Here is a 72,089-nt window from a genome sequence, read left to right as displayed (position 1 = left end):
ATTTGTAACATAGTGAGACCCCGCCCATCTCAATTTTAAAAAAGGGAGAAAAGGGCCAGGTGCAGTGGCTCACGCCTGTAATCCCAGCACTTTGGGAGGCCAAGGCGGGTGGATCACCTGAGGTCAGGAGTTCGATACCAGCCTGACCAACATGGAGAAACCCCGTCTCTACTAAAAATATAAAATTAGCCAGGCATGGTGGCACATGCCTGTAATCCCAGCTACTCGGGAGGCTGAGGCAGGAGAATTGCTTAAACCTGGGAGGCGGAGGTTGCAGTGAGCAGAGATCATGCCATTGCACTCCGGCCTGGGCAACAAGAGTGAAACTCCGACTCAAAAAAAAAAAAAAATAAATAAATAAATAAAATAAAAATAAAAATAAAAAAATAAAAGCCCTAAGGAAAAACGAATACTACAAAAAAACTTTAAACAGCTCTCATTGCTGGTTTCAGTTGTGTGCTCTACACCTGAAGAAATGCCCAAGGAAAAAGATATGATTTTAAAACCAAATAAAGGTTTGTCTCCCTGAGGGGCCAATGGTTTCTGTATCAAAGGCAGAGAAGGCACTGGAATACTATAATCTGGAATAGAAGCTTTTTGGAAGATAATAACAAACACCTTGCAATAGTATTGAATTGCATGTTCCAAACGCAGTCATTCAAGTATCCTTTCACTGTACTTGCCTCAACATATTAATAGTTTTCTTTAAACTAATTTGTCTTTTACTTAGATACATATATTTTAAAAAGAGATCTTATATCATTCCCATGGGTAGAAAACCAGGAGTATTTGCCATAAACAGAAACTAACTTGAAAATTAGTGCCATGCAAACCAAACAATGTTGTTAACTTTTAGCTCCATCCTGGGGCTTGATAAAAGCTCTGAGCCTGGGCCTGTTCTCTGTTTAAACAAGAAAAATAGCAAGATAGGCAAGAATTAGAGAACTGTTAAAACTTTCAAGTGGAAACTCTTCTTGATTTAATTAGAAGGACTGAAAGATAATTTAAAAGAATACATTTCTTAGTATGTGATTCAGTATAATATAAAATCAACTCCTTGTACTATTTTGTGTACCATCATGGTATACAACCCAGACCGGGTTTCCATCTCAAGAAGCAAGAAAAAGAAATACAAATGAAACAAACCAAAAAACAAAAAGACTGGAAATAAAGAAAAAAGGAGAAATCAATGAAATAGAAATGGAGGTAGAAACAAAATATGAATAACACAAAAAATTGTTTTATTGGAAAGAGCAATAAAATTGATAAATTCTGACTATAAAATTAAGAAGGAAAAAAAATCACAAATTACCTATGTCAGGAACTTTAAAAGAAGTATAACTACAGATCCTAAATTTTAAAAACAAAATGCCAAAAAATTTTACAACATTGTTGAAATGAACAAATTCCTTGAGAAATGTAAATTATTTAAACTGACGCAAGAGGAAATAGGAAAAATAAGTAATCCTATATTGATTTTAAAAACCAAATCTGTAATTAAAAGCCTGCCCCACCCCAGAAAACAGAGCAAAACTGTACGTTCGGATGGCTTTGTTGATAAATTTTTCTGAATACTTAAGGGAAAATTAATATACTTTTCAAGAAGAATGAGGAAACAATTCCAAATTTGGGGGTTTTATGAGGCCAGCATAATTCTAATATCAAAAACTGCCAAGGACATTCTAAGAAAGGACTATTATAGGCCACTATGTTTTAAGAGCAAAGACATTACAATCCCAAACAAGATAACATTAATAAATTGAATCTATTGATAAAGAAACAAGATTATACATTGACCAAGTGAAGCTTTACGAAACTATAAAACTGATTATTATTCAATAATTGATCAAAGTAATTCACCAAATTAACAAAATAAAAGAGAAAAATCATAATATCACCTCAATATATGCAGAAAAAGCATTTGACAAAATTCAAGTTATGCATGATAAAATCTCTTAGTAAACTAGGATAAGATGGGAACTTCCTTAATCTGATCAAGAGTACCTATAAAATTCTTAAGGTTAACATTACATAAATGGTAAAATAGTGATCTCCTTACCCCCAAGGCCAGAAATAAGACAAGAATGCCCACTATCACCACTAGTATTAAGCATTATGTTGGAGGAAATAACCAGTTCATTAAGGCAAGAAAAAAATATATATAAAGGTTGGAAATGAAGAAGTGACACTGTTTTTAATCAGACAACATAGTGGAATATACATAGATTTATCCAGTAACCTTGCTAAATTGAATTAGATATTCAAGTGTTAAGATGTCAGTTCTTCCCAAATTGACCTACAGATTCAATGAAATTCCAATCAAATTCTAGTAGATTTTTTTGTGGAAATTCATAATATTTTCATGGAAATGCAAATGGCCTAGAATAATCAAGACAACCCTGAAGAAAAACACAAAGTTGAAGGATTTACACAACCAAATTTCAAGATTTGCTATAAAGCCACAGTGATTCATACAGTGTGGTACTGGCCTGAGGACAGGCAAATACATCAACAAAATAAACTAGAAAGCCTAGAAATATACCCACATACATACAGTTACTTGATATGCAATAACAACACAAAGGCAAAAGTAGAATCTTTTCAGTAATGGTTTTATAGCAATTGTATATCCATATGGAAAAAAGAACTTTGCCTTCTACATCAGACACAAATATTATTTTGAGATTGATAGTAAAAATTACATGTGAAGGATGAAAAAATAAAGCTTCTAGAAGAAACACAGAATAATATCTTCATGAACTTGGATTAAGCAGAGATTAAATAGGACACAAAAAGCACTAACTGTAAAACGTTAATTAATTGGACATCACTAAAATTAAGAACTTCTACTCATCAAAAGTCAGACACCATTAAAGGAGTGAAAATGCAAGCCATAGCCTGGGAGAAAATATTTGCAATGCATATATCCAACAGAAGACTTACATCCAGAATGTATAAAGAATTCCTATAAATCAATAAGAAAAAAGACACCTAAATAATAAATGAGCAAAGAAATTAGTTGGTGTGGTGGCACACAAGCACCTGTAGTTCTAGCTACTTGGGAGTCAGAGGAAGGAGGATCACTTGAGCCCAGGAGTTTTAGGCTGTAGTGAGCTATGACTGCTCTACTGCACTCCAGCCTGGGCAACAGAGTAAGATTCTGTCTCTAAAAATGAAGAAACAAGAAAAGTCAAAAGACATGAACAGACACATGGCAAAGGAGGATATTCAAATACCTAATTGTCTAATAAACATATGGAAAAGTACTCAGCATTATTACTCATAACGGAAATGGAAATTAAAACCACAATGAAATAACACTATATACTCATCAGAATGGCTAAATTTAAAGACCGATGATACGAATTATTGGTTAAGATGTCAAGAAACTGAAACTCTCATATTGATGGTGACAGTATAAATCCCTACAAGTCCTGGAAAGCTGTTTGGCATTATGTAGCAATGCTAAACACATAACTATCTTTTGACCCAGCAATCCCACTCTTAAGTGTATATCCAAGAGAAATGAAGCCTGTGTCTACTAGAAGACATGTACAAGAATGTTCATAGCAGCTTTTTTCATAATAACCAAAAATTGGGAACAATCCAAATGTCCACCAACAGAAGAATAGGTAAATAAACCCTAGCCTATTTATACAATGGAATACTACACAGTAATGAAAAATATACAGAATGACATAAGTGAATCTCACAAATATTAAGCTTAGCAAAAGAACCCAGACACAATAAAGTACATACTCCATGATGTCATTTATATGAAAGTCAAGAAGAGGAAAATGGTGTACTTCATTTCATAGCAATTAATCTCAAATGTACATAAAAGTTACATATATAGAGTACATAAAAATAAGACAATCTCTGTTCTTTTAGTAAATAGACATTATCAAAAGGATCAATTCCATTAACCCTTCTGAATGCCTGTCTTATAATCTAATGACTGTTTAGCTGGGAAGAATGGGTAGGAGGAGCATGACGTTCTTGGAAATTTATAAAAAGCAAAAAAAAAAGGCCGGGCGCGGTGGCTCACGCCTGTAATCCCAGCACTTTGGGAGGCCGAGGCGGGCGGATCACGAGGTCAGGAGATCGAGACCATCCTGGCTAACAAGGTGAAACCCCGTCTCTACTAAAAATACAAAAAATTAGCCGGGCGTGGTAGTGGGCGCCTGTAGTCCCAGCTACTCGGGAGGCTGAGGCAGGAGAATGGCGTGAACCCGGGAGGCGGAGCTTGCAGTGAGCCGAGATCGCGCCACTGCACTCCAGCCTGGGCGACAGAGCGAGACTCCGTCTCAAAAAAAAAAAAAAAAAAAAAAAAAAAAAAAAAACTCTCAGCAGTACATTTCATATCGGACCCCTGTTGTGAAATAATGTTTTAAGATAACCACTGGGTGCCCACCCTAGCCCAGGATTTTCCTGCGGCTCTTCCTCCCACTCCAGCTTGTGGGGAGTGCGGTGTACTTTGTCTCAGGGTAGGAACTACACAGCAGAGAGGGAGAGAAGCTTTTTTAGGTCTAAATGCCTAAGCCACAGCAGGGACCAGAAAGAGCACAGGACATAGGACAAAAGATTTCAAAGAACACATAATGGCTCAGAGCCAGTTTTACCCACCCTCCAAACTAGCTCTACATATTTCCTGGATTAATGGCAGAAGAGGACTGGAGGGAAGTATAAAAAGCTGGGCCCATGAAGAGGTCCCCTTATCATTCTCCCACCTCCCTCACTCTCCCCCTCTCACCCCTTCCCTGCCTTCCCTGGGGGTGGAAGGAGGAGTGACAGAATCCCAACTAGGTTTGAGGAATCCACGTGCACAGGGCATCTATTCTTGCTTTCCATGTAGAACCTGGGGGGTGGTAAGCCTCCCTGGTTGATCCTGCACTAGCAGGACACAGGGGTGACCAGTAAAGATGGTTCTATGGGGTGTCTCAGATGAGGGGCCTAAAGCAGCCTCGTAGAAGTCCCACATACTCACAAGCAGAGAGGGGAGATACATGGAAAAGTAGACCAAAAAGTAGGCTGAGAGAATAAAAAAGAGCCACACTTGGGGAGGCCCAGATGTCAGAAATGGGGATGGATAACAGCACACCTATGGACTGAAGAGGAGAGAAAATGCTGTGAATCTTAGCAGATGCCAGCCTCATAGATGATTACCAAGAGCCAGATGTCCTTTCCCAAAGCTGTGACATAAGCCTCCTGGAACTTAGCCACAAACTCAGGGAGAAAAGGGAACTCTGAATTGACTGAGATTAAGTTTTCTGCCACCAGGCAGGATGAAAGCTAAAATATGAATTCAGTTGTCAAAGAAAAACAAAGGAAAGTATTTCTTACACAACCGGGAATGTGTCCTGGGGTTTCTACACCTTATGCTTTTCTAGAGTGCAAGTGTTTGGGTTGTGAGTGCTCCAATCGTCTGCTCATCCTGCTCTCATAAGCAGCACAACAAGGCTATATGGAGACTCTGGATTTCCCTGTGCAAAATCCATTCTACTTCTAGCTATAAGGCAGTGTGAAGCAGCAGAAGAATGGGGGAGGTGGCCTCATTCACTTTTAGAATATGTGACAAAAAATTTATATACATATGCACATTCTCAGATTTCCTCTCCAAGCTCTTTCAAGTGGATTCTGTCTTTGCCCGTTCAACACTAATCATTTTAGAGCCCCACCATGAGAGAATTCGGCCTTTGCCAGAGAGGGTCTCCTGAGGTTTGTCTACAAAATAATTGAGAGGGCCAGGGAAAAGGTAGAATAAGATGAAGGAAGTATCATTATAGTCTTGGGGAAAGAGAGTTGGGGGTGGGGGGGTGGTTGCATGTATTCAAGGTGTGAATGAAATATCCAAACACTCTTGGCTGCAATTTCAATTCACAGTCAGAGTTCTTAATAGTAAGCAACAGCACACCATCCACTCTGGTGGATTTAAGCTGAACTGTGAAAAGGGTTTTGAGTAGCTCACAGAAATGGCAAGAAAGCAGAAGAACTGGGTTTGGAGCGATCTATGTCCAGAATGATCCTAAAACCTCACCCCAGGACTTCTCTGGGAAGGATTCTACCAGCACTGTTGCTTGGCCCACTGAGTCACAAGATTATCACAGGGCTCCTCTCAAGTCTACTTCTTTCCTTCACTAACTTTGGTTCCAAGTGTGGGGCAGGTGTGTCTGAGAGGCTAAGCCTAGGTCATTCACCTGAGATCTGGGAACACGTGTGATTGTTATTTTTCAGCTTCTGTGGTGGGTGGTGGTGTAAGATACAAAAGAAGGGAGAATGTCCCCAAACATCAGATGAGGTCATGGGCAAAAAAGCCAGAAAGATGGCTCTTGTCTATCACTGAGGTTAACTACCTTATAAATCTGTGGGCACTGGTTTGTTCTTTAGTATTTGTTTAATGCAGATTCCATGTTCCTTTCCCTGAGCTACTGAATCATAATCTATGAGAATGGGGTCCTGGAACTGGCATTTTAAAAACCAGCACTTCAAATGATTTTTATGTACCTCAAGCTTTTATATACACCCCCATCAGCCCGTGGGTATAGCTAACAATCACTCTAAAAATCACCATATGTTGAAAGCATTCACATCCTGGGAAATAAAGTATAACTCTCTATAGGCGGTTGTAGAGTCTATGGCTTTAGAGTGTAACAGGCATTGGGTTAGTTCCAATTTTACCCTGTATATAGTTCTGCAATTTTAGAAAAGTTGCTTTTTCTCTGATATGGCTTGAATGTATCTCCTAAAGTTCATGTGTTGGAAATTTAACCTCCAATGCAACAGTGTTGGGAAGTGGGACCTTTAAGAGGTGATTAGGTCATGAAGGCTCTATGCTCATGAATGGATTAATGTCGTTATCTAAGGAGTGGGTTTGTTAACATGAGAGTGAGTTTGTTATAAAAGTGAGTTCATTCTTGCTTTCTCTCTTTCTCTCTTGCCCTGTCTCACCCTCTTTCATTTTGCCATGGGATGATGCAGCAAGAAGGCCCTCACCAGATGCCAGTACCTTGATCTTGGACTTTTCAACTTCCAAAATTGTGAGAAATAAAGTTATTTCCTTTATAAATTACCCAGCCTGTGATATTCTACTACAGCAATACAAAACTGACTAAGACAATCTGAACCTTAGTTACATCACCTGTAAAATGAGATAACAATAATATAAACCTATATTAGTTAAGGTAGGATAGGCTATGCTGCTGAAACAAACAGCTTGAAGTCTTGATGGCTTAACATAGTGAAGGATTATCTCTTTTTAATAAATTTTTTTTAGAGTAGCTTTAGGTTCAAAGCAAAATTTAGTAGAAGGTACAGGTTTCCTAACAACTCCTGCCCTGAACATGCACAGCCTTCCCAATTATCAACATCTCACCAGAATCGTACCTTTGTTACAATTGGTAAACCTACATTAACACATCATTATCGCCCAGAGTCCATAGTTTACAATATAATTCATTTTTGCTGTAGTACATTCTATGTGTTTGGACAAATGTATAATGACATATACCCACCACTATAGTATCATACGGAGCAGTTTCACTGCCCTAAATATCCTCTGTGCTCCACATGTTTATCTCTCCCTCCTCCCTAACCACTAGCAACCACTGATCTTTTTACTGTCTCCATAGTTTTGCCTTTTCCAGAATGTCTTATAGCTGGAAATCTACAGTATATAGCCTTTTGGGATTGACTTTTTTTCACTTAATAATGTACATCTAAGTTTCCTTCATGTTTTTTCATGGCTCATATCCTTTTAGCACTGAATAATATTCCATAATTTGGATGTACCACAGTTTATGACAGTTTATCCTTTCACGTACTGAAGGACATCTTGGTTGCTTCCACGTTTTGGCAATTATGAATAAAGCTGCTGTAAATATCCATGTACAGGTTCTTGAGTGGATATAAATTTTCATTTCCTTTGGGTAGATACCAAGCAGCATGATTGCTGGATCATATGGTAAGAGTATGTTTAGTTTTGTAAGAAACTGCTAAACTGTCTTCTAATGTGGCTGTGCCATTTTGCATTCCCAGGAGCAATGAATGAGAGTTCCTGTGGCTCCACATCCTTGCCAGCATTTGGTGTTATCAATTGTCTGGACTTTGGCCATTCTAATAGGTGCATAGTTAGTGTTTACTTATTGTTTTAATTTGTATTTTTCTAATGATATATGATGTATATAGCATTTTGCCATATGCTTATTTGGCATCTGTATATCTTCTTTGGTGACATGTCTGTTAAGGTCTTTGACCCATTTTGTAATTGGGTTGTTTGAGTTCTTATGTTGAGTTTTAAGAGTTCTTTTATATTTTGGATGACAGTCTTTTATCTGTCTTTTGCAAGTATATTCTCCTAGTTTAAGGCTTATCTTCTCATTTTCTTGAATTGTCTTTCACAGAGCAGAAGTTTCAAATGTTAATAATGTCCAGCTTATCAAATTCTTTATTTCATGAATTTTGCCTTTGGTGTTGCAAAGTCATTACCATATCCAAATTCATCTAGATTTTCACCTACATTATCTTCTAGGAGTTTTTTATTTTTGCATTTTATATTTAGGTCTATAATCCATTTTCTGTTAATTTTTATAAGAGCATAAAGTCTTTGTCTAGATTTTTTGCATGTAGATGTCCAATTATTTCAACACCATTTGCTGAAAAGACTATCTTTTCTCCATTGTATTGCCTTTGCTCCTTTGTCAAAGATCAGTTGACTACATTTATGTGGGTCTATCTCTGAGTTCTCCATTTTGTTTCATTGATCTGTTTGTCTATTCTTTGCTAATACCACATTGTCTTGATCACTGTAGCTTTACAATAAGTATTAAAGACAGCATCATTTCTCTGATTGTTTTTTTCCTTCAATGTTGAATTGGCTATTTGGAATCTTTTGCTTCTTTATGTAAATTTTAGAATTAGTTTGTCAATATCCACAAAATAACTTGCTGGGATTTTTATTTCAATTGTGCTGAATCTATAGATCAAGTTGGAAAGAACTGACATCAACATTTTTACAATATTCAGTTTTCCTATCCATGAACATGAAATATTTCTACATTTACTTATTTCCCCCTTGATTTCTTTCATCAGAGCTTTGCAGTTTTTCTCATATAAGTTTTTCACATATTTTATTAGATTTATAACTAAGTATTTCATTTTGGGGGGTGCTAACATAAATGGTAGTATGTTTTAGCTTCAAATTCCACTTGTTCATTGTTAGTATATAGAAAAACTATTGACGTTTGTCTATTAACATTGTATTCAGCAAAACTGCTATACTCATTTTTTAGTTCCAGGAGACTTTTTTGTTGATCCTCTAAATTTTCTAGATAGCGAATTACATAATCTGTAAACAAAGACTGTTTTATTTCTTTCTTCCTAGTCTTCATACCTTTTATTTTCTTCTCTTATCTTATTGTATTAGCTAGGACTTCAAGTATAATGTTGAAAAGGAGAGGTAAAAGGGTATATTCTTACCTTGTTCCTGATCTTGGCAGGAATCTTTGTTTCCCAACATTAAATATGATGTTTACTGTGGGTTTTTGTAGATATTCTATATTAAGTTGAGGAAGTTCTCTTCTATTTCTAGATTACTGAGAGTTTTTATAAGTGAGTGCTGGATTTTGTCAAATGCTTTACCTGCATCAATTGGTATGCTTGTGTGATTTTTCTTCTTTAGTTGTTGATGTGGTAGATTACATTAATTGATTTTCAAATGTTGAACCAGGCTTGCACACTTGGAATAAATACTTCTTGGTTGTGGCGTATAATTCTTGTTATTGGATTCTATTTGCTAATATATTATTGAGGATTTTTGTATCTATGTTCATGAGAAATACTGTTCTGTAGTTTTGTTTTTCTGTAATGTCTTTGTCTGGTTTTGGTATTAGGATAATGCTGGCCTCATAGAATAAGGTGGGAAGTAGTCCCTCTGCTTCTATTTTCTGGAAAATATTGTAGAATTGGTATAATTTATTCCATAAATTTTTGGTAGAATTTACCAGTGAACCCATATGGACCTGTTTCTTTCTGTTTTGGAAGGTTAATAATAACAATAATAATTATCATTATTATTATTTGAGACAGAGTCTTTCTCTTTTGCTCAGGCTGGAGTACAGTGGTGCCATCTCGGCTCACTGCAACCTCTGCCTCCCGGGTTCAAGCGATTCTCATGCCTCAGCCTCCCAAGTAGCTGGAATTACAGGCATGTGCCACCACTCGCTGCTAATTTTTGTATTTTTAGAACAGACAGTGTTTCACCATGTTGCCCAGGTTGGTCTCCAACTCCTGGCCTCAGGTGATCTGCCTGCCTCGGCCTCCCAAAGTGCTGGTATCACAGGTGTGAGCCACTGCACCTGGCCTGGAAGGTTATTAATTATTGATTCAAATTTTAAATATATATGTATACATATATATAGACACACATATATTGTATATGTATGTATAGATACATGTATACATATAAACATCTATACACACACACACACACACACACATATATATATGTCTATTCAGATTGTCTGTTCCTTCTTGTGTGTGTATTTTGGCCACTTGAGTCTATCAATGAGTTGGTACATTTAATCTAGGTTATCAAATTTATAGGCATAGAGTTGTTCTCATAGTACTTCTTTATTGTCCTTTTAACGTCCATGGGAACTATAATAATATTCCCTCTTTCATTTTTTGTATTAGTAATTTGTATTATCTCTCTTTTTTTATTTGCTAATATGGCTAGAGACGTCTCAATTTTGTTCATCTTCTCAAAAAACAAGCTTTCAGTTTTGTTGATTTTCTCACTTGATTTCTTCTTTTCCATTTAATTGATTTCTGCTCTAATTTTTATTATTTCTTTTCTGCTTACTTTGGATTTCTATTGCTCTTCTTTTTCTAGTTCCCTAAAGTGGAAGTTTAGATTATTTATTTTAGTTCTTTCTTCTTTTCCAATATATGCCTTCAATGCTATAAATTTTCCTCTAAGCACTGATTTTGTTGCGTCCCACAAATCTTGATGAGTCGTGTTTTCATTTTCATTTACTTCAAAGTATTTTAAAATTTCTCTTGTGATTTCTTCCTTGACCCAGGTGTTATTTAGAAGTATGTTGTTTAATCTCTAAGTATTTCAGTATTTTCTAGCTATCTTTCTGTTATAGATTTCTAGTTTAATTCTATTGTGTTATGAGAAGACATTGTACAATTTATATTCTTTCATTTTTATTAAAGCATGTTTTATGCCCCAAAATGTGGTCTCTCTTAGAAAATATTCCATGTGAGCTTGAGAAGTTTGTGTACTGCGTTGTTGTTGGATGATGTAGTCTACAGAGGCCCTTATATCCATTTGATTGATACTGTTGTTGAGTTGGACTAGTCCTTGCTGATTTTCTGCCTGTTGGATCTGTCCATTTCCTTTACAGATTGTTCATTATTAGTGTATTGAAATGCAATTGAGTTTTGTTTGTTACTTTGCTGAACTCAGTTATTAGTTCTAACAGTGTTTTTAAGAAATCTTTAGGGCTTTCTACATATAAGATTATATCATCTGTGTCAGAGATAATTTTACTTCTTCCTTTCCAGTTTGGATGCCTTTTATTTTTTTTTTCTTGCCTAATTGCTCTTGCTGAATTTCCAGTATGCTGTTGAATAGAATGATAAAAGTGGGTATACTTCCCTTATTCCTGATCTTAGAGGAGAAGCTTTAAGTCTTTCATCATTGAGTATGATGTGCCTTGTGAATTTTTCACATATGACTTTCATATGTTGAGGTAATTTTTCCTCCTATTCCTACATTGTGGAATGTTTTTATCATGAAAGGGTGTTGAATTTTGTCAAGTGCTTTTTCTGCATCAATTGAAATGATCACGTGACCTTTTCTTCATTTTGTTAATGTGGTATACTACATTCTGCTGGAAGTCACATCAGCCAAGGGGGAAGGGACTCGCAACAATGCTTGGAAATGCAACAACAATGGCTTCTTCTTCATCTGCATCTCTGAGATCAGAAGGGTACCAATCCAGGATATTTGAGAACAGAATCCTTTTCACCCAACCTGGCTTCTGCAAGTTGTTTGCAGGCTGTTCCAGGAACATGTGCACAGCTACTTGTCCCAGAGCTGAGGGATGGGGGATGGGTAACTGCTACTGTGCTAACAGCAGAAATTGATTGAAATTAACCAGCATTTACCATCCAAGCCTTCCCCTGAAAATTTTAAGTCTTCAATAGACTCCTGAGTTCCAAAACCATTACATTAGCCAGATTCTGCTAGTGCCATTGGTGTTTAGGTGAGAAGACACATTCCTGGTGCTTTCTACAGTGCCATCCTGCCATAATCCTCCTGCACGGTTCTATTAGCTTTTTCTCACATATTTCAATTCCCTGTTGTTAGGCACATACTCACTGAGGATTGCCCTGTCTTGGAGACTCGACCCTTTTATCAGTACGTAATTCCTCTCTTTATCCCTGATAACTTTCCTTGATCTGTAGTCTATTCTGTCTGAAATTAATATATAGCTATTCTTGCTTTCTTTTAATTAATGTTAATATGTTATATCTTTCTTCAACTCTTTATTTTTTCTTAATTGTTCTAACAGCTTGTTCAAAATAATAACACAAACAATGTATTCATATATACTTGCTTATGTATAAGTGAAATGAACAACAACATGATAAAAGGAATGTAAGACAGGAATTACAAATATTTTGTTACTATAAGGTACTTGCACTACAGAAGTATAGTGTAATTTAAAAGTAGACTTGGATTTGTTATAAATGTCTACTGCAAACTCTAGGACAACCATAAATAAAAGTAAAAAAAAAGAACTACAAATGATATGCTGATAAAGGAGATAAAATGCTCATTAAAACCATAAAAGGCAGAAAAAGTGTGAAAGACAAAAATAAAAAGAAAAATCAAGGGCAACAAATAGAAAACATCACAAATATGTTAGATGTTGATGCAATTATACCAATAATGACTGTGAATATCAATCTTGTAAATGCACTGCCTTAGACAGTTTGGGGTGCTATAAAACATTCTTACGTGGGGTAGCTTACAAACAACAGAAATATATTTCTCACAGTTCAGGAGGCTGTAAGTCTGAGATGAGTGCCCGCATACTTGGGTCCAAGTGTGGGCCCCCTTCAAGGGTGCAGACTGCCAACTTTTTGTTGTATCCTCACATGACAGAAAGAGAGAGGGAGCACAAAGTGGGTGAAGATAGGTGGTTTTCCTGGGCAGCTCTCTGAACATTTGAGCTCCTTTAATTGGGCCACGAGTTGGAGTTATTTGCTTTCAGTGTGATGAAGAAGAGAAGGAGAGAGAGCAAAAAGCACTGTAGGCTATTGTAAGGCCAGGCTGGAAGGGGGTGCATAACTCATGTCTACATTTCATCTGTCGGAAGTCTTTTATATGACCAATCTGACTGCAAAGGAGTCTGGAAATGCCATGAAACACATGGATTTGGGAGAACACTGATGGTTTTTGCCACACCATCTCATAGGACTGGTGTGAGAACTAAATGAGCAACATGTATAAAGCACCCACAAATATTTTATTCTTTTATTTAGATTTTCTTGGTTTTTGTTTTTGTATTTTTTGTATGTTTTTAAGGGGGAGGATGCCAGATGACAGAGTATTTATGGTTTTATTTAACACAAATAAAATGTGTACATGAGCTGTCTATTAATTTTTCTTGCTGTGCAGCCTGGCATTGGGACTAGTGACTCTGCTGGGCTGTCGGGTTACTCTCTCCACAGTGGCTTTAACCGTTCTTGGAGAAGCATGTTGAGCAATCTCAGCACAGTAAGATTTGTTGCACATCAGCAGCACTTCCAGCTCTTTGACATCGTGGAACAGGAATTTTTGGAAGCCACTGGGGAGCATGTGTTTTGCTTCTTTTTGCTCCCACAACCAATGTTGGGGATCAAGGTCTCGCCTTTGATTTTTCTCCCCACCCTGTTGTCAATGCCTCTGGGTTGCTGCTATATGCGTACATCTAATTTTGATATGTCAGTCTGACTGGTGAAGGATAAACTTCTTGGTCCATCTTAGATGATCTTGGGCTTCACGAGGGGTCTAAGGGTAGCCATGGTGTCAAGAAGGAGATGGCTTTCCCTCTGTAGGCAACACGCAGGAAGAGAGGGGAAGATTTTTTTTTTTAACTTTTGATATAAAATTAATAGATCTTCACTATAGAAAAATTAAATAGTATACATAAGCAAAAGAATACAACAAAAGTCCCCAATAATCTCAACCTCTAAAGATAATAGCTATTAAAACATGAATCTTTTTTCTTTTAAAAAATAAGATTTTATTGTGCATACAGTATTAGAAGCTTTCTTTTTAAAATCATCATTTACTGTGGTATAATTCCTTTGTGTTATTATATTCTTTTATAGATCATCCTTTTCAATAACTGCGAAGTAGTGAGTCTTACAGATGTACTATAACAGTCAAACACTTTACCAAATGTTGGGCATCCTTACTATTTTAATTAACACTGTGATGAACATTTTGTGCTAAATCCTTGCACATCCTCAGCTCTTCCTTTATTAATGTGGGTTTTTTCCACTTCATTTAGCTCTCTGTGTTTGAGCTGGGCATACACAGCAGAGAATGACTGGCTGGTCATGCTGGTCACTTAATCAACCATGCAGAATGGAACTGGTGGAACAGGTTGGGTTTATTGCTGTAAAAACCAGCCAACCATAGCTTTGACTTTTAAAATTATTCCCATTCCCTAGAGATTATGCCCCAGCTCAAACCTTCTCTGGCATACATATTGCAAGAACTGCCTCATGCATTATCTCATATTCTTAAGAGAATACACTGTCATCTTTGCCTGAGTCAAGAGGAGGCCCTGGCAGCACGGGCTATGTTACTATTTATAAAGCATGTTTTATACATGCTAGAGGATGCCAAATGTATTAAGTCAATGAGAGTCATTTGCACAATGCATGTGGGATCAGGATATAAAATGATTTGAAGTCCTTTTTTGGTACAGAGAATATTTTAATGTTATATAAAATCTACAGATCAGCTTGCAAACAGAATTTTTTTAAAATCTGGCAAAACTGTTTTTATAAGGACCATTTCTGTTCTCTTAGAACTTTTTCTAATACTCACCTTTAACTAAATAGGGTTCAGACAGTGGTTAGTAAAACCCTTAAATGATTGTGCCACCAACCACTATTTTAAAAACACCTCAGCTCCTTGGTTACCTACATTGCCTACACAGGATGAAGTCCCAACCCTTTAGCACTTGCAGTTTCTGTATCCTTTCAAGTCTGGTCCCAAACCTCCCTTTGCAACTTTGTCTCTGCCTGTCAATCCTTTCTTAGTGATCCACTATGGATTATAACACTTTATATCATGATTGGTTTAAAATATATCTTTCCCTCTCTATAACATCTTTTTTTATTAACCATAATATCCTGTCCCTCTCCTCTGCCTACGTCTAAGAACCTAATACCTGAAATACAGTAGGTAATCAATACATGTTTGTTACTAATAATAGCTAAAAAGTTAAGAATGGCTAGCATTACTATGTTCTAAGACCTTTGCTTATGTTTTCTCATTTAATCATCACAACTTTGTGAGAGTGATACCATTATTATCCCCATTTTATAGACGAGGAAACTAAGGCACAGAGGTTAATCAACTTGGCCAAGATTCTAACAACAGATGACAGAACTGAGATTGAATCTAGGCAGTACTAAATCTCCAAAATCCTGGTTCTTAACCTACACTAAGTGAAATTCATTGCAAAATGAAAAGTATTCACCATGTCATTGGGACAGAGACCACATGTAGGGGAGCAGTATAGTTTTTTTGATAGATGCACAGCTCTGCAGATGGACTACTTTGGTTTAAATTTTGTTTTTAACATGAGCAGCTTTGTGAGTTCGGAAAATTTAAATTTTACTTAAATTTTCTCAGCCTTGTTTCCCCATTCATTAAGTGTGAAGAATAGCAGCCCCAATCTGATAAGATCATAGTGAACATTAAATAATACAATCTTTATGAAGCCTGCAGGATAATGCCTAGCATATCATAAGAGCTCAATCAATACTGTATACATGTAGATATTATTACCAGCTCAAAGACCTGGATTTATTGCTAATTGCTGTCTTGGAGTGAATATTCCAAATGCTTTGGCAAATAGGTCATTCGTTCCCCAGTCACCTGCTTCATGCGCAAATCTGTGCATATATGTACACTGGTCACACGCACAGGTGACATGAACATGGAATTACAAGACTCCTAATTCGACTAGATGGCCTTCCAAAGTGCATTCTGCACCAGTCATATTTGTTAGGGCTTTCCAGGGAATCAATAAACAGTGCTTCAGTGTCACAACACGACAGCACTTGGAGACCTTCTGGTTCCAACATTCCATGAATCAAAGATTAAGGCCTCTCCTAGCCCTTAGGCAGTCATGAGAATTTAGAAATAGAGAAAAGATTGGAGCTCCATCCAGAACCTGGAAAAACACCGTCCCTTCAACTGATCTACTATGACACCAGCACCCAGCATCCAGCCCACAAGCCTGGCTAAGCTTGACTTTCCGGAGACTAAACTCTCATTGCGTTCTTCTCCTATTAGGAGGGAGCCGGATGGGATTTGACCATGACCTCATATGTACTCTTGTTATATTTCTAGTGGGTCCAGGCAGCTGTGCCCTGAAAATACAGCTCTGACTAGAGGAAATACGATCTCTTTTCTTTCATCACCAAAGCTCCAAGCTAAAGCTAAAGGTAAACTAAACTTCTGAAAAGGAAAAGGAGAAATCATCCAGCCCAATTCAGAAGAATGCTGGGAGAGAGGAAAGGCAGAGTAAACAGTGTTTAAAGACGAAGCAGCAATAGACCATGGCAATGATCACAGTGGGTAAATGCAGAGCCTCCAGCCTGCACAGATGGGGAGCTCACCTCCTTCACCCCCAACTGCAGGCAGGACAATTGCTAAACAGCCTTAAATTCAGGCTGATATTAGTCAGGCTTTACTGATGAGAAAGGGCTTGGAGCACATCTTAAGCTGCCTGGGGTCGTGAGTCAGCTGTACTTTCAGAGGAAGTGGTCACTGGGAGGGGAAAATAGAATCATAGATGTTAGTGTTGGGAGGAATTTACTCAGTTCTGCCCCTCATTTTGCCTGGGGAGGAACCAAGGGTCAGAGTGAGTCCACTTGCCCAACGTCACAAAGTGAATTTGGGGCAGAGCGTGACTGTTCTGTCCCTTTCCTACTCTGTCCCTTTCCTCCTGACACTTTACTCCTCCTGCAGCTGGCTCACGTGCGGCCCTTCCATCCTACCCTCTAGTCAAGCCTCTAACATAACGCAGGCTGCATATTGGAGCTGTGCCACCCCAGTGTGCTGCACAGTGGAAAGGAGAATGCGTGACGGCATTACATAGGAAATGTCATGGCGTCTGTTTTTCCTCCCACTTGTGGAAATTAACTTCATTTTGGATCCCATATATGAGGTTAATTTTCCACCCAAAGGACAGACTACAAAGCTCCCAGATTAAAGAAAGAACTGAGAGCTACATCACTCAGGGAGCTTTTCCTAAGCAAGCAGAAGGAGGTGCCAAATATGTTTCCAAACACTGGACACAGTCATTCTTTTGCTACATGCGGCTAATGCTTATCAACATTTTCTTAGCAAGAAAAGAAAGAGAATCAATGTCAGAATGCTTCTAGTAACTTTTATCGAGTACTTATTGTTTGCCAGGTAGTTTTATTTCATCCTCAACAACACCATTTTTTTTTTTTTTGAGACAGAGTCTCGTTCTGTCGCCCAGGCTGGAGTGCAGTGGCACGATCTCAGCTCACTGCAAGCTCTGCCTCCCAGTTCAAGCCATTCTCTTGCTTCAGCCTCCCAAGTAGCTGGGACTACATGCACCCGCCACCACGCCCAGCTAATTTTTTGTATTTTTAGTAGAGACGGGGTTTCACCGTGCCATTTTTTTTAAAAAAAGGAAATAGAAGCACATAGAGGTTAAGTAACTTTCCTAAAGCCTTGCAATTAGTAGTCTGACTCCAGGACTTGATTCTTCATCATGCTTTCCACTCTCTTGTAAGACTGCATATAATTCTTGCTTTAAAGCATGGGTTTAGTCATTCTCTTCAAATTTCTATTCGCTTCATGAAGTCTTAAGTAAAGAACCCCTCTTGTTATTATTATTGATCAATATCTGAACCAAATCTAACAGCTGAGATGCTGGTGTTCTGTTGATTTGCAGTTCTCACAAAATGTTCCTTTAACAAGATTTCTTTCTGTTTAAATGTGCTACAGGCTATGTAACCAATGTTAAAATGTTGGTATATTTCCTTCCTGCCATTTTCCTTTTTTTTTTAACGTGATAAAAACCACAGCCACATTCAATTTCTTGACTGCTCATTTACCATTTTTTAATGAATAAATAAATAACATTTCATTGAGTAGCTCTTTCATTATAAGCTTATGATGATACATAAGTAGGGCACATAAAACCCTATGATGAGATGTTTGGGCTGTTTCAAAATTCCTTATGTCATCAACAATGGTAATACATTATTCTTTATTTACTAGATATATTTTATTCCAGGTTAACAGAGATTTTATTCTCTGAAGGAGGCTCAAAGCAGGGTTTGTGTGTTTATGAGTTCAGGTGGGAAGAGTTTAAGGAATGCATCTGGGTCATGAGCCAACCTAGAAGTCTCAGTAAGTTCAGTGAGCAACATGAAAGGCCTGCGTACGTCAGTAGCAGCAACAGAAGCAGTTGCCACACCAACCAAGAGAATATGTGCAAGAGATTTCAGAAAGCCAGAAACATCACTAGGTCTCAATGTCCCAAGTGAAGAGAAAACTCTCATATTACAGGAACACTGACTACCAATCCACACGGAAGCAGTTTTTCTGAAAGTGACATAACAATTGTGTTTTCCAGATTACTCAGGGCATTCTTAGCTCTTTGTGATCAATAAAATTGACAGCATGCATGCACATCCACACAATCCAGAAGTGATCGCTTTCTGCTCATTCATGTAACAGAGGTGGGAGACCTTGGGATGATGAGGCAGAAAGGCCCGAGTTAGGATCTCAGCTTTACCCCTTCCGGCAATATGACTGTTAGTTAACATGACTATTTCTCAGTTTTCTCACATGTAAAATGGGAATCCCATTTAAGAGAATGAGTAAATAAATGAATTTTAAAAAAATGAAAACAACAAAACATTACATAAATTTTAGCTCTTAGATATTGTTAGGGCATGTAGAAATGCTGACTATTTTATAATCCTTATCCATCTTGGAGGCTTAGGGTGGAAGTGGTTATATAAGTGTTTTATACTCATTTAATAGGGTAGTTTGAGATTTTTAAGTGGGAGATATTGATAAATGTTTTATTTCTCCTGCTGTAGGAGTCTCTTTTGAGACTCCTATCTCCCTGCCCCTGCCCCCCAAGACGGCCCCAGTGGTATTCAAAGTCTGAGCAGTGGTGTCTCCAGGGGCCTGAGCAGCTTTTCTATTGCTAGGCACCAGGAAGGCCCCCTGCCTTCCTATTGGGTGATATGGGAGCCCATTTTGCCCAATTACTTATCTACAGGGCCTCTGTAGACATTTGAGCTTGTGCTCTTCCATTCTGGGCAGTCACGACTGAAGTTTGACATTCTCATTTCATTGTTCATCCACACAGTAAATTCAGTTACCAAATTTTTTGGTTCCATTTTTTCAGTTGAGTGTCTCCTTTCTATTCTTACTGCTGCTGCTAAATTCTGTCCACATTACCTCTTGCTTTACCTGTTGCCATCACGGATTTGGCCTTCCTGCTTCAAGTTTTCCTTCTTTTAGTCCCTCCTACAGATCACTGAAAGATGGATTATATTCGTAAAATAATGTCACATTTTTGCCTCTAAACAATGTATTGTCTCCAAATTCCTAGATGAATTAAATACAAACTATTCCAACATGATAGCTAAGGCCCTTTATACAACGTCCATGTAGCAGAAACCAATAATTGGTTCTCTCCCCTCTCCTTAATAATAGATACGCTTTCCTTTGCTGAATGTTAGCCAGACACTTGGCTGCTCTGAACAAGGACCGCATTTCCCAGCCTCTGTTTTAGTTAGGTATAATCACGTGACTTAATTCTGCCAATGAGATGTGAGTAGAAGTGACATGTGCAACTTCTGGGAAGTGCCTTATGGAGAAGATTCCTGTCTTTTGCTCTCCCTTCTTCTTCCTGATGCCTGGAATGCAGAAGTGGTGGCTGCATGAGCCTTAGACTAGAAAGTGGAAGCCACATGCTGAGGATGACAGATCAACGGCATAGCAGAAGCCTATTCCCTGGCCCCGGGTGTCACTGAACCAAACTGGGGTCCACTTGCCTGGAACAGTAAGACCAAACATCCACAGTGAGGTTTGCAGCAAGAGAAAGGAGGGTTTTTATTTGCAGAGCATCAAGCAAGGAGAATCGGGCAGCTCATGAACCCAAATATACTTTAACTCTTGTGGTTAATAAATCTTCGCAATTCTGTTTTGCAAATGAGGAAACTAAAGCCCAGAATAAACAGTGTTATTTCAGGATATTGTGCCTCATTACTAGATATTATCTAAAGATTTTCATCATAACCAGTTTCCTGCATCCACGAGGGTCTTACTTCCCCTATAATCATTCAATATTTCTCAAAATATGGTCTGTAAAAGACTATAGACTTAAGATATGGATTCTGGGGCCCTATATTCTGTGTCTATGAATTAGAATCTCTGGGGATGGGGTTCTGAAATCTACATTACAAATAAGCTTCTCCAATGATTTTATACACACCGAAGTCTGAAAACCTCAACTATACCGTAATTAACAAACGTTAAGCCAGAAGACCTCAGCTCTTGGCTGGGCACCAGAAGCTCCCATGGAAGTTGAATTGCCCTATTATTGGGCCCCAAATTCTGAGGCAGCAGCTTTGGGGACTACTTCATTCCACTCTCAACTAGGACTCAATCATTCAGAGGTTTGAAATTATTGGAACTTTAGTGGACTACACATTTGGATGAAAAATTCATATTTTAAATGATCACCCAGGGCACTGAATAGTATGTTCCACCAGGCCATCCTGCTGTGGAAGAAAGAAAGTTGGAATACTACATTTAGGGAAGATTTTTCACAGGATTATGTTTATTTCCCAAAAAACTACCAGAAAAACCTGTTGATCAAGCAAAGCTAAGCTTTTTATCCTATTGCGGAAAGAGAAAACACCACCTTGACAAAGCCTTGGTTTTATCTCAAAAGGGGAAACTCAGGAGAGGATATTTATAGTATTTTAGTGCCTGGGATGGATGGCTTTTATGGCAAGCCTTGCAAGGCAGGAAACTAGGATTGGGCAGTTTATAACACAATATCTTTGGGTTGTTGGGCACAGTGAGGAGAGGGTATAGAAGTGAGTACTAATGAACAAGATGTTACTCTTGGTAAGTCAGCCATTTAATTGGTTCTCAGCCTCTGGGAACAAGAATTTCCTGGAGCAAGTAAGTAAGTTATTTGGTTTGGTCCCAGGATTGTTGAACACAGAAGAAAAGTATGTTTGTTTCCATTCTAATTAAAATAAAAAATATTTGTGGTGAAGCCTCAATTATCCCTAAAAGTCTATTTTCTGGAAGTTTACTTTCTGCAAGCACTATGGTAGAAATAACATTTGTATTTTATTTAACAGTTTACAGAAAGAAAACACACACTTCGTGTTTTTTGATACAACCTGTGAGGTAGTTAAGCCAGGTGATTTAAAATGCCCAGTTTACAGGTGAAGAAATTAAAACTCAGAGAAATTATGTAATTTGCCTGAAAAGTAAAGTGCTTTATATAGGAATTGTAACCTGGTATTCAGACTCCAATATTCATACCCTTAAACAGTACCACGAATAGGTTTGATTATGTCACAATGTCTTTAGTTGCTATTGTTGTTGGTTTTTTTTTTTTTTTAATGTTGCAGAATCTGGGGAGAGTTCTTTAAGTTTGATTAATGTAATTTGGTTATAGGAATGCCGAAAGGAATTCATTATAACTTGGCCACAACTACAAACTTCCAGAATCATGGACCCTACAGAAGAAACTATAACTGGCCAAGAGTAGAGCAATAATTAGCTAAGTATAAATCAACCAAGAAATAACAAATAAACGATGACTTCCTGAGTGCAAAAGGCACTGTGTAGCACTTTAGTCCTGGTTGCTGCTAGCTTGCTAATGCAGACAACCTAGAAGCAAGTACTGTGAATTCCAAATTATAAACGCCTACAAATTGAAATGTGTTTTTTGAGTATGTGAAGGCCCCCAAGGCTGACCAGCAAGTTATAAAGTTTTTCAAGTAGAAACTTACTGGTGGGGCTTAATGAGCCATGTATGTCACTTCCATTAATGAAATGAAATATGCCACATTTCCAAATCTCCCTTTAAATTGCAAATCCATCTAAATGGGTCGTTTCAGATAAACGCCACAATTTCCCTCTGGATTGGAAAGCACAGTCTATGATGATCTGGGAAAAAAGCCCACAAAGTCAAATAAGGGAATATATCAGAGATATAGTAGATGTAACATACATAATGAACTCTCTCTTGGAAACTGAATGTCTAAACAGATTAAGTAAATATCCACTGCCGCTTGAAGGGAGAAAGAAATCAATTGTCCCATGTGCTTTTCTCAAGCAGGGCTCATACTCTAAATCAGAGTCTCTCAACTCTCATTGTATTTTATAATCACCAGGAAAGCTTTGAAGATTCCTGATATTCAGGCCTTACCCCAGACCAAGTGGGTTTTAAAACCCCCCAGGTGATTCCAGTGTGCTGCCAGAATTGAGAACCAGTGGCCTAAATCAGTGGTCCTCAAAGTGCAGTCCCCAGACCAGCAGCATTGCCATAACCTAGAAACTTGTTAGAAATGCAAATTCTCTGACCCGACACCAGCCCCTCTGAATCAGAAATTCTGGGGCTGGGACCTAGCAATCTGCGTTTTAACAAGCCCTCTAGGTGATGCTGGCATATGCTGAAGCACTTTTGAGAAGTACTTCTCTAAATAAAAGGGCAGTGTTCCTCCACCTGCAGCTTAAGGGAACATAAGCCTGACCTGCCCCAAACACTGCTTGGGACATGTGGCTTTTGTCTGAAGACGGATGCCACTATTGACGCAACACCCAGGCCTCTGGCTTTAAAGTAAACTGTGAAGTGCCATGTTAACTATAAAGTGTGGAGCTTAAAGGTGGAAGGGAACAACAGAAATCCCTGGCCCCAATTCCAGGGCTGATCTTATGAGGCAGGCTGGTCCCAAATAGTGCATCTACTGGGACCACGGTCAACATTTGGGGTTTGCCTCCCAGCACACCCTTTCTTCTGACTTTAGGGCCAGATTTTTGTTGATGAATCCATCCTCTCCCACTTTTAGTCCCCTCGGTGGGTCCCATGAGCGAAGCTGTAAGGTACATGGATGTGCTTTGGTCAAGGAATAGGCCAAGGCGAATATCCGGGCCTGCATGACTCAGCAACTTTGGCAAGCAGGCGCACACCTCCGCTTGTTATATAACCTCTTTGTGTAAGCTCATACTTTGCTTTAAGTCACAAAGGTAAAATTTCCCTGCTAACGCTGTACAGGGACTCTTGGGGCTCAGCTAGGTTCAATATGGCTTAACATGGTGGGCATGCTGGCGCCCAGAGAAAGGGAGAGAGAGAGCCAAAGCTGTCTGTCTTGCAGACGGACAGAAGGAAGCCACACAGCTCAGTGCGCTGGTGCCCCAAAACAGAAAGAGTTAAGCTGCTGACCCTGAAGGCAAGGGAGAGCTGGCCATGCAGCTGCAGGCGTGGAGGCTGTAGGAGCCGCAGTGCCAGAGCAAACAGCTGAAATAAAGGTGGACAATGTGAATAAGCTGCTAAGAGAGCTGCTGCTGAATAAAACCATATTCACCTGCCTATGCCCCCACCGAGTGTTCTTTCTGCTCATCCACCCACTCCCCTTGGACTTCAGCATGGGCTGGACCCAGACCCCAGGACCTGACAGAGACCAGTCGGCAAAAGGCTGTGAGGACTGTAGCCCCGCCTTTTTCTCTACTCCATCTCCTGCCATCCTCCTAGGCAACACCAGAATCACACTGGATGGCCATCTGATTCATTGGCCATGAACATTCTGAGTTTCTTCATTCCCGATAACCTTCCCCTATACTCCATCTCACCCATTCCTGCCCACAGATCTTTAAATTCATGAATTCAAGTATCCTTTCTTTGGTCCTCAGCCTTCTCTCTTTACAGTGTTTTTGCTTGGATACTCCTGTTTCAACTCTTTTTTGACCTCACAAGCCCCTCTCATCTATTGTCCCTCACCTTCTTCTTCTATTGCTCCTCTTAATAAATGAATGCCCCCAGTCAATGGTAGGGAATAAAGAATGCATATGTTTTAGATCTTAAAGCACGCTTCCTGTAATTGCTACTTAAAATTCATCATTCTCTGCAAATCCCTGCCACCCTGCTATGATGGATAAAGTGTCCTTTCTGCCATCAAAGGCAAAGGTCCCCATATGTGCTCTGGTCCCTCTTTCCAAACCTCTTCTAAGAAACTTTATGCTGCTTGTTATCTACCCTTATTTTCTCTTACCTTTTCAATCTCATTCTAGCAGCTGGGTCCTTCTCATCATCTGTTAAACACGTTCTGACTATTCTGATCTTAAACTGGATTTTTCCCTGTATCTCCTCCATCACTATTCTCTTCTCACCCTTCTGGCTCAATCTCCCCATGAGATGTGTCTATATTTCCTTTCTCAACTGGTTCATCATTTGTTCCTTAGGACTTTCTGATCTCATTTCTGTCTCTACCACGCTAATGTGTCCAATAAGCTCTGTGTGGTTTAATTTAGTAGACAGTCTTCGGTCCTCATTGTCATTGACTTATTAGAAGAATTTGACACACTAACCATGTCCTTCCTCCACTTCCTTCCTTAATATCCCCAACTGTTAACCCCAACTAGAAGATAAACTTCATGAAAACAAAGGCCTTGTCTGACTTGTACCTGCTGCATCTGCATCCTAGAACAGTTCTGGCACTGTTCAATGAACAAATGAATCAATCAACTACGTAAATATTCATTTCATCTTAGTACATGAGGGAAAGTACAACGTGAAAAGAAGGATAATAGAGGAATCTAAATTCATGTTAGGAAGTGGCTTATGGGTCAGGAAGGCTTCTCCTGGTTTCCATGAGCTACGCTCTCTGACTTTTCTTTCTACCTGTCTGTCTTCTCATTTCCAATCTCCTTTGCCAGATGCTTTCCCCTTCTCTCTCCCTAATGTTTCATCATTCCTCAAGAATTGTTTCCAGACCCTCTTCTCACACTACATTTCCTCTCTAGGTAACTTTAGCACTGTCACTGATGCCTTTACAACCCTTCCCAGTTAGATGTCCCCAGTCTAGTCCTTCCTTCTGAGCTCCAGATCCATATAGCCAATATACCCCTGCCTGCCCAATGTCTAACAACCACCTCAAACGCAACATATCCAAAATTAAGACACGAACCAGTGCTTCCCAATCCTCTATATTTGCTTCTTTTTCATGCTGTCTGTCTTAGCAAGTGACACCACATTACGCCTAGTTACTCATACCTGAAACTCATAAACATGAAGGAAAGTAAATATGGAAAAGAACACAGTAGAGGGATCTAACCTTATATTATTTTTACTATCTTGGAATCAAGTATAATGATTTTAGACATTTCTGTAACTGGGGTACTATCTTTCTTGGACTCATTCTTTTTTCCCTACATACTAGATATAGGTAATCTCAGTTATAGTTCACATATACAATTTTCTTTTCCAAATGTTTGTTTTAGCTAGAGTTATTAATTGCCTCTTTTTTTGACTCACTGGCTAGGTCTTCTCATACCTCTACTAGCTCTATAAAACACTTCTGAATATAATATTTTTATTTTATTATAAATCAACAATTTATAATTGTATACATTATGGGGTACAAAGTAATGTTATAATTTATGAATATGATGTGGAATAATTGTCAAGCTAATCAACATATCCATTACCTCACTTATTATTTTCCTGTTGAGAACATTTGAAATTTACTCTTAGCAATTTTGAAATGTATAATACACTATTATTAACTATATTCACCATGATGTGCAACAGGTCACAAAATAAAACCTCATTCCTTCTGTCTTAGATTTTGTATCCTTTGACCATGATCCCTTTATTCCTCCCACTCTCTAGCCTCTGTAACCACCATGCTACCCTTTGCTTCTATGAGTTTGACTGTTTCTGTCTTAGATTCCACACATAACTGAGCTCTTTCTGTGCCTGGCTTATTTCACTCAGGATAATGTTGTCCAGTTCATCCATGTTGTCACAAATGAGAGAATTCCCTTCTTTTTAAAGGCTAAATAATGTTCCATTGTACATATAAACCATATTTTCTTTATTCATTTATCTGTTGATGGACACAGATTGATTCCATAACTTGGCAATTATGAATAGTGCTGTAATGAACATGAGAATACAGACATCTCTTTGACAAACTGATTTCAAATATTTTGGGTAAATATCATTTCATGCATTAAGTGGAATTGCTGGATCACATGGTAATTCTATATTTAGTTTTTTGAGGACCCTCCATAAAGTTTTCCATAATGGCTGTACTAATTTACATTAACAGTGTAGAAGGGTTCTCTTTTCTTCACATGAACTCATTGCTTTAATTATATTTTATTTTAAATGTTGAGGTTGAGAAATTTGCTGCCATTCTGATTTCTAACACTTATGTGACATGCCTTTTCTCTGAAAGATTTTGAACGCCTTGATTTAGCTTTGGAGATCTTAAATTTTATGATGGTGTGCCTTGATACATATCTTTTTTCGTGCATTTCTGAGACCCTTTCAATCTGGAAACTTAGGTCTTTCAGTTCTGAAAATACTTCCTATATAATTAGTAAGAATTTTATATATTAATATAATTTTCTCTTTACCATTTTTAAATTCTATCTTTCCGCATCTAAAGTCTTGGGGCTTTTTTGCATCATCTCTTTTTCCTCTAAGTTTTGGCTTTCTGTTTAATTTTGATCTCTCTCTTCTATACCAGAGACTTTTCTTAAAGGCTGATCATCCTTGGATATCATAATTCAGCTTAAGCCATCATGTGTGTTTGGGTGGAACTTGTTGGTGGGTGGGTTTTAGTGTAGGGCAACTGTGTGGCCATCTTGCTTTCTCACAGAGACCTTCATTTGTCAGTTTCTGGGTAATTTCTCTGTGGCAGTTCAGTTTCTCCAGAAAGGATCCTCCGATCTCCTGCCTGGATATGGTCTACAAGTTTCCTTTGACTTCTGGAGCTGGTGATTGGGAGTTTCTGTGGTTGTACTTTTCAGTTAGCCGACGCAATTTTCTTCTACTTCTGTGCCTTGGTTCCTAAATACAGTACGCTTCTAGTTCAATCTCTCCAGGGACTCTAACTTTTGTCTACTGTGAGTTTACCAGAGGGATAGTCTAGTTGAGATAGTAGGGGGAGGTCCAACTACTGCTTATACAGATCTTCAATTGCAATGTTTGCAACCCTGTGCTCTACTTCTGCCTTTAGTGATAATGTATGCCTCCCATTCTGGAGCTTCTTCAGGGTCTCATGTGGTCACCCAGCTTGCTCTTCCTTGGTCTGTCTCTCTACAGGTGCTTAGGTTTCACTTGCATCCACTCTGCTAAGCCTCTTCCCACCTCTTCATCTTCTTTCTATCTTTATACTTGATGGTTCAAAATCACCAAGGACTTCTGGTTTTATTTAAAATGGAGGTTCGCATTCCTTTGTTTTGTTCTATTCTAGTAATTTAGGGGGTAGTTTTTGAAAGAAGAAAGGCAGAAAGGGCTTTGCTTTACTCAGCAATCTTGAAACCAGAAGTCCTCCCTTCTCCATTTTTGACTTCAGCAACTGGGGTAGTTGTATCTGGCATTTGTCAAAATGGAGAAAGCTAAGAATAAAACAGGTTTGGAAAGAACCACCAAATTTTTTTTGGTCATGTTGATTTTAAGATGCCTTTTAGATATTTTAATTGGAGATGTTGGGAGTAGACAGTTGGATATAATGAATTTGGAGTTCCAGAAAGAAGGGGCATAGATTCTATTTAGAGTCACAGGATCAAATGTGATTACCCAGACAATCTGTACAGATAGTGGCAGGAAGAAATTGCAGGCTCAGCATATAAACATCAAGCAAAGAAGGAGATATCAGCAAAGGAGACTGAGAAGGAGCTGTTGGGGAGAGAGGCAGAAAATCAGGTGAGTGCAGTATCTTGGAGGCCTAGAAAGAAAAGTGTTTGAAGGAGTTCAACTATATACTGTAAGAGTGAAATAGGATATAAACAGAGAGGTGGCCATTGCATCTGCCAACACAGAGGTTATTGGTGACCTTGACCAAGCAGCCTCATAGAGTGATGGTGTCCAGAGAAGCTTGAAAGGAATGGCCTGAGGAGAGAATATGAGTGAAGATGTGAGACTGCAACTGTAGATGACATGCTCACCAACTCTCCTGCTATGTATGCCTTGTTCATCATTAAATCTTTAGCAACTAGTAACCACACATAAAATATATGCGGATCCACTGAAAGAATGAATCTGGTCCAAGTGTTCCTACAGTGCTGGGATCTTTTCTAATGCATGCACTTCCATTGTCTCCCACCCTGTCTTTATCCTCAGAGAAATTAATTTTAATAATATGAAATTAATTTTAACAGGTGAAATTAATTTTAACAATATACTTAATTCACTATATTCAAAGCATTATCATTTCAACATGAAATCAATTCTAAAAAATCTTGGAGTTATCTGACATTGTGTGTGTGTGTTAAGTCTTTGAAATACAGCATATGCTATACTCTTCCAGTGCATGCCAATTGGAACCAGCTACATTTCAAGTGCTTAATATGGTCAGTGGCTACTGTATTGGCCATATTAAGTCATTCCTTTCAAAGGGAAGCAAAAGCTGTGACTATAATCTGTGAGCTTCAAAAGGTCACAAATTGGTTTACCCAAACCATTCAAATGCAAAGCAAGTTTGTTTGGCAACAGGAATTGCACCACTCAGCTGAGAACATTCTGTAGCCTGCTGGACATAGGACTTTGGGGCCAGTGAATGGAAACAGGCTTTCTGCCTGAAGGACCAACTCCCATTAGCTATGAAGTCTTGGGCATTTTCCTTTCCCAACGCATCTAGTATTTTTCCTCACTTTACTCTCTGGAATTTACATGGAATTCCATTGATGGTGTGATGATGTGTAAAACAGAATGAACTCCATGTGCTCTGTGGCATGGATAGGCCTGAACCCAGTTACAACTAATTTCTACATTAATTGAACATGAATTCAAATAACATACTCCTTTGCCTTACAATACATTAGGTTTCTAGAGATTATGAATGCATTATCAAGATGACCTAATTCATTGTTGCTCTGTAGACTGGTTGTTTTGGTTGGTAAATACCCAGTTTTATCTGTGTTTGCTTCATTCACTGAGCTAGAGCTTGTTTCTCCTAAGAGAGACCTGATTAGGGGCAGGCAGGTGGGCAGGCTTCCACTACGGACCAGCTGGCTTCCCAGGTCTAAGACCCTCTTACATTCTGTGAGGCACTGTCTTTCATGCTGTTCACAAGTTGGTCCAAGAGGCATTCTTGAAGATTAAAATTCACACAGAAACAGCATGTTTGGCTTTCAGAGGATCAGCCATGTTATTTTCATGTCTGCTTGAAGGATGGCATCTCAAAATTTTCCGAGCTGGGCCAACTCTGCAAACAAATGACCTGCATGTTGTCAAATCACCAGCTCAGGCCAAGGCAGATACTCACTGCGCCTGGCCCACCCAACTCCCAGCAGTCCTCTCCAGCAAGCTTGTCACACTTAAGAAAGGTGGTATTTTAGCAATCTGTTTATAAAACTGCCAAAGGAACATTTATCATGAGGTGCAAACAAAATAGGCACAGGAGAGAAATGTTTTGCACCACGTTTCCCAGAATTCTGAAACATGTATCCTAAACACTCTGAGACACCTCTGGTTAACCTGTGCAGTAAGTATCAGAAGCAAGTATCAGAAGAGTACATGGACCAGGTGTGGTGGCTCACTCCTGTAATCCCAACAGTTTGGGAGACAAAAGTGGAAGGATTGCTTGAAGCCAGGAGTTCAAGGCCAGCCTGGGCAACAAAGCAAAATCCCCATTTCTAAAAAAATTAGCTGGGCATGGTGGCATGTGCCTGTAGTCCCAACTACTCGGGAGGCTGAGGCAGGAGGATATGCTTGAGCCCAGGAGTTTGAGGCTGCAGTGAGCTGTGATTGCACCACTGCACTTCAGCCCAGGCAACAGATCAAGACTCTGTGCATTAGTCAGTTCTCACACTGCTAATAAAGACATACCTGAGACTGGGTAATTTATAAAGAAAAAGAGGTTTAATGGACTCACAGTTCCACATGGCTGACGAGGACTCACAATCACGGTAGAAGGCAAAGGAGGAGAAAGGCATGTCTTACATGGCTGCAGGCAAGAGAGAACTTGTGTAGGGCAACTCCCCTTTATAAAACCATCAGATTTCATGACACTTATTCATTGTCACAAGAACAGCATGGGAGCCCCCTCCCCACCATGATTCAATTACCTCCCACAGGGTCCCTCCTGTGACATATGGGAATTATGGCAGCTGCAATTCAAGATGAGATTTGGGTGGGGACACAGCCAAACAATATCACAAAACGAAATAAAAAACCCATATGTCCTGTAATGTACACACATTCTGAAGTGAAAACAAGCTGGGAAGTCCAGTATGGCTAAGAGTGTCAGAATCCTCCACAACTGTGTTCAAGAGATTATTAAAATACAGTGAGGGGACATTTTTCTTATTACAGCAGAGGTGACATGAGTTCAAGAGGTCCAGGAATTGCTGAGTTAAAATACCCTTGACTGACTGTATTAACCCCTGGCATTATATTAAAATTTGACAAGCCACCCATGATTGGAAAGCAAATAGACAACTTGCTTCAACCCAATGGTGATAAATCAGTCACTCACCAGGAGCAGTAGCCACTGACACACAGACATGAGTATTATGCAGTTTTCTTTAGTGATTTACCCAGCTGGCTGGCTGCCTACTTGTTTGAACGTCTTTGGGGAAATACCAGAATTAGAAGTTAATGTACTGAAGAAGCTACCATCAGAACGTTATTCACTAACTGAGAAAACCTGAAAATAATCAGAAAGATCTGGCTGCAGGCATTGATGCCAGACAAATACAGAGCCTGCTTCTCACTTCCCTGGAGGTCACAGGCCAGGCCATCCATGACACATTTGGGAAATCAGAGAAATAAACTCTGATGGACCAAACAGTCTTGTGTTGTACCACTCAAACCCAGAAAGGTGTAGAGCTAAAAGATGCTCTGAACACCTCAGGATGCCCCCAACACTAACTTCAGTCAAATGTATATGACAGGGTTGTCCAATCTTTTGGCTTTCCTGGGCCACATTGGAAGAAGTAGAATTGTCTTGGACCACACATAAAATACACTAACGATAGCTGATGAGCTACAAAAAATAATAAAATCACAAAAAACCCTTATAATGCTTTAAGAAAGTTTATAAATTTGTGTTGGGCTGCATTCAAAAGATCTCATAATGTTTTAAGAAAGTTGATAAATTTGTGTTGGGCCACATTCAAAGCCATCCTGGGCCCCATGTGGCCTGTGGGCCGCAGGTTGGACAAGCTTGGTCTATGGACAAGGCACAGACCTGATCTGTCCTAGATCTAGTGCTGGACTAGATGCCATTCCATCTCTCTTTTTCCCTCTTTGTCTTCTCCCCCTTCCCTCCCCTCTCTCTCCCCCTTCCCTCTTCCTGCACAGTAGATTGAAATAGAAAAGTAAGAGCTGGGTCAGAGGTAGGTGTTAGATGATTTTCATGGTGTCCTGCAAATGAATAGAGCAACGTCTTGGCCCCTATCAATTAAAAGGCATTTTGAGGAGCCACTTTCTGGCCAGAGTAGGAGGTGGGTAAGGGACTGAAAGTAAGTCTCATACTGACATATTTGTTTAGGTGACTTCCTCTTTCCTAGGTTACGGGCATCTTGAAGGCAGGAGCCACGTCTTAAGATAGGCTTTTAAAACAACATGTATTTTTATTGTCTGATTGTGAAATAAATACATACTCATCGTAGAAAAAACTGAAACACATTTTTTAAAATCTCATCTTACACCTAGCTTTTAGAATAGTGTCTGGAACATAACAGGCACTCAATAAAATTGTGTTGGAGAGGGAGGAAGAAGGGAAAGTGACATCAATCTCCTCATTAAAATGCACATAATTCAGCAGTGGCCACGTGGGGGGCAGTGAGTCAGGAGGTGCTAAAGCTGCACTGTGTAGCTCAGGAGCACAGGTTGCCTGCAGCTCCGGCTGCTGCCTCTAATCTCAGAAGTTTATCAGGGGTAGATGTGAATTTATCAGATAACAAGGACCTGGGATTACTTAGCCTGGAAAAGAGAAGCCTTAGAATCAATTTAAAAATTAGCATGGTAATAGTATTTCCATTATACAAAGTCATATATGTTCCTGAGAGACAAATGGAAAAATGTGAATGAATCCCCTAGAGTTCCAGTCCTGTTGATATTTTGGCAGATTCTCTCCAAGCACGTTTTCTAGATGTTACTCTTTTGTCATTGTTCTTTCCCGTCGCTGGGATCATGCTCAATCCATGAGGGGTCATGGCCCATCTGTGGTCATGAAACCTATGTGGTGGGTCTAACTAGCATGGAAAAAGACAAATTGGAAGAGCATCTAAAATGCTAAAATGTACTGTCCCCAGGGTAGGCAAGCATTGTCTCATGCAACCTTTGTTTCAGTAATAAAATATGTATGGGTGTCCTGGGTCAAGATGCAAAAACAACCATTTACCCTGGGTGTGGTGTGGTCAAAAGGTTTGAGAAACAGTGTACAATATTTCTTTCTGCTTGTTCCCCCAATTTAATTTAAAAAATGCTTATATACTATTGCATTTTAATGACAATATCATTGTTAGTAGTCTAATATGTCATTAAGTGGATGTACTATAACTTATCTAACACCCTCTTGCTGGGCATTTATTTCATTTCACAATTATAAATATTATGGAAATAAATCTTTTTGCAAAGTTTTTTTCCACTTATAAAACTAGATTCCAAAAAGTGAAATGATTATATCGAAAGATATCATTTTCTGTTTAACAGAGATGAAATTTAATAGGCTACATAACTGGGAAATGCAGTTTGTAAATTTCTTTCCTTTCTGTAACTGAATTTAACTAGCTCCTACTTCCCTGTTTCTCCTCATTAGCACAAAGCTTAATCTCATCAGTTCAAGATAAATTAGTCCCTCTGGTTTAAAATTCTGTTTGTTCTTGGTAATTACTCCATCAATTTAGGAATCTTGCTCCTCCCTGTAGCTTTCCCAGGTGAAGCCCTCAGATGGGTACAAATCTGGTCCAAAGTTACCTGCTGGCCTTGCTAACCCCCCCTGAGTTGTACCCAGTTCCACCAGTTCTTGGGCATCACTCCATTCCTGTTTCATCCATTTCTGCCAGTCATGGGCAATCCAGTCTACACAGTCTGCCTTCTCCTGGCCCAGCCTAAAGGCTTCTCTAGCCTGCTGACCTTAGCTGCACTGCGGTCCCCCTCCTGGGAGCACAGCTCTCAGCTGTTTCCCTTGACCCAACCAGGGAGTGTAGGATGCTGTGAAGCTAGCCACAGGTTCATCTGCTTCAGTATCTCCACAGCTATCGCTACTCTGACATTCAGGTGCACGGACTTTCCACAATGCTTGCTCCCCTCCAGGCTTCTCCTGGGAAGCTAGGGAATGGTGTCTTCTGCTGTAGGATCCTTGTAAATTTATCTGAAGGATTTTCATTCCCTCAGGTTGTGCCAGCCATGGAGGTGTATAGCTTGCCTCTCCCTTTAAGAAAGTGACTTGCTATTCAGATGCAAGAATGTCATTAGCTGACAGGCCCCAGCTGTGTGTCTCTTCAGGTTCTCCCTCAGCTTTTGAGCTGAGGCCACACTCTTCCCAGGCAGGGCCCAGCCAACAATTGAGCACAGCGGGGATCCTCAGGTGTTGCTATTTCTGCCCAACACAGAACTCCTCTAAGAGGCTTTCTTGGCTCCAGAGTTCCCAGGAGTGCGCAGAGACAGTCAGATTTGGATTGCAGTTGTAGGCTCTCTCTGCTCAACCTTCCCCTCTTATCTATCACAGGTGCCCTCCCCTGACACTTATCTCACCCCATAAACTTCTTGCACTCCTAACTCCAACCCAAGGGCTCAAGTGACACAAAGCCCCTTTTCCCCAGAGCAGTGGGCCCTATGCCCCTTCCCAGAAACTATCCACATTTAAACCTCGGTTACTTCCCTCCAATTCTCCCTTTGCTGTCATTAGTCAAGGATATGTTTCCCTTTGGTGAGAAACTGGATTTGACCTCATCTCCCCTTTATATGCCGTAAATCCCTGCTTCCGTCACTGCCAGGCACTCACCTCACTGAGCATCTCTGCATGCTGGGCAAGTGCTGGGGACTTTCCCTCATATTCAGAGCCTTTGGAACCACCATCTCCATTCTACAGATGTAGAACATTAGATTCAAAGTCCCTGAGGTCCTATGTAGATCGTTCCTGAAGAGCAAGTACAAAGTGAAGCACAGAGAACCCAGCTAGCGGGAAGGAGCTCTGATTTTGTCTTTATTTATTTATTTTGCTTGCATTCACCTAACCATTAGCTGGCTAGTGGTATGTAACTTACATGACTATTAACTGTAATATTAAGAAAAAATGAATTTCTAAAGCTTCATAGAGTCAGGAGAGCTCCTGATTGAACATTTCTTCAGGGCAGCCCAGAAAGTACTGAATATAAAAGATCTCAGGGAATTGTTAATCATCATAATAACTTTGATAAAATATCTGAAAAGATGTGGTTTACATGGGACACAAAGAAGTTTAATCCGTGTTTGAGTTAATGAATGAATTTATATATATAGAATATAGGATATAGAAAATTTAATAACAAAGAAAAGAAGCCCAAAGGTTTTCATCTGGCCCAGTGTCTATGACTTCTACAACTACAAGATGAGGATGTTCGCGATGGACTGAGATATACTAGTATTAAGTAAACCCCAAGGAATTCTCGGAAACTGGTTCTTTTGTGCAGATGACCTATCATTTGTAGAGGAAACTGAAGGGAAACAAAGCAGACAGTCTCGGGCTGGGAGCACACAGCTGGTATTCATGGGTTGAAGCAGGTCTCTCTGAGGCCAAGCTCTGCACACAACAGCTGTTTATGGTCTAAGCAGCACTCAGCTGGTGACATGCATCCTAGAACAGTGCCTCTCAAAATTTAATGTGCATACAAATTAAAGGGGCATCTTGTTAATAAGCAGATTCTGATTCTGTAGGTCTAGGTCAGGGGCCTGAGACTCTACATTTCAATAAGCTCCAAGGTGACGCCATGGACACTAGTTCATTGGCCATAGTTTGAGTTCCAAAGGATATGAAATATGCTCAGACAGCTTCGTGCTTAATTCCAGAGGCACAGACACTGTTTGAATAATTTATTCCCCCCATCCCCAGCCCTCACTTTCAAAGATGCCTTTGGAGTTTCTTGTTAAGGAAAGTTACCAAGAAGCAAACATAAGTCCCTCATAGCCTACTGCAGCATTGTTTCTGTGAAGCCATCACCTCTCCCAGCCTAAGATAAATATTTCCTAAGTAGGAGAGGTATGCCCACAAAATGATTTCATTTGATAGAAAGACACGGCATTAAATGACCTTGAATCAATAAGGATATTACTTCCTTTCCAGTTCTCTTTCCATCCTCCTAAGTATGTCAAAGAGAAAGTCTCTGTTAGGTGCTATTATGTCTTTGAATGCTTGCTGCTCTCCCTGTATTGGGATGTGATTGGTTGCTAACAACAGAAAACCCAACTAAAAATGCCCTAAATAAATGAAACAGCCTAGAGGGTGGAGGGGGTGCTCAGGCTGGTCATCTCAACTGGCTCTGGAGCCTTCAAAATATTGGCCTCACTCTTGGGCTAGAAGTAACTTTTCCAATTGGCTGTGGCAGCTCCAGGCCTTGCACTCATACTCAACATTGGCCCCAGTTAACATCCAGAGGAAAAGACGCATTCTATTCTCAAAAGACAAAAAAACCTTCTTTTCCCAAAAGGTTCCAGAAAACTTCCTCTTTGTGTTTCATCAGCACGAATCAATTCACATGGCCTTTCCTGGACAGTTTCAATGACCAACAGTAGCCTGAAGCCTTAGGCTTGGGCCCTTGGCAAGGGGAATGAGTGTTGGGTGGTTAAAAACAAGAATCTCTCCATTGTCTTGTCAACAAAAAGAGAGTAGGCCTCTTGTTGGATGCCTTTGGGCAAGAAACAGTGGACAATTCAAGTGGATTTTAATAATGGGAGGGGCGTTTGGGTTTTTTGTTGTTTTTTCAGTTGCTTTCTCTTGATGGCAAATGATATTAATTTCCTATTCACAATTGTAAAAAGAAATTTTATTTTTTATTACTTGTATTTCAGTTTTACAATATAAGTTAATTTAGAAAAAAATGTTAAAGAATAGAACACAATACATAAATGTGGCAAAAATTATGAAGGTCATAGGAAAATGAGAAGTTTGAGAAACATCACTACACTGTTACTTCCTGGCTAACAGATATTTGGAACTCCTAAATAAAGAAGGTTAGTTGTTTAAGAGACATCACCTGCTACTCAGTTGCTGTGGGTTGTAGTCTGGTGGGTTCTCATCCTAGACTGCATTAGAACCACATGGGAGTTTTAACAAAGCAAATGTCTGGGTTCCACCCTCCAAAGACTATAGATGGTTTCCCGTGGGGTCTGTGTGTTAGCATTTTTTAAAAGCTTCACAGGCTATTCTAATGTATAGCCAACGTGAGAACCACTGTTGAGACCTCTGAGAAATCATTCTGAAATGGAAATGAACAGGAATTTAGTTTGGTCCCATTGCTGGGCTGTGTCTCCATCTTGTAACTGAGTAGTTTAGCTTCGAAACACATTTTTCAAACTTTTTTTCCCCTTTTTCTCTTTTCTCCCTAGTCTCAAGATGTATCCTTGAAGTAAATTGCAGAAACGTCTTTTTTCCTTCTTAGTCTTAAAATATAGCCTTAAAGTGTACTTCAACACTTCACATCTCTCCCTCTCCCACCATACACTCTTACACCATGCACATTTATCTAACTACATGCTTGTTAATGAAGTTTCAGGGGTAATCTTGTGACAAACCAGGCATGGAGAGCTAGCTGTGAAATTCCAGAGATGATCTCAAGGTAATTAGTCTACAGCCCAGCCACTGCTGAGATGACACCAGCACACGCTCCAGGTGGACCATGACTCAAGACGGCCACCAGAACAAGGCATACCGACCTTACACTCAGCACCATGCCCGCATGCCTCCCTCTCCAAGTTCCTCTTTTAAGCCCCTCTCCCCAGCCTAAAGTTTGAAATGTTTCTTGTAAGGAATGAGCCTGGCCATTTCCCCAACCGCTGGCTTTTGGAATAAAGTCACTTTCCTTTTACTGCATCTCGTCCTCGTTCATTTGGCTTTACAAGCAGTGATCAGCCCAGCTTGCGTTTGGCTACAATCTCAAAAATTATAACTTGTCTTATGTATCTACTACTATCAGTCCAGTTAAGAAGAATACAAAGATGTGCACTGCTGTTCAGAGACCAAAGGGGCAAAGGCATTATTTTAGTAAATATAATACCTTTTGAAAATACTGTTTTCCAAGTAGTGTTCTTATAATAAATTTACAAGGACAGTTAAAAATGCAAGATGTTAATGTTAGATTATGATATCTCTTATGCGGGCTTTGGAAAAAAAGTGCACTAAAGCTTAGAATATTTAAAAGCTATTTTTAAAAGTTAATGTACATTTTCTTATATTCTTGTTGATATAAAAATAATAACCTGGGGCGTACAGCTTCAAACTTCAGATATTCATCTGTTCCAGATTTAGCTAAGTGTTTGAAGATAAGTACAGTCACTGAGATCTAGAGTTATTATGGTTTCAACATATAATCACCATCAAATTCATGTGAAAGGTCTTATATTTGTACATGGGTGATTTTATGTTGCTTATGGCATTTATAAAATAAGGTACCTCGCTCTTCACTATTCAATAGTACGATCAATGCAACAATACCACAGTACTACTGGGGTTGCTAATCTACTTCCATATTTCCTCCACGTGAAATTTTACTGGTAGCTTTGGTCTTCTTTCTGTGTCATGGGAGTGTTGACATTTTTAATCCAACTACCTTGTAGCATAAATGAATGTTAACAAAGGTACTTTGAGTTTCTATGTAAGAGCGAAGGGTGAAATGCCAAGAAAGGCTCACAACATGGAAGTAATCCCGGCAAGGATAGAATGAAAATTCTGCAATTCTGAAAGGTGCCTAATTTGCTAAGCAGGTTCCTAAAATGGCTCTGATGCTGGACAAAGAATGAACAATTTGTTGTAGATGAATAGAAGAGAATATGTGACCATCATTTGCCGTATTTTCCCATCCTGCTCACATTTTTAATTCAATGAATGCTTATCAAGCACCACCATGTGCCAAGCCCAGACACTGAGGTAATGAATGTAAGCACAGAGATCTCCATTGGAAGCCCAAGTCAGGCCAGAAGACAAGACTTTGTCTCTAACTAGACAGCTCTTAAGGGAATGAGGTTGACATCCAGTTCAAGGAGGACTAAATGTGCCATAAATCGATGTGGTTCTCTAACAGGGAAGTCCTACTGGGGATCATAACAAGCAAGTAAATCTTATTTTGGAAGGATAAAGGTCCTTTAGAGGGTGTCAGAGTAATTTTTCTCCTGGAGTGAATTCATGCATCTGGACTACCTCTGCTCCAGCCCCCAAGACCTTGACTCACATTTTTTCTCCTCCCCTTGCCCTACTGACCACCACCACTCCTCACACCATCCCCTGGTACAACCTTTGCCTACCCTCACTAAACCACCATCTGCTCCTGACTGCTTGTCCTATCTGGACCCTATTGCAGGAGCCCACATCCTTGGTATGATCCTCAAAATTTATATCATTATTACAAGCCATTAACATAGAAACTTTAATATTCCAGAATCATGTCTGAATTTTACTTTTATATTCCATACTGAAAAAAAAAGCTTCACCTAGAAATTTTGCTTAAAGAATTAAAGTGTAAACAGAAAGATAATTCATAATTTAAGTAATTCGTATTCCTTAATGCAACTGTAATAATTTTATGTAAGATCCTATGCCATGATGCCCAAACACTTGGATTTTGAGCTAACAAATAATATGACTATACAGTATCAACAATATTTATACCACAGAGGGAGAAGGATGTATTGTATAACCTTATTTCAAATGATAAAGCAAGCATCTGAGCCTGGCATCATTTCAAGTGTGAGAACAAGCACTGGTGCTTGCTAACTAGTCAAGTTGTGTATATGTTTCAATAGACTGCTACTTTTATTCCAGGCTTGCTTTTTGACCAGTGACCATTTAAATGTATGTCTTAATTTGATTTTTTTTCTTTGCTACTTACCAAGGACAATACTCTTGAAATCCAATACAGAAAGAGTGAGGCCTGACATGTTCCCCTTTTAATTTCTCAGTATTGATGATTTTATGGTTAGACCTGCGTGCAGAGAAAATAAAGGGAGAAAGTCATGCAAAACAAATTATTACCTGTCAAACTCTTTTTTTTTTTAAATTTAACATTAGAGATTATAGCCCCAACAAATGGATTTTTTCCCTCCCTATTTAAAAGCACTCTCTTCTGATTGATATTTAATGCTTACAGTGACCACACGGGACATGTATTGTTTGCAGCCATGTAAACTGCCTTCATTTAAAGGGTTCAATATAAAAGCCCAGAAGGACAATTCATTTATTTAGTTGCCTTTGGTCAAAACTGAAACAGTTCCTGGGCACTTTAAAGGAATATTGATCATTCAACCCACTATGCTATTTGCAGAAAGGCAGATGAAACCACTTTGTGCCTTTCATAAAAATCCTTTCAATTATAGTTGAAAGAGCTTTATTTACACCTGCCAATGCTGCCTTTTATGTCTCTGCTTTACTTTCTGCAGAGATAATCTTTGTTCCATCATGTCTTTTAAAAAGTGTAGGTCACAGTGAATAATGATAGAACTCATGAGGAAATGTGGGACTCCATGGGGGACAGTTTCAGTTCCTTCTTGAGATTGTCATTAGGGCTGTTCCAAAATACTCCATACACATGGTAGGATTGCACCTCTCTGCCTACAGGAGGTTAGGAGTGGTCACAGGACTCGCTCTGACAGAGAGGTGTACATGGAAGTGATGTGTGTCACTTCCAGGCAGGTTTAAAAGCCAGTGTGTACATGGCCATATTCTCTTTTCCCACTGCCGTGACAACCTGCCATGGTCTAGAGAGCAGCTTCTTCAGCCTGAGTCCCAGAGAGAAGACATAAAGCAGTGGAGCAAAGCTCCTGCTGGCCCTTGATGGACAATGGCACAATTATACACCTTTGCTGTTTCAAATCATCGAGATTTAGGGGCCAAGTCCCAAGGAGAAACCGTCTTGTAAGTGCCGATTAGAAGGGAAATTTGTTTAGAGGTCACAATAACCAAATGAGAGCATTGTCTTTTATATAAATTGAATAAATAAGTTAAAATTCTGTATTTATGTAATGATTGACCCAGTCCCTTCTCCCTCCCAGCATTATTTTTATTTTTAAATAGGAGAAATCATGTGACCTTTTGGGACACAAACTGCCGTTATCACTTTCATTTTGAGATGTATTTCTTTAACAGCAATTTTATTACTAAAGAACATGTGCCCCCAGCAAAAGAAATGACCATCAGAGTGAACAGGCAACCTACAAAATGGGAGAAAATTTTTGCAATCTACCCATCTGACAATGGGCTATTATCCAGAATCTACAAAGAACTTAAACAAATTTATAAGAAAAAAACAAACAACCCCATCAAAAAGTGGGCAAAGGATATGAATAAGACACTTCTCAAAAGAAGACATTTATGCAGCCAACAGACACATGAAAAAATGCTCATCATCACTGGCCATCAGAGAAATGCAAATCAAAACCACAGTGAGATACCACTGTGGTTAGAATGGCGATCATTAAAAAGTCAGGAAACAACACGTGCTGGAGAGGATGTGGAGAAATAGGAATGCTTTTACACTGTTGGTGGGAGTGTAAACTAGTTCAACCATTGTGGAAAACAGGTGGCAATTCCTCAAGGATCTAGAACTAGAAATACCATTTGACCCAGCCATCCCATTACTGGGTATATACCCAAAGGATTATAAATCATGTTACTATAAAGACACAGGTACATGTATGTTTATTGTGGCACTATTCACAATAGCAAAGACTTGAAACCAGCCCAAATGTCCAACAGTGATAGACTGGACTAAGAAAATGTGGCACATATACACCATGGAATACTATGCAAGCCATAAAAAAGGATAAGTTCATGTACTTTGCAGGGACATGGATGAAGCTGGAAACCATCATTCTGAGCAAACTATCACAAGGACAGAAAACCAAACACTGCATGTTCTCACTCATAGGTGGAATTGAACAATGAGAACACTTGGACACAGGGTGGGGAACATCACACACTGGGGCCTGTCATGGGGTGGGGAGAGGGGGAGGGATAGCATTAGGAGAAATACCTAATGTAAATGATGAGTTAACGGGTACAGCAAACCAACATGGCATATGTATACCTAGCTAACAAACCTGCACGTTGTGCACATGTACCCTAGAACTTAAAGTATAATTAAAAAAAAAAAAGAACATGTGGCCCTGAGCAAGCCACTTAATTTCTCTAGGCCTCAGTTCCCCTGCGTATGGAGAAGGAAGGAAATGGAGTAGACGCACCAGACTCCCTCCCTGTGGTCTCCTGCAATATATTAGCTCATTTAGGCTTTTAAAACAATATACCATAAAGCAGGTGTCTTATAAACAACAGAAATTTATTTCTCATAGCTCTGGACGCTGGGGAGTGTAAAGTCAAGGCACAGGCAGTTTCAGTGTCTGATGAAAGCAGCTTCCTCACAGGCAGCTATCTTCTCCCTGTAACCTCTCATGGCTGAAGAGGCGAGGATCACTCCAGACTCTTTCATAAGGGCACTAATCCCATCCATGAGTGCCCCACCTTTGTGACCTAATCACCTCCCAAAGAGCCTACCTCCTAATACCATCACCTTGGGAGTTAGGATTTCCAAACAGGAATTTTGGAGGAACATAAACACTCAGTTAAGCAGTAGCAGTCTGCGTTTAATACATAGTTCACAGAAATTAATAGAAAATTAAATGAAACCTAAAACTCAAATCTTTTAGCTCTTCTTCTAGTTCCTGAAAAGTGTTATTAAAGCGTATAGCAATTTTGTTATGAGACCGTATCTTCCTATGACAGAGAAGCCTAATGTGAAAAAAGGAGAATTTTTGAAGAAATGAAAGAGTTTAGGAAAATTTTGGTTTTGTTGTTTTGTTGTTGTTGTTGTTTTGTTTTGTGTGTGTGTGTGTGTGTGTGTGTGTGTGTGTGTGTTTTGAGATGGAATCTCTCTCTGTTGCCCAGACTGGAGTGCAGTGTCACAATCTAGGCTCACTGCAACCTCCGCCTCCCGGGTTCAAGCAATTCTCCTGCCTCAGCCTCCCAAGTTGCTGGGATTACAGGCGCCCACCACCATGCCGGGCTAATTTTTTGTAGTTTTTTAGTAGAGACGGGGTTTTGCCATGTTGGCCAGGCTGGTCTCGAACCCCTGACCTCAGGTGATTCACCCACATTGGCCTCCCAAAGTGTTGGTATTACAGGCATGAGCCACTGTGCCCAGCCTTGTTTTGTTTTTTAAATGAACTTTTGATTGAAGTATACCCTACATATGAAAAAATGCACAAATCAAAAGTGAACAGCTTGGTGAATTTTCTCAAAGTGAAAATTCACATTGTAACCAGCACCCAGAGCAAGAAGCAACATGATCAGTACCCAGAAACCCTCCTCACACCACCCCTTGACACAAAGGCTGTCACCATGCTGACTTTCTCTAGGCTGACTTCTAATGGCAGAGATTAGTTTTGCTACTTTTTAACTTCATTGTTGAGTACCAGATGCACTTTTGCATCTTCCTTCTTTAGTTAACAGTGGATTTATCCAGGGTTTGCATGACATCACAGTTTGGTCCTTGTCATTGCCATATAATATTCTGCTGTGTGACTTTACTAAAATTTAGTCGTTCTACCGTGATGAACACTGGGATGTTTTCAGGTTCGGGCTACTATTAATAGTGGACATTTTAAGTCTTTTGGTTAATATTTTTTGCCCTACATTTTCAGATTGAGGGTTCAGGAGGTAGATCTCTTTAAACCTAAGTAAGAGGACCTAGGTCTGTGGCAAAGCTTGCATGTTGGAGTATCTCTCTAGTGTTGAAGGAGAGAAAGCAGTTCTAAAGTCCCAGGTAGGGAAAGGAGAGAGGAGAAAAGGAGAAAGGGAGGGAGGAAAAGAAGGAAAAGAAGAAGAAGCAGAAGCTCTATGGAGCCAGAGGATTCAGTACTGGTAAATTGTACTCCTAGCTAGGAGATGCCATTGTCCTTTTAGTTTAATCCTTTGAACCCACAAGCTATACCATGTGGAATTCCCTAGGAAGCATTTTTCTGGAGCATCATTGTTATGTCAACGTAGCAAGTCAGTAAAGATGGTAGATGCTTAGAAGAAAAATATTTTTTTTAGACTTGCTATTGAAAATTGTCATAATTGGGCTGGGTGCGGTGGTTCACACCTGTAGTCCCAGCACTTTGGGAGGCCGAGGCGGGCGGATAACTTGAGGCTAGGAGTTCGAGACCAACCTGGGCAACATGGTGAAATCCCGTCTCTACTAAAAATCCAAAAATTAGCCAGGTATGGTAGCATGTGCCTGTAATAACAGCTGCTCGAGAGGCTGAGGCATGAGAATTGCTTGAACCTGGGAGTTGGAGGTTGCAGTGAGTGGAGATCACGCCACTGCACTCCAGCCTGGATAACAGAGAGAGACTCCATCAATAGAAAGAAGAAAGGAAGGAAGGAAGGAAGGAAGGAAGGAAGGAAGGAAGGAAGGAAGGAAGGAAGGAAGGAAGGAAGAAAGAAAGAAAGAAAGGAAAGGAAAGAAAGATGGAAGGAAGGAAGGAAAGAAAGGAAGGAAGAAAATTGAAGTAATCTTGAGCACAAATACAGTATGTCAATCACTAAATGAAAATTGCATTAAAATTCATAATGGAGAGGGAGGGTGAGCAATTGCCAATTCACCTGCTCCCATTTTTGATAGATCTTGAAATATCCCCCATCCCCAACTTTGAGTGTGTAATCCTACTTAAAAAATAGCAACTGATCATTAAACATGACTTTGCCCTTTTCTTCATAAAACCATGAAATGAGGATAGAATAAATCAGAGATTGCATGCCCAAAAGCTTGTCAGTTCAAATAGTAATACTTGTTTTTATTACTGAATATGGGGCTTTTTTTTTCTATGTCTCCTAGAATGCCAAAGCCTTCTGTCATACAACCCATACCACGTCACCCTGAATATCCAATATCCAGTCCCTCTCTTAGGTTGTGTTTCCTCTTTATGCATGCTTTGGTGAGTTAACCCACTAGTTATTGGCCAGAAGAAAGCAGTTGTTTAGATAATGTAACTTGTTGACCAAAACAAAAACAAACAAACAAACAAAAAGCCAAACTCTAAAATATTTAAAGAGGCTTATTCTGAACCGAATCTGAGTGACCATGACCCAGGGTGGGCATAGTCCCAGGAGGTCTTGAGACCATGTTTCCAAGGTGGTTGGGTTACAGCTTGGTTTTATACATTTTAGGGAGACTGAAGTTACAGGTGAAGACATAAATCAATAAATCAATACCTATAAGGTATACACTGGTTCAGCCTGGAAAAGTGGGACATCTCAAAGGTGGAGAGGGAAGGTGGTACTTACAGGTCATTGGTGGATTCAAAGATTTTCTGATTGGCAATTAGTTGAAAGAGTTCAGCTTTGCCTAAATGGTTGAAGTCAGCAGAAAGAAATGCTTAAGTTAAGATAAGAGGGAAAGGGGGTTGTGGAAGCCAATGTTCTTGCTATGTAGATGAAGCCTTTGAACAGCAGGCTTCAGAGAGAGTAGACGGTAAACGTCTCTTTTCAAACCTTAAAAGTATCAGACTCTCAGGCAAATCTCTCCTGGATCAGGAAAAGACCTAGAAAGGGAAGGAGATTCTCTACAGAATGCAAATTTCTCTCTCAAGAGACAGCTTTGAGGACCGTTTCAAAATATGTGAATGAAATATATTTTGGGGTAAAATACTTTTGATTTCCTTCAGGGTCTGCTATGTGCCATGTGATGCTATACCTGAGTCAGGTGGGAATTTGGTTTTGTATTGCCACAGAGAGTCTGTGTTGTCAGTCTTATGATCTCCATTTTAATGTTAATGCCAGTCAGTTTTGCCTAAACTCTAAAGGGAGGGGGTTATAACATACCACCCTTCCCCTCATGGCCTGAACTAGCTTTTCAGGTTTCTTTGGGACTCCCTTGGCCAAGAAGGAGGTCCATTCAGTCTGTTGGGAGCCTTAGATTTTTATTTTTGGTTATGTCTGCCTATTAATGTTGATCAAAAAAGCCTAACTCTGTAAAATATTTAAAGAAATTTATTCTGAGCCAAATATGAATGACCATGGCCCAGGGCACCATCCCAAAATATGTGCCCTGGGCCATGGTCACTCATATTTGGCTCAGAATAAATCTCTTTAAATATTTTAAAGTTTGACTTTTTTTTCATCAACAAACTTACTGAGTACTTTATATACATTCTCTCTAATCCTTCGCACAATTTTGGGTGTTATTATCTCTGTTTTGCAAATCAGAAAACTGAGGATCAGTGAGGTTAAGACCTGTATTTATAAGACTCAAAGTCAATATTTAGATATGTCCTTGTCTTTCATCTTTCCACCTGGAATATGTCTGTGCTGAAACTTATATTCTCAACCCAAAGTTATAGAGATGTATTAAATGGTGCCTGGTATCCTTAGAGTACTCATTCTTATTGGGAGGCTATTTTGCCCCTCAGGGGACATTTTGCAATGTCTGAAGACAACTGGAGTGAGGAAGTTACTATTAGCATCTACTGGATAGAGGTCAGGAATGATGTCAAATACCTTCCAACACACTGGCAGCCCGATACAGCAAACAGCAAAGCTTGAGAAACCTGCCTTGCAGAGTAGTTGCCCATCATAATAGTGTTTATTAAGCCTATGAGAGTGTTGAACTATATTTGAAGGTGGCAATGAGGAATAGTTGAAAATATATCAGGAATCAGAAGTTCTATGTTCTAGTTCCAGATCCAGGACTAACAAAACCTCAATTTCCCTGTGAGTAAATTGGTGACAATAGTATCTGTTTTATCTATTTATTAATTCATCAAATTTTTATGTATTACCTTCTATGCATGAGGCAGTACTCTAGATATGGAATGTGCAACAAGGAAGAAAATAGGCATCATCCTTGCCTTCAAGCAGCTTAGTGGAAAACAAAAATAAATAGAACTATGGGGTACTGTGGAGCACTCTGGTAACCTAGCAAAGAGAAACCTAATTTAGTATTGTATAGTCAGAGAAGTAACCTCTTAGCTGACAATCAGAAAAAAGAATTTAGGCAAGCAAAGGAGAAGGAGAAAAAGTAGAGGCTAGGACAGTGTTTGCAAAAGCACAGGTGAGAAAGAGCATGGAACAATCCAGGAACTGAAAAAATATGCAGTATGACCAGACAGTAGAATGTGAAGGGAGGAAAGAGATGTGCCCGGGGAGGAAAGCAAAGGTCACCTCTTGGGGAGTTTTGAGGGTCAGCCTAAGGAGGATGGAGGCAAAGGGAAAAAAATGAAAGGTTTTAAAAGCAGGGGACTGGCATGGCGAGATTTGAATTTTAGAAAACCATTTAGGCTGCAAGGTGGAGAATGGATTCTAGAGACTGTGAGACCAGTTGGAAGTTTGTTACTGCTGTCTCAGCAAGAGGTCATGGTGGCCCACAACTCAGGTAGAGGCAATGGGATAGATAGAAGCGATTGCATATAAAAGAAGTTCAATTAATTCTTAATGCTGAGGTGTTGACAGTGTTGACAAGATATCCCTGTCTTAGAGCAGCAGAGTTTCCAGAACAAGGGATGACTGCCACTGCTGTGTCTGAAAGCTGGAAGTATCTCCAGTCCGCTCACCAGTTTGGATTCTGTGCAGGCCTGTGTCTTTGCCTCATTACAGTGAAGTTTTGTGGTGTCTGAATAGCAGGACCTAGGTCACATGTCCACACTCAAGCTGCAGGGAATGTTGGTAAAGTGAGTCTCTGGCATCTCCTTGAGAAGAATGCCCTAAACTTGGAAAGAATGCTGCAAGAAGAAAGGCAAATATGCCCCTACAGTAGCCATGGAGAGTGATTTGCTAGAACCTATTTAGAAAGCAAACCTGAAAATACCTTACAAATTAAAAATATTCTTTCTCCTAAAAACCCCACTTCTTGGAATCTATTCCCTAGAAGTAAAATTATCCATACTTAAGAACATATGTGCATTGAGATATTATGATAGCATTGTTCTTCGGGCAAAAATTTGGTAACAAAGTGAATGTCTTTCAATGAAAAAGAGTTGAGTAAGTTGTGCTGCATTTATGCCACTAAATATGCACTCAACCTAAAAAAAACTGAGTTGGAGTTAAACCCAGTTGGGACTGGGACTCTGAAAATCTGAGAGGGACATGCTGAGCCACTTCAATATACATCTCCTTATATGTAGCATAGATCTTGATGTGTACCACCTCTCTGGGAATGAGGTGAGAGGGGTCTTCTTAGTACCACTGGCTCATCCCTCCTCCTCATTCAACACTCCCATCCAGATTCAAACTGCTGCAAGTCTAGCTCATAACTGCTGTTTCACTTTGGAACACACTCTACCCAAATAGGCTGGCCCACCGATAATCTCAAATTTACCAAGCTTCAGTTTACTCAGTTTCCCATGGAAGTGTGGCTCCTGGTCTTGAATCTATTCTCCACGACCATTGGGCCCAGTGGGCTCTGTGACTCAGCCCCATCCTGCAGGAAGCAAAGTAGCAGAGAAGCACCCGAAATAAATTCCTGGATCTGAGCTAAAATGCCTCTTCCTAGAATTCCTGAGTAAAAGCTTAATTGTATAATAACAGCTTGGTGGTCTGTCTCAATCTGTTCAGGCTACTGTAACAAAATACCATAGAGTGGGTAGTTCATACAACAGATATTTATTTCTCACAGTTCTGGTGGCTGGAAGTCTAAGATCAAGGTGCAGACAGATTCAGTTTCTGGTGAGGGCCCTCTTCCCTGTTTGCCGATGGTTGTCCTCACATGGTGGGGGTAGGGAGTGTGCTCTGGTTTCCTCTCCTTTTTATAAGGGCACTAATCCTATCATGGAGAATCTGCCTTTGTGGTCTCATCTAAACCTATCTACCAAAGGCTACGTCTTCAAATACTATCACATTGAGGGATGGGGTTTCAACATATGAATTTGGAGGACACAAATATTTATGTCTCTGAGGCATTACAGTATGGTCATTAAGAAGACAGGCTCTGGAGCCAGACTAAATCCTGGTTCTGCCACTCACCAGCCATGTGACCTTGGGCCAATTACTTAGCCTTTGTGTGCTCCAGTCTCCTCATATATAAAATGGGATAGGAACAGTACTATCTCATAAGGTTGTTATGAGGCTACGTTAGTTAACACATAATACATCTATAGAGTATGTCTCAGACATACAAAGAGCTCAATAAATGTTATCATCATCATTCCCTTCTGGATCCAGGTATGCCTCAAATTAATCTCTTCCCAAAATACTCAACCTGCAGGTAACCCAGCAGCTTTCTTTCTCTCCCAGCCTTTGGTAGAAATTCCGAGTTTAAAAACTAAACAAAGCTGTATTTATTACACAAACAATATTACAGTAATGGGGATTTATAAAGGACATGGCTGAAATTCCTGGGGGTGGGAGAACGAGGGAGGGATTTTAGAAGTTCACTACAGCCACCCCAGTTTGGAGGGTGCTCTACCCCAGTAGCGTTCTGTACTTGCAATGTTGCTATTTTCCATTTTCTAAAGCTTTATTTAACCATTGTAATTTGTGGCTTTCTCCAAGACTAAGTATAGAGCAAAACATAATAATGCAAACTGGCTCATGCTGAGCTGAAATGAGTAGTGTTCTCTCACCAAATCCTCTTGTGAGCTTTAATAACTTCTTTAATTTCTCTGTTATTTTCCAATATTGTATACCTATTCCAGAAGTACTCATTTTGTCTTTCCTAAACCAACTTTCCTCTGCTGGGAAAATGACCAAATTATTCCACTCCTGTCCTCCTGCCACACCTCTAGTTTTTGGTTTTTCAGCTCCCATTCTGGGGTTTACAACCAATTTAGCAGTTGTTGATCATGGCGAGAGTGTATAATTGAGTCAGTACTGGAGATGAAATGACTCATCAGAACAGTTCATGAGAGGGAAATGATTTTCAGGACAAGGGGAGAGAGAATGAGTGAGATTATACATACACATTGTACTTGCTTGTGGGTAATAGAGTGGACTCCAATGTAGAGTAAACTCGGGTCATTTTCTTTGATCTTCTGACACACTATTCCTTTTTAAAAAAATTAAAGATTAGCCTCTAACAGAAGGCAAGGAAGTTTCTTGTCTAGATTGAGTTGTGGAGACTGTATTTAGAATATAAGCTCTTAGAAATAGCAAAATACTAACGCAGAGTATGTCATGGGAACTCAGAAAATGTGAATTAAAATCTAGAGACAGAAAGAAAGAACCATGCTTAAAAAAGATAGTGGGTTGGTCAGTGATTTCTTACGGCTGCTCTCACAGATTACATGCAGTAGCCGTGTCCTTTTCTGTATTTAGATTTTCCTACCAAAAGGGGACTATGTGGACATTTCAGAGTCCCAGTATAAGAAGGGTGAGTAACTTGAGCTGAAGTTTAGGATGAAAGGAGCAGGAGAAATCTGGCTCCTTGCTGGGATGCACGGGGCTCTGGAGTACCTTCCAGGAGAGTCTGAGATGCCCCCCTACCCACATTCCTTCCAGACCTAATTGCTTACATTTCCTTGAGCACTCTGTGTGCTTCAGCTCCTCTGTGCCTGAAGCATCTCTCCTTTGCACTCACTGCACCCACCCAAACCCAATTCAAATAATGCCAAGTCTTCTCCAGCTAGAATTAATCCCCTCCTCCTCTGCATTCTCTTGGCCTGTCTTATCCTGCTCAGTTCTAATGATGCTCCTGAAAGCAGGCCCTGAGTAAAGGATTTGGGTATGAGAATTTATTCAGGAGGAGATCCCAGGAAACACTGTGAGGGAGTAGGAAGTGAGACCAAGAATGGAGAAAAAGCCAAAAAAAGAGTGCTTTAATGAGCAGATTACTGCTATGAGCAAAGAGGGCTCAGCACCATTGGGAATGCTCTGAGTCTGAGTGGAACATGCTCAGTGTCCTACTGAAGAGCAAGGAACTGCCACCTTCATCGGTGGTGAGTTGTTCTGGAGACTAAGTCTCTGGCACTTACAATCCACCTATAAGGCACTGAGCTGCTCTAAAGCTAAAGAATGCCTTCAGGTCAAAAAATGCTAGAAGTTATAGCCTCTAGGGGACTTCCCACCTGTGAAGGGAAGGGGGTGGTCAAGGGGATAGGAACTTGACAAGGACATCCTGCTATAATGATTGCCTTTGAAGGCAGAGAACAAACTTTACTCATCTTTATATATCCAAAGTATCCAACCTGCAGCCTTATCCCAAGTAGGTGCTTAATAACTTAGTGAGGTTGGTTCACACTTAACACATCTGATGAAGCAATGATACATTCAACATGTGTATATCGAAACGCCTATTATGTGCCAGAGAGTTATCAAACAAGCCTTGTCTCTGTCCTTCAGAAGCTGACAGTCTCACAGGAAAGACAGGCAATCAGCAAATAATTACAATGCAGGGGGACAGGTATATTGACTGATATGTCAATGTATGTTTCACCCCTTGATACTACCACTATGGTACAAAACCTATCATTTAATTTTCAGCAGATTAGATTTTTATTTTCAGGGAAAGGGGAGTTTATTTCTCCTATAGAGGATAGGGACAGGGTATGATATTGATGACATTGTTTTTGGTATGATTTCTGGGTTAATGAACATGGATTTGAAATAGCCTACTATTGACTGGAAGCCTTACTGATAACATAAACAGTTGATTAACATGTATTTTGTATGTGGTATATATTATATACTGTATTCTTACAAATAAGCTAGAGAAAATAAAATGTTACTAAGAATACCATAAGATAGAGAAAACACATTTAATATACATTTACAGTACATTATTGTACTGTATTTATTAATACCATAAGTTTATGTTATCTGTTTATAAGATGAATTATCTGTCTGAAGCAGTGGGCAAACACAGCGGCAGACCTCAATCTTATATCAAGCAATTCAACTGTTTTGTAATGTCATGACCTCTCTGTGCTTCTTGGGGATACTTCCAGTATCACTAGTGGCACTTTGTATGGGTCCCATGGTATTATTCAAGATTTACGGTATGCACTCAACAAAATGAAAAATATGTGAGAACCACAAAAGATCACTTTTTTACTGTGATACACAATTTACTGGAGAGGTAAACTGCTCACGTAGAGATGATTAGCATCACATGATGTTTTAAGTGGACACACGCAGCACTTGTGCTCACCATGACAGCAACAGGGAATGGCATTGAAATTATTACAGTAGTATAGGATGTGCTACAATTAATTGTATGTAGTTATAATTTAATACTGTATCTTTTCATTTGCTTACATTTCTCTTGACTAAAAATGACACCGTGTACAGTCTATGTAAGTTTTGATAAATTTTAATTTTTTATAATATATGTATATTTTATAGTAATACATGACAAAATATACTAGTATCTACATATATTTTATGCATTCATACCATGCCTAACTTTTTCTTAATTTTAAAAATATTTCTAGGCTACATAATTCATCTGCAAGTTTCTTCAAATTGTTGCAAACCTCCAAAAAATTGTCCAATATATTTATTGGAAAAAATTTGTGTATAAGTGGACCCGTGCAGTTCAAACCCATATTGTTCAGGGATCAGCTGCCCCTTACCTACAGAGAAGCAAAAATAAGAATTATATCCAACGTTTCCTCAGAAACCCGGCACGCAAGAGTAAAATAAATTGTTGAGTGTTGAGAGAAAAAACTGCCAAACTAGAATTCTTTACCCTGAAAAATTATCATCTTTTAAAAGTGAAAGAGAAATAAAGCCTCTCTCAGAGAAACAAAAACTAAGGGAATCTGTTGTCAGCAGACATGTCTTGCAAGAAATGTTAAAAATAAGTTCTTCGGAGAGAAGGAAAATAATATAAGTCAGAAACTTGGACCTACGTGAAGAAAAGAAGAACTTCAGAGAAGAATTAAGTGAAAGGAAAACAAACATTTTATTTTCTTATTCTTTTTTTCTTCTTCTTCCTTTTTTTTTTTTTTTTTTTTTTTTTTGAGATGGAGTCTCGCTCTGTCGCCAGGCTGGAGTGCCCTGGTGCGATCTCGGCTCACTGCAACCTCCGCCTCCTGGATTCAAGCGATTCTCCCGCCTCAGCCTCTTGAGTAGCTGAGACTACAGGCGTTCGCCACCATGCTCAGCTAATCTGTTTTTGTATTTTTAGTAGAGACAGGGTTTCACCATGTTGGCCAGGATGGTCTCCATCTTTTGACCTCGTGTTCCGCCTGCCTCGGCCTCCCAAATGCTGGGATTACAGGCGTGAGCCAACTTGTCCAGCCTATTTTTCTTATTCTTAATTGATCTAACAGTCAGTTCAAAATAATAACAGCAACAATGTGTTCAACTATATGCCAATATATAAGTAAAATGACAGCAGTGGGTCGGGCGCGGTGGCTCACGCCTGTAATCCCAGCACTTTGGGAAGCCGAGGCGGGCGGATCACGAGGTCAGGAGATCGAGACCATCCTGGCTAACATGGTGAAACCCCATTTCTACTAAAAATACAAAAAATTAGCCGGGTGTGGTGGTGGGCACCTGTACTCCCAGCTACTCGGGAAGCTGAGGCAGGAGAATGGCATGAACCCGGGAGGCTGAGCTTGCAGTGAGCTGAGATTGCACCACTGCACTCCAGCCTGGGCTACAGAGCAAGATTCCATCTCAAAAAAAAAAAAAAAAAAAAAAGACAGCCGTGATACAAGATGCGGGAGGGAGGAATTACAAGTATTTTGTTATTATAAGAGATTAAAATTCAAAAATTAGCCAGGCATGGTGATGCATGCCTGCAGTCCCAGGTACTTGGGAGGCTGAGGCAGGAGGATTGATTGAGCCTGGGAGGTTGGTGGAGGTTATAGTGAGCCATGGTTGCACCACTGAACTCCAGCCTGGGTGACAGAACGAGACCCTTTCTCAAAAACAAACAAAAATAGTTATTCACACTATCCATGAATTGGTACAATGTTATCTGATAAAAGTATAATGTATATGCTAAGAAGGGGCAAATAGAATTATATAAAATGCTCAATTAAAGCCATAAGAGGTAGAAAAGAGAGGAAGATAAAAATAGAAACAAAGAACAAGAGAAATTAATAGAAAATGGTAATAAATATGGTAGATATAATCACTTTAAATGTCAATGGTCTACCTACACTAATTAAAAGACAAAGATCCTCAGAGTGGATAGAAAAAAGGACCCAACTTCATGTTGCCTATAAGAAACCCACTTAAAATATAAAGAAACATGTAGATTAGAAGTAAATAGAGAAAGATAAACCAGGCTAACACTAATCAAAAGAAGGAGGAGTTGCTATATTAACTTCAGAAGGAGCAGGCTTCAGAGCAACGAAAGATATTAGGGATAAAAAGGGGCACTGCATAATGATAAAAGGATCAATACATCACAAAGACATAACGATCTTTAATGTGTATGTGTCTAACAACCAAATGTCAAATACCTGAGGCAAAAACTGGTAGAAATGCAAGAGAAATAGATGAGTCTGCTATTGTAGTTGGAAACCTTAACACCTATCTATCAGAAGTGGACAAATCCAGCAGGCAGAAAATTAGTAAGGGTATAGTTGAACTCAACATCACCATCAATCAACGGGATATAATTGACATCTATAGACTACAGTCATGCGTCACGTAACAATGGGAATATGTTCTGAGAAACGCATCGTCAGGCAATTTCATCATTGTGCAAACATCATAGAGTATACTTATGCAAACATAGATGGTACAGCCTACTATGCCCCTATGTTATAATGGTGTAGCCTATTGCTCCTGGGCTACAAATCCATAGAGCATATTACTGTACAGAACACTGTAGGCAACTGTAAGACAATGATAAGTATTTGTGTGTCTAAACATACCTAAACATAGAAAAGTAATGTGTTATGCTATGATATTACAACATCACTAAGTGATAGGAATTTTTCAGCTCCATTATAATCTGATGGGACCACTGTCATACATGTGGTCCTTTGTTGACTGAAACGTCATTATGAGGGGAATGACAGTACTTCTGTGGAACATAAAACACACCCTAACAAATTTAAAAAATGAGAAATCATACAACTTCTACTCTCAGATCACAATGGAATTAAACTAAAATGAATAACAGAAAGATGTCTGAAATCCAATGTACTTGGAGATTAAACAACATACTTCCAAATAATATATGGGTCAAAGAAGAAATCTTAAGAGAAATTTTAAAACATTTTGAACTAAATGAAAATTAAAATAAAACATCAAAATGTGTAATATGCAGCAAAAGCAGTGCTTAAAAGAAAATTTATTGAATTGGACACATATATTAGAAAATAAGAAATATATAATAAAGGACTGTTATATGAAATATACGAAGAACTCTTCAAACTCAACAATAGAAAAATAACAACCTTATTAAAAAGTGGATAAAAACCTGAACAGACCCCTAATCAAAGAAGATAGATATATATGTAAATAGTCTGTTCCATATATATATGGAAAGTGAACATATATAAAGATGTTCATCATATTTCATAAGAGAGTTACAAATTAAAACAAGTATTAGAATGGCCAAAATACAAAACACTGACAACTCCAAATGCTGGTAAGGATGTGGAACAACAGGACAACATTTATTGCTGGTAGGAATGCAAATATTGGAAGACAGTTTGGCAGTTTCTTACAAAACTACACATATTCTTACCTAAAGATCCAACAATCACACTCCTCAGTGTTTATCCAACGGAATTGGCAACTCCACACAAAAACCAGCACATGGATGTTTATAGCAGCTTTGTTCGTAATTGCCAAAAATTGGAAATAACCAAAATGTTTTTAGTAGGTGAATGGATATAAACTGTGGTATATCCTTATCAAGAAATATTATTCAGAGCTAAATAAGTTATCAAGTTATCAAGCCATGAAACATTGAGGCAACTTGAATGCACGCTACTAAGTGAAAGAAACCAATCTGAAAAGGCTACATACTATATAATTCCAACTATATGACATTCCTGAAAAGGCAAAACTATGGGGACAGTTAAAAGATCAGTGGTTGCCGGGGTTGAGGAGGGAGGGCAATGGAAGATTTTTAGGGCAATGAAATGATTCTGAATGATACTACAGCAGTAGACACTGATAAACATCATCATACATTTAACAAAACCCATAGAAACATAACACCAAGAGTGAATCCTAACGTAAACTATGAGCTTTGGGTGCTAATGATGCATCAGTGTAGGTTCATTGATTGTAATGAATGTACCACTGTGGTAGGGGATGTTATTAGTACAGGAGGTTGTGGGACAGGGGGATATGGCAACTCTCTGTACTTTCTGCTCAATTTTTCTATGAACCTAAAACTGGTTTAAAAATAAATTGTATTAATTTTAAAAAAGTCTTTGACTGAATTGTTAGAAACACAAACCTGTATTTTGCCAAATTAAAAATAATTCTTTTTTTGTACCATGGTACAACGAATTAACTTTTGGGTGACATAATTTGACATGAGAATTCATGGTGCCTTTTTACATTTATATTTAAACTAAATATAATTCAATAAAGTACTTATTATGGATTCTACTGCCACTCACTTTGACAAGTACTATTGAGAAATATTAATCTTAAAATACATAGTTCAGAGATGCTAGATCATCTTTATTCATGAAATTATGTTCCCAGAAACAGTCTAGATTTCATTTACACAATTTGTGCTGCCCTGCATTTCATTTCCACATTTGTATTCTCTGCCTCCCCTCCTAAGCATCCCAAGGGCTCACATAATGGTATATGATTTGCAATATACATAGAGAATGTTCCTAAATTGCTTTGGATTTGAAGCTCAGAGTACATATTGGTGGGTAATTGTTAAACTTTTTACTATATTATTCCAAATACCAGTAATAATTGTTTTCCCAGTCTTATCTATCAACAAAAGAAATTTTATCCACAGAGAGATTAGGGAACTGCATGATCATCGTCTGCCAGACTCTGTATGAAGAGAGTAGTGAATTTGGGGGCCATTTCTTGCCTAACTTCTTTTTAGATTCAGAGGACATTTCACTGACACTGCTGCCTTCTCCTGCAGCTTACCCTGAACACACACATATTTCTCAGGAAGTGGGATCAAGACTTTTTATTTTGTTTTTGTCTTTCTTCTCCCTACTTTGTCTTTATTGAGCATGTATCATGGGTGTAATAAAAACATTTTTTAAAGGGGTAGGATGTTTGCTTGTTTGAAAAGCTTCTAGATGAGAGCTCTAACACAGGAATTCTTAACTGCTTTTTCTCTACTCTCCCCTTAAGCAGCCCGGGGAAGCCTATGACAGCTTCCCAGTAGTAGCACATCCACTCTAGAAGGAGAAATGCCTGCTGATTTGAACAGAATGTCAGCCTGGGTCACACCATGAACTGAGTTGGGGCAGCAAATGGATAGACAGATGCACAAACAAAGGAAAGGAAAGGGCTAAAAGTTCATTATGAACCTCATGAAGCGAATGAGAAGCTTCAGGTGCCGTGCCTGCTGCCTTAGTACAACACACGCCCTTTCAGGTGACCAAGCCCATCTTTTTCATCATGTGAGCATTTCAATCAGGACGTTTTAAACATTAAACTTCCCCACTTTCCATAAGGCTGGCTTAATTTGCAGACCCTGACAGATGACATTTCTCACAGTGTGTCCCTCCCTGTTGGGGGTGGCACAGGACTCCAGGCCTAGCATCATCAAAGCCCTGCCAGAGGCTTATGGCTTAAGCACATCAGAATGACCTGGGCCTGCCATTTGGTGGGGCCCCAGGGCATTTGGGGGCAAGACAGGAATTCACAATGAGAAAGTTACTTGTGGCCTCAGTTGGAGATCCTTTCAATTAAAGCTTTTAACATTTTTCACAAGCAACCCCCAGGGATTCATTCTCATCACCAGCTTTGATGGATGGCAGGCTCACACAGCAGATGACTCACCCAGCTCACTGCAAACACTATCAAAACCCATCCACTCTTCCTTCTCCAAAAAGCCCTGTAGGCTCCTGACAGGGCCAGATCAAGAAGCTCTAAGAAAAGTTAACTTTACTTAAATAAATGCTGCTTTCAGCAAACATTGCTCATAGTTTGAATTTTTTGTCTTTGAGTCATTAAAAAATGAAGAAAACAATGTCCTGTGGTCTTTTAATAGATGGTGCGTTCTCTTCACAGACTGGGCAGCAATGTGGTATCAGGAAGCAAAACAGGCCTGATTAAAATTCCAGTCCTGCTACTGACTGTGTGACTTTAGGCAAGTTGCTTAATTTCTCTACACTCCTATTCCTTCATCTCTGCAATGGGGCTAAATAACACCTACCTCACAGTGTTCATTCTGATTCAAAGGAGGGACCTCGTCTGTACCTAAGGTATTGTTTCTTTTATTCATGGGTCTAAGTATGAAGAACAGTATGTATGCATGATGCATGTGTCTATCCGTCTATACCCACACATATGTATACACACACATATCAGCTAACATCTAAGACCTGAATAATTACATATAAATATTTCAGATTTCCAGTTTCTCTTGGAAATAAATCAGAAGATCTGGCAACATGAGGTTGAGTTTGATTGGCAGCTGTCCCTCAAGTCGTGGCAGGTACACATGGTCCCACCACTTCACTTAGTTTGTGAACAGCCTGTCCCCTTTGGTTATTTGACTGTGCTATTTTCTGTCTGCATCCGCCTCTATACCACAGGTCTTAATGGCAAGAACTCTTCAGAAAAGCAGAAGCAAACTCCAGTCAAATAGATTGGGGGTGGGTAGGCTGGGAGTTACTTTCAATGAGGGGCCTCCTTTGTCTTTCACCGTGTTGAAGAGTTAAACTCGGAAGAGAGGAATTCAGAAAGGATGAGTCAATTTTTTTAATTAAGAATTTTTTTTTGGCACAGCCCTGGTCAAGAAGGCTCTTTGCCTTTCTCCACAGTTGCCCGGCTGAGCAGACGGTTTTGTTGGAAGTGGGAATAAAGCTATGGGTCCCAAACATATTTCAGCAATGACAGTGCTTCTCCATGTGGGCACTATCCATCCCTAGGGAGTATATTAACTTGTCAGAGTTTTTTTGGTGGTCACAGTGCTTGGAAGGACACCACTTGCATTTGGTGGGTAGGACTAAGATGGTAGAGTCCCTGCAAAATAAAGGATTTGCTGCATGCCCCACAACTTTTGGACATCCTGCCAGATATTTGTATGTTTATAATTATCATATTAATAATTATCTGAAAAACGTACTTATAATTATCTTAACTAAAATCCAACCCCATTATGCATACAAAGTGTTTTCAAACAGTCTTAAAAAGCACTGAATTTTCTAGGAGTTCAGGCATGGTGTAAAGTGAGGAAAGAGTATACTTTCTTTGTTCAGAAATTTACTAAGAGCTGGTTCCAAGTTCAGAAACTAGCTGAAGCCATCACTGTTTAAGGTATTCTGGCTGACAATCCAGCCAACTGAGTCAGTCTGCCTGTATAGATGCCTCATTCAGCATGTTTTTACCTATAGTTGCAAATGTCTGACAGTTTCATTAGGGATAATATAGAGTGTGCTGCAATGGAGAACTGTGCACCATCTACCTACACCCCTCCAGGTTATCTGGTTCTAATTACATGGAGACTATGCTACAACTTGGTAAAATATAGATAACTGAGAACAATGCAAAATAATTTTTGTCTGTAGACATGCAAATTCTGACCTATTTGGTAAATGTTCAATTGACCTCTCTACCCCACTATTAAAGAAGTTAGTTTTGCCTTCATTTGTACATTCATTTCAATATTCCTGATCTATAAATGTGTCCATTATGTGGTTAGTCTCTTAAACAGGTTATAACATTTGCCTGGTTCCTCATTTTGAGTTAATTAAAATATACAACATATGCTCATTTTTATATCTGGGTGAGAGTCATGATTTTATCTTTTTTTAAAAAATTATCTTTAAACAGTAGTCTTGTCTCGGCATTTGCAAATTGAGATACATATCTTATTAAAAATGACTCTCTATTTTGTTCTCCTGTTATAACAGGATGTTATATTTATTTTTAAATGTGTCATATATAAATTTCATTCCAGTATACTAAAAGGGGTGTTCAAATATTTGTTATAAAAGGGAGCGTGGGACCTGACAGGGTTTAGAATCACAGATTCCATCAGAAATTCTCTGAACAAACCCACATATGTAACTGATCAGCTGGGTCATTATTCTTCCCAGTCAGACAGAAATATCCAGAGCTCCAAGTGATTTACAGCAACCACTGGGCTGTGAATTGTTTTGGGAACTTCTCACCTTTCCCAAGTCCAGCTTCATTTAGATAGGACAATTACAAAATAGCTATTTATGAGTACCACTGACCTGCACTTCTTTCCCCATCATCGAATGCCAAGGCTATACCATACACACAGCATTGTCAACTGGCCACCTTCGGTAATGTCAGAAAAGATTAAATGAAGACATTTTATCTTACTTCCCCTTCTCTGATTCATATTTTTTTATCCCAAGATGAGAATACTCCAGAGTGTTCATTTTCCACATCACATACAGGGAAGCCTGGTCCTGACTTGCAGCCCTATAGTAAGTCTTAGGACAACTATTCTAATACATTCATATGTTGCCACATTTTAGAATCCAAAAGGAATAGGATTTCAGGCTGAAATTTCTTTAACTCAGAAAGAAACAATAAACCAGCTCACCCATCTTGATACCACTTCACCCCTAGCTGCTGGCTGGGAATGGCCTCAGCTGACAAGGATGAATGAAAGAGAAAATAGATCCACTCACGGTTGTGTACTACGAAAATATCCTTATTTCAAGATATCACTATACTTTTTTACTTAATAAACGCACTTACCCCCAGAAAAGTACAGAACACTTGGCAAATAAAAATAAATTTCAGAAAATTTATAAGCCTGGCTTATATATTGCTTTATTTAGAGGATAATTCTCACATTTTTTCCTTCCACCTACCAAAAGGAACATGCATAATAAATGAAACTAAGCTTGGCAGGAAATCCATCAATAAGGTTAATTTAAAGTGTAGGCAGAATAGCAAATCTCCATATGGCTATCAAGGGGTTTGTTCTTGTTTCAAAACCAATTGACTTCCAAACAATGTAATATGCCTTTCTGAAGAAACCAGATAGAAGGAAATCCCAGCCACCTAAACATCCACATCCCCATCATGATAATACAGCTCCTGGGAATTCATTTTTAGGGTCACTTAAAATATAAGAGCAAGGCTGTTTGGCTTCAAACTCTGGCTTCCTCACAAGCTTTATGATGTGGGTTAGATACAAAAGCTCCATAAGTCTCAGTTCCCTCACCTGTAAAATAAGGAGAATATACAATGCTGTGTAACATTACATATTATACACATGGTTCAGATGACTGCATTAGATAATTCATAAAAATGTTTAACAATGTGCCTGGTATTATTGTAATTGTGAAATATTTAAGACTTGATTTTTTTCCATGATGTAAATTGGTGATAGGGTGAGTGCCATAACAGGGAGAGTATCATTTTAGAGATTAATGATTTTAAAATAACAGCTCCTTCAAAGGGAGGATCAGGAGATAAGGCCTGGGCAAATGGTAGGCACTTTTGTTTTAGAGCATGAATGAACTTGGTTCTCACTAAGCCTTTACTCTTTTCTTGGCCTAAGTCCTCTACCAAAAACCATACTAGGGGATGGCCCTGAACCACAATGAAAACAAGACAACTTTCCGGTTGATTCCATTGGGAGTTAAGTATGCACATACAACACAAAAAATGGGAATCTTGGGAAATGAAGGTTTTAAATGTCTGCAGCAGTGAGGTGTTAATATTTGTTTTTTGGTAACTGGCGATACTATATGTTGCCATGGAGTTTCAGTCATTACAGGGCAAATGGTGTCTGAAGATGTTAGTTGAGTCTAGGGATATCTTTTCAATAAATGAAATTCAATCAAGACACATAGAATTTGTGCTTTTTCAGAGTGGACAAAAGGCAAGTTGCAGACCTCTGGGTATAGTATGATACCATTTTTTTGTTATTTTGTTAAAAAAAAGAGGACAAAAATAATATCACAACTGTGTGTGTGTGTGTGTGTGTGTGTGTGTGTGTGGTATATGTCTAAGCATAGAAATTAAGTCTAGATGGAGACCCATCAAATTTTAAATGTGGTTTTACCCACAGGAAGATGGTGAAGATGAAACAGACATCAAACAGGAGGCAATTCCTTCTTTAAATTATGTTGCTTTATAAACAGTTAAGCAGCATGTACTACTTCTACAAAAGGAAGGAAGGAAAAGAATAAGGAAGGGAGGAATGGATTACTTAAGTTCTCCTTTTTTCCCCTTTTGTTTCCTCTCTAAGATCTCTTTCAGCTCTAAAAGTTTGAGTCTATGTGTAAAGAAAAAAAAAATTATAAGAATACAAATGACTATCAAGGGTATATTCACAAAGGCAACTTTAACAGTATGTTCGTTGCCAGTACAAATTTATTCCATTTAAGTCTGCTGTTTGAACTGACCCTAGAACAAAAATTGTCTTCCAAAACACTAAAAAACAAACAAACAAAAAAGATTGGGAATGGTGGCTCACACTTGTAATCTCAGCATTTTCAGAAACCAAGGCAGGAGGATTGCTTGAGCCCAGGACTTCAAGACCAGCCTGCACAAAGTAGTGAGACCTCATCTCTACCAAAAAAAAAAAAAAAAAAAAAAAATTAGCTGGGTGTGGTGATGTAGTCCCAGCTACTCAGGAGGCTGAGGGGAAAAGATTGCTTGAGTCCAGGAGGTCCAAGCTGCAGTGAGCCTAGATCATGCCACTCCAGCCTGAGTTACAGAGTGAGACCGTATCTCAAAACAAACAAACAAAAGAAGAAAATTATACTCAGCATAGTTTTGCTTCAGCATCTTTGAGTTTATTGATTGGAATGTGGCAATCTCTAAAAGATATAGCAGATCATATTAAACAAGTCAGAATCCATCTGCCCAAATGCCCCCACCCTTCCCATCTCAACCAGGTAAAGCCCTACTCAACACTATTGATTAAATTCCTAGCTGTAGAGTTCAAAAGTCATGTTTTTATTCTAACTTTGCTGCTTAGCTGATTACCTCAGGCAAGCTAATTAACTTCTCAAAGCTTCAGTTTCCTAATCCATAAAACGAAGAGAATTAAAGCCTGAGCAATCAGACAAGAAAAAGAAATAAAAGGCAAATGAGAAAGGAAGAAGTAAAATGATCTCTGTTTGCAGATGACATAATGTTATCTGTACAATGTCCTAAAGATACCATATACACCAAATAAATAAATAAATAAATAAAGCCTTATTGAAACTAGTACACTAATTCAGCAAAAGTTGCAGGATACAAAATCAACATACAGAAATCAGCTGCATTTCTATACATTAACAATAAACCAAAAAAATTAAGAAAACAATTTCATTTCTAGTAACATTAAAAAGAACAAAATACTTAGAAATAAACATAAATAAGGAGGTGAAAGACTTGTGCACTGAAAACTATAAATCAGTACTGAAATAAATTAAGGAAGATACAAATAAATGAAAAGATATCCTATGTTCATGGATTGGAGGACTTAATATTGTTAAGATGTCATACTACCCAAAGTTATCTATAGATTCAATAGAATCCCTATCAAAATCCCAATGGCATTTTTTGCAGAAATAGAAAAATTTGCCCTAAAATTTATATGGAATCTCAAGGGAACCTCAATAACCAAAACAATTTTGAAAAATAACAAAGTTGGAGAACTTCCACTTCCTGATTTCAAAACATTACAAAGCTTCAGTAATCAAAACAATGTGGCACTGGCATAACACAAATGGACCAATAGAATAGAATAGTAGCTCAGAAACAAACTCTCATGTATATGGCCAAGTAATTTTCAACAAGGATGCCAAGACCCCTCAATGAGGAAGAAAAAAAATCTCTTCAACAAATGGTGTGGGAAAAACTGGATATCTGCATGCGAAAAATAAAGTTGGGCCCTTACCTTATACCACGTACAGAAAATTAACTCAAAATGGATTAAAAACATAAATGTAAGACCTAAAATTGTAAAATTACCAGAAGAAAACAGGGGAAAATATTCATGACATTGAACTTGGCAATGATTTCTTGGATATGAAAAATGATTTCTTGGATACAACAGAAGTATAGGCAACAAAAGCAAAAATTAGGCAAATAGAACTATGTCAAACTTAAAAATTTCTGTGCATCAAAGGACACAATCACTGTAGATTCTGTAGGTAACCTACAGAATGGTAGAAAATATTAGCAAATCATATATCTGATGAGGGATTAATATATAGAATTTATAAAGAACTTCTATAACTCAACAACAAAATAATCAAATAACTCTCAGAAAATGGGCAAAAGACCTGAATAGATGGTTTTCTAAATATGATATGATATTCAAATGGCTAATATATGAAAAGATGCTCAGCATCACTGATTATCAGAAAAATGCAAATCAAAACCACAATGAGATATCACTTTACACTCATTTGCATGGCTGGTGTCAAAAAGCAGAAAATAACAAGTGTTGGTGAGGCTGTGGAGAAATTGGATTGCTTGGGCACTGTTGGTGGGAATGTGAAATGTACAATCACTATGGAAAACAGTATGGAGGTTGTCAACAATTTAAAAATAGAACTACCATATGATCCAGCAACCTCATTACTGGATATATACCCAAAATAATTGACAGCAGTATCTTGAAGAGGTATTTGCACACCATGTTCATAGCAGCATTATTCACAAAGGCCAAAAAGTGAAAGTAACCCATGTATTCCATTCATCGATGTATAAATGGATTAACAAAATGTGGTATATACAAACAATGGAATATTATTCAGCCTTAAAAAGAAAGGAAATCCTTTTGCACGCTACAACATGGACGAACCTTGAAGACACTATGCTAAGTGAAATAAGCCAGTCACTCACACACAAAAATACAGTAGGACTCCACTGATCTCTGGTATCTAAAGTAGCCAAATTCATAGAAACACAGTAAAATGGTAGTTACCAGGGGCTGAGGGGAGATGAGAAGGGGAGTTGTTGTTTAATGGGTATAGAGTGTCAAATTTGAAAGATGAAAAAGTTCTGGACATCCATTTCACAACAATGTGAATATACTTAACACTATTATGCCGTGCAATTAAAAATGCTTAAGACAGTAAATCTTATACAACATCCTTTTAACACAATAACAAAAAAAGAAGAAAGTTAAATGAGGTGCATGTGAAGGAATTAGGAGGGTGCTTGGCATGTAACAAATATACATTAAATACTAGCTAGTAGCTATTAATGGGATTATCAGATGCTACCCCTCCAAGACAATTCCTTCCCTTCCATCCTCTCCTCAGCCTTTCCCCACAGACACAATATGTTATTTTCCAATCTGTACTTATATTCTGTCCTGTTTTATAGCTTTACACTTTTGTACTGTCAAAGTCAGGAAGAGTGGATTATTCACCATTGTGTTCTTTCCTGGGTCCTACCTGTTGACATGCATATAATAGGTCCTCACTTTTTTAGAAGTTACATTTTTTTCTCTTTTCATTACAAGTACTGTACATCATTAATATAGCAAATGTGGACAATAGTAAAATAGAAAATGGGAAAAAAATCATCCTAAATCCTACCACTTAAAAGCAATTAGAGTTAATATTTTATTTTTTTCAGCAAATACTTCTTGAATTAAACAGTTAAAATAAGATGCTAACTTGCCTTAAAAGGAAGGTAGGATGTGGATATAAGTTTGGAAATTATCTTCCTTGGAGGTATTTCAGGGTAGGCTGAGGCACCTGGTAGCCAAGAGCTTGATGGGGAAGTTGAAATAAAGGAGATCATGTAACTATGATAATATGAATACAGCTCCTTTACTCAGTATATAATGCATGTAAGTCAGAGATTATTTACCTAATTAATGAGGGAACCAGCAGGATGATAAAGCTGGTTCAAAAGAGGATACACAAGATGAATACATACTTAGTAAGAGACAAGATGTTGACACCACCAAGTTCCTAAAGTAGATATGAAACAAAGCAAAAACAAAAGCAATATAACCGTAACCTCTATGGTTATCTGTTCTACTCAACAAAAACTATTTGCATCCTCTAGTAGACCAAATCATGTGCAACTTAGTTAGTTAATATCTAACTTTAGGGGAACTGGATGCAAATCAATAGCCAATTGTGCCGGACAAAGTTCCTGCCCTACAATGTCACATGACCTTGGGTAGGCCTATTGGACAGCTCTCTGCTATGACATTGAAAGGCACACAGTCATTCATCCTCTTGCCTTATTTCTGAAGTTTTGATAATTTTTCTTTACTGGGAGCGTCAAGTCATTGAATAATTATTACTAACAAATATCAAACATTTATCATGGACCAGGATTGTGCTAAATGCTTTCCATGCAATATCTCACTGAATTCTCACCACAACCCTGGAAGTAGTACTATCATTATCTGCTTTTACAGACTCTTCAATAGAAGTCTCAGAAAGGTCATTTCCCCAAGGTTATATGGGTAAGAAAGTAGCAACCCAGCCTCAGGCTTAGCTCTGTCTGCCCAGCCCTAATTATTAATACAACAGGAGTCTCCACAGTGGGATGCAGGCACTGCAGAGATAACATGAGAGGAGGCATTAGGGTGTAGAGAAAAAAGAGTGGAACTTCCATTGAGGGTGACTTTAACTCCTATTCTTTATAGTTCCCATTACATAATTTTTAAGATGTATATATTAATATATGAGGGTGTCTTAGTTCAGTCCTGCTACTATAACAAAATTCCACAGACTGGGTAATTTATAAACAGTGTAAATGTATTACTTACAGTTATGGAGGCTGGGAAGTTCAAAATCCAAATGCCAGCAGGTTCAGTGTCTGGTGAGGGCCCAGTCTTTACTTCGAAGATGGTGCCTTAAATGCTGTCTCTTCCAGAGAAGACGAACACTGTGTCCTCTCATAGTGGAAGGGCACAAGAGCACAAAGGGCCTAGCTATTTTCCTTTAATGCTTTTATAAGGTGCTAATGCCATTGGTGAGGGAGGAGCCTTCATAGACTAATCACCTCCTAAAGGCCCTACCTCTTAATACTGTTGCATTGGGGATTAAATTTCCACGTAAATTTTGGAGCGGACGTAAACATTCAAGCCACAGCACAGAGATACATGGACAAACATACATGTGAGAATCAAAAAGTTTTGGCACCTTCTGTTGTAAAGCCTTTAGTTCACTGAGGCTGTGGTTTACTCACATTTTCACATCTGCTACTTGGCATTTCTGACTCACTTCTCTAACCTTACTCATCTTGTTTTCTTAAAACATTTAAGATTTTGATATCCAGCTGTGTGGATTGAGAGCCTCACACCTCTTCCTTGCAGTGCGAAGGGGATAGAGCATTTTCATTTCTAGAGAGATTAGGAGATGCTGGGTGGTAGCATTGTTATCTTCCTGTGCCCTGGCTGGGAAGTCTTGGGGAAGGCAAATCCACTTTCCCATTCCTTTTTGTCCCTGGCTCTGGGCTTTGTGAGGGTGGAGGGAAGAGAGGTTTACCATGAAACAGAGACTGGTTTACACAACATGATTCTCAAATTTTCACACAGTGCTTTCAGAAATCACATTGGTGGGTGGCTAAAGTGATCTGAAGATGAAAGAAGGGAAACAGCCCAGGTCCTAGCCTTGGAAAAAACAAAGAGCAATGCAGGCTTGATGCAGAGTCCGCAGGAATTAAAGAGATTTGTTTCTGAAGCAAAGTGCCAGGATTCTCCCCAGTGCCAAACGGAGGAAATGCTTGGTATTTCTGGAGCAAAGCACTCCAAGTGTGCTGTAACATCAGTATTATTGGGCATTTTTTGAAATTACTAGTTACACTTGGTTGAATAAATGCTCCTAAATGCAATTAATGTATTATATGTTAACTTCATGGATAAACTAAGAAAAAATAGTCATTATCTTGTCTCTCTAAGAGATACTACAAAGCAATATGCACATACTGAGAGGCTTTGTGTTGTTGCCACAGTTGTAGGAGACAAACAAGGAGAGACCAGAGTTCCCTGGCCCAGCTGGGGATGTCCCTTCAGCTCCCCAACACCCACACACAGACTGCTTCATGCACAGCCCTTCCCCCAACTTGGAAGCCCCCGTTGAGAAGCTGTGTTTGGGTAAGTTGGGAAGTGCAGCTTCCTGCCTGGTCCCAAATGCACCCCCAAAAGCAGATGACCTTCATGGACCTCCCCAAAGGTGGATGATGGCACAAAAGTAGAGTCTGATCCCAGGAAAAAGGACGAAGCCTCCAGAAATAGTGTGGCTTTGACTCTCAGCCTCCCACTGCAGCTCTCCTCAAACCAATCCTCATCGCTTTTTTAGAAGAATGAGATAAGCTCACCAGATGATTTCCTCTGGGCTTCCCTCTTCAGGATTATGAGGAGACTCCAGAATGGATTGTGAGTACTGGGTCTCAGTTCCCCTCTGCAGAGAAGATTTGCCATTTGCTTGACAATTCGTTGTGCCAGGTACTGTACTTAGAAGGCTTCACTCCTTTGTATAGCCACTAGCAGTGGATGTACTACCTCCTTGTGAGGTCCCTTGGCAACAGCATAGCATAATTGGGGTATTGTTAGCTATGCAGAACCTCACCTGACCCAAACCCTGCTGAAACAGACTACATTTGAATTAGATTCTTCAGGTGATTTGGAAAGGCATTAGCTGGGAACTACTGATTTGAACTGTTTGAGAAGTTAAACTTTATTTAATGGATCTGAGATCAAATTCCAGCTCCACCACTTGCTATGTGACTTCAGCAGAACCACCCAGCTAAACCACTCTTGAATTTTTTTTTTTTTTTTTTTGAGATGGAGTCTCACTCTGTCGCCCAGGCTGGAGTGCAGTGGCGTGATCTTGGCTCACTGCAACCTCTGCCTCCTGGGTTCAGGCGATTATCCTGCCTCAGCCTCCTGAGTAGCTCAGAATACAGACACCCACCACCATGCCCAGCTAATTTTTGCATTTTTAGTAGAGACGGGGTTTCACCATGTTGGCCAGGATGGCCTCGATCTCCTGATCTTGTGATCCACCCGCCTCAGCTTCCCAAAGTGCTGGAATTACAGGCATGAGCAACCGTGCCTGGCCTGAATTCTTGACTTGCAGAAACTATGTGAAATAATAAATATTTATTGCTGTTTTAAGTTACTGCAGTATGGGATTATTGATTATGGCACAATAGGTAATTAATATGCCTGCTATAGTAGCCAAATATATATACAGTCTTTCCCAATAAAAATTTTCATATCTAAGATCAATCAAAAGAAATAAAAAGAAGGAAATAAAATTCTTTTTCACTGGCACTTAATAAAGTATTCCAATATTACAGAAAAGCATAAAGCACACAGGTCCAAGATAAGAAATGTTAGCAGAGGGGACATATCCTTCCCATGTCCCCTTAGTTTTCCATCGAAGGGGTTGATTAACCACTTCATTTGGGGAGGGTTCCCTTAGCATTTTCTTCCAGGAGCATCTTTATGTCCCTTCACACTCTCATCCCTGGGGGAGCCAACTTAACTGAATGCTGCATTTGGGAGAAGGGCCTGAAAATACTCAGCTCTGTCTGGTCCTCTCAGCTACAGAGGGAGGCTGACTCTGCAACTTCACACATAAGCTTATGGAAATGGCCCTTGCAGGGAAGGCCTGAAGTGGTCCAGTATGTCCAAAGAATCTGTACAGGGTCTTAAACTGAGTGGAGTGTTAGGACCCACGTGTTCACATGCTTAAGCCATGTCCTCTGAGCCAGCTTTCATCAGTAGCAACATGGCACTTTGATTTTTTGATTTGGGGTTTTAAATTTAAGTCTTTAATCCATCCTGAGTTAATTTTTGTATCTGGTGTAAGGAAGGGGACCAATTTCAATTATCTGCATATGTGTATCAGGTCTCTTTAAACTGTTTTCTCAATTAATCCTAATTCATTCCCATGAGGTACATCATTGTCCCCATTATGTAAAGTAAGAAACTGAGATCCATAAGTGCACATTCATTATTTCAACAAATATTTATTACATGCCAATAATATACCAGGAACTGCTCCAGACAATACATGAAAGTGATGCCTCTAGGGGAATGAGCTTGCGGGAGTCACAAAGTTGTAAGAAAGAAAGGAGCCTGGACTCAACTTCCGACTGACTCACCCTGCACTTTCCTGAGCAGCTGACTGTCACACAGCTGGGTGGTTCAGGCCAGTACAGACCAGGCACCAGGTGAAAGGTTTCATGTTTCATCTTTCATTCAACCCTCAGCCTTCAGGGGATGCTAGTCACATTGCATCATTCTACCTGAATATGTCCCCAGAGTTGAGCAAGCTCTGCCTTTTCTGTCACTGCCATTTTACAGATGGGGAAACCAAGGCACATAGACGGTCCTAGGATCACAAACCAGAAGGTGCCTGCAAAGCTTCAGGCTGTTTTGTAATCTTTGTGAGGACAAGATGTCCATTTCTGTGTAGGCCATTGCTGTATATGCTGTAGGTGTTTGAGCCACAGTAAACGATGGCTAAGCAGTGCCTGGCAGGGCCCTCCTGAGGGAGTCAGTGACCTTAGGATCCAGGGCGGGTGGCGAGTCTCATAGTTGTGGGTTCCAAGCAGATGCCAACCCTAAGCATGTGGTGATTGTGCATCTTCATGATTATATTTAGCTTGTATTGCATCACACACCCAACCAAACCTATTAAAACACAGTGTCTGCATCTAAAGAACTAACAATGTGAAAAGACAGGGAGAAAATGATATGTACCACGAGGAAGGGAGTGAGTCTTTCCTTTCCATGCTGTTTCCAGGTTTGCACTGAGAACTGATATCAGATACAGAATCAATACTTAATGCGTTTTGTTTTTATTACCCAGTAGCTTCAGTGGAAAGACATGGCCTGATAATGTGGACCTCTGTCCACTGATTGCTTGGGTACATCAACACTTGAATGGCCAGCAGGCTTGATCAGGCGGGACCCCAGCCTCATTCACAAAGTTTAGAACTCTGGATCTGGATATGCATCAGAAGGACCCAGAGAGCTTGTTAAAGCATGAATTGCTGAGCCTCATCCACCAAGTTTCTAATTCTTTGCCTTTCTAACAAGATCCCACGTTATGCTGATGCTGTTCATTCAGAGACCATGCTTTCAGAACCCTTGGTATCCAACAAGGTAGTTCTGTGGATGCTAGAATGGGCCCATATCCAAGAAATATGACTGTTGAGTGATAAAAAGCAAGAGTGGGTGGGGCGGGGGTGGGGGATAGTCGGGGAAGAGTTTCCTACTATTTGTATAGAAAATGGGTTGGCATAGACATTGTAGCTTGTACATGCATTGACTATTTCTGGATGGTTACAAAGAAAATGCTAATATAGTTCTCTCTCAGTATATGTAAGGGATTGTTTCGAGGACCCCACATGTATACTCAAATCCACACACTCTTCAAGTCCCACAATTGGACCTGCAGAACCCTACTATACCAAAAGCCAGCCTTGTACACACTCAGATTTCTAATCCCACAAATGCTGTGTTTTTGATGCGCTTAGTTTGGGTGAAAAAAATCCACATATAAGTGGATCCACAAAGTTCAAACCATGTTGTTCAAGAGTCTACTGGAATTGTTGCCTCAGGGGACTGAGGGATAGGGTAGTGCTATGTTGGTTGTTCTGTGGGTCTGCCCCAACCCAACACCACCCAAGATCACATTCCTGCCCTCCTCTCTGCCCTGTCCAGAGTGTCCTCCAAAGCCTCCATCACGCTTTTTCCTTGGTGGTTGACTTCCTCTTGGGTTTGACCAATGGGATTCACCAGCAAAAGATCTGAGAGTGAGAAAGACGAGCTATTCCTTCCACGCTCCCTCCCCACTTTGGTGCCGTGTCTCACAATAGTTGTGTCTGTCCACAGCTAGGTCCTCCAAGGCTCCGACTCTCACTGGGCTCCACTAACGCTCTTTCCTTCCTCAGGCTGTTGTCAGTCTCTGGGGCCTCCACATCTCTTGTTTTTTTCCCCTTAACCCTACACCTCTGTAAGCAGTCCCTTCAGTAAAGCCTCTAAATTTGAAGCTTCTGGAGGTAAATTTGGTTTTCTGCTAGGATCCTGGGCGATAGAGGTGGGAAACATTATTTGCTGTCTATCCTTTTGCATCATTTAAACATTTTGAAACCAGGTGTGGTGGCTCACATCTGTAACCCCAGCACTTTAGGAGGCCGAGATGGGAGGATTGCTTGAGGCAAAGAGTCAAGACCAGCCTGGGCAACATAAAAAGACCCTAACACTAAAAACAAAACAACAAAACAAAAAATCCTGGGATGGTAGCACACACCTGCAGTCCTGGCTACTCCAGAGGCTGAGTCAGGAGGATTGTTTGAGGCCAGGAGTTCGAAGCTGCATGAGCTATGATCATGCCACTACACTCCAGCCTGGGTGACAGAGCAAGATCCTG

At 39.3% G+C, this 72,089-nt stretch overlaps 1 long non-coding RNA gene and 1 pseudogene across 1 annotated transcript, besides 1 other annotated feature; both read right to left on the bottom strand.

Annotated features, from left to right (window-relative positions):
• Window positions 13,603–14,135, bottom strand: RPL32P9 (ribosomal protein L32 pseudogene 9; annotated as a pseudogene).
• On the bottom strand, window positions 13,616–68,174 carry LOC105374313 (uncharacterized). The gene is made up of 3 exons (NR_136187.1): window positions 68,020–68,174; window positions 39,587–39,679; window positions 13,616–14,106 (listed from the first exon to the last, which is right to left on the bottom strand). It is a non-coding gene; the product is annotated as an uncharacterized LOC105374313 (long non-coding RNA).
• Window positions 57,172–57,760: an enhancer, noted in NCBI's record as "NANOG-H3K27ac hESC enhancer chr3:149824644-149825232 (GRCh37/hg19 assembly coordinates)". NCBI's record gives its function as "activates a minimal SCP1, AML or CMV promoter by ChIP-STARR-seq in naive H9 embryonic stem cells {active_cell/tissue: H9 hESC(naive)}" and the evidence as "EXISTENCE:reporter gene assay evidence [ECO:0000049][PMID:30033119]".
• Window positions 68,175–72,089: the final 3,915 nt, after the last annotated feature.

This window comes from Homo sapiens, chromosome 3, assembly GCF_000001405.40.
Source record: "Homo sapiens chromosome 3, GRCh38.p14 Primary Assembly".
NCBI classification, from domain to species: Eukaryota; Metazoa; Chordata; class Mammalia; order Primates; family Hominidae; genus Homo; species Homo sapiens.
Note: the sequence above shows the minus strand (reverse complement) of the source record. Positions and strands in the feature narration are given on the sequence as shown.